This window comes from Cupressus sempervirens, chromosome 5 (assembly GCF_028749045.1).
Source record: "Cupressus sempervirens isolate cs-2001-9-10 chromosome 5, ASM2874904v1, whole genome shotgun sequence".
NCBI lineage: Eukaryota > Viridiplantae > Streptophyta > Pinopsida > Cupressales > Cupressaceae > Cupressus > Cupressus sempervirens.
Genome location: NC_143122.1, coordinates 1001382985 through 1001455073, shown reverse-complemented (window position 1 = coordinate 1001455073; position 72089 = coordinate 1001382985). Strand labels below are relative to the sequence as shown.

At 35.5% G+C, this 72089-nt stretch overlaps 1 pseudogene; it reads left to right on the top strand.

Annotated features, from left to right (window-relative positions):
* Nucleotides 1-44496: 44496 nt before the first annotated feature.
* On the top strand, nt 44497-45024 carry LOC149559301 (SH3 domain-containing protein 2 pseudogene; annotated as a pseudogene).
* Nucleotides 45025-72089: the final 27065 nt, after the last annotated feature.

Genomic DNA, 72089 nt, shown 5'->3' with positions numbered 1-72089 from the left:
TGAATTTTGTGGAACCACGGGGATTAGGGACCAACCAAGATACATACTCATGTTGACTCAAAATTCTCATATACAAGATCATGCAACTACTTGACTAAGAACTCATACTATGTTGCCTCTCACAGTATCTCTAAAAGTGAGCCAATAGTGGCCATGGCATCTGCTGCCTTGTTTTACAATCTAGGTATCTGTATGAACTAAATTTGACTAAAATGGTCCTTCAACTAGTCGATCAACTCCTTGTAAGGCAATAACTTTTCATCCTTGTTCTGATATTCATCCAGAGCCTACTTGATGATAAGCTATGAATCTCCATAGACTTGTAGCTCTATGATATTCCATTCAACTACTATTCTGAGCCCTGCAATAAGGGCCTCATACATTGATATGTTGTTGGTACATTGGAACTATAGTTTGAATGATTTAGGAATGTAATCTCCCTAAGGTGTGACCAAGAGTATGCTAGCTTTGGAGCCATGGGATGTGTATGATCCATCAAAGTATAACTTCTAGGATGATTGTTCTTCTATTAAGTAGAGGTGTTCATCTGGGAATTCCATAATGAGAGGGTGATCCACAACCAAAGGTGCATCTACCAAGTGATTTTCTATAGACTAGCCTTTGATAGCCTTTTGATTGACATATTGGATGTCAAATTCACTAAAAATCATGACCCATTTAGCCAAGCACCCTATGAGCACTGTACGTGACAACATATATTTTAAAGGATCATTTTTGGATATTAGTTGCATAGTGTGGCTTAACATATAATGACACAACTTCTAGGTGGAAAATAACATGGCTAAGGAAGCCTTTTCCATTGGTATATAATTGATCTCATATCCAACTAGAGTGCAGTTGATGTAGTAAATAGCCCTTTCCTTTCCTGCATCATCAAGTTGTGCTAGAAGAGCACCTAGTGCTATTGGGGTAGCTTTAATGTATAGTATGAGTGGATGGCTTGCAATTGGAGGAACCAAAATAGGTCAATTACCAAGTACTACTTGATTAGTTCAAAGTTTCATTGGAAAATGGGATCCCGCCTAAAATTTTGATCCTTCTTGAGTAAATGTGTAAACGGTTGGCACTTGTCAGTGAGCTTAGAGATTAATCATCTGACTGATTGTAGCTACTCCTGAAGAGAGCAAAGCTATCTGAGTATCCTAGGAGGATTCATATCCATGATGGCCTTGACCTTCTTAGGATCAATATAAATACCACACCATGATAGAATGAATCCCATGAGCTTTCCTGAGGTAATGATGAAGACACACTTCTTAGGGTTGAGCATGAGACAATATTTAGATAGTCGATCAAACACTTCCTTGAGATGATATAAGTGATCAAGGGCATTAAGAGATTTGACTAAGATATCATCAACGTAATCCTCAAGGGTTTTATGGATGAGGTAATACAAGATGACTGTCATGGTGGGCTAATATGTTGCCTTGACATTCTTTAACCCAAATAGCATCATGTTATAATAGAATGTCCCCCAAGGGTGGAAAATGTTATCTTATATTGGCCTACCTCTACTATCTGAATCTATTGGTATCTGGAGAAACCATCCATGAGTGATAAGAGCTCATGACCTACAGTGAGATCAACAATCATGTCTATGTTTGGTAACAAGAAATCATCCTTCATGGAAGCCTTATTAAGATCTCAGAAGTCAATAAAAATTATAATATCACTAGAAGGCTTTGTGATAGGTACCATGTTGGAGATCCATTCTAAGTAGTCAATTGAGTGAATGATCTTTGCCTCTAGCAATTTTTCTAACTCCACTTTAACTAGCAAAGCAACTTTGGGTGCAACTTTGGGGTGCATCTTACGGAGCTTTTGCTTGATAGGTTTAGCTTTTGGATCCATGACCAAATGGTGTACCAATGACTTGGGGTCCAACCATGACATGTCTTAATAGGACCATGTAGAGTAGCCAACATTTTCATAGAGGAATTCAATGAGAAGTTTTGTTTACTTGGGTGGTAGAGATGTCGCAATAAATGTGATTTGTGGTACCTCAGTCAAACTGATGAAATGGTAGGCCTGTGATCATGTGGGGGAAGGATGAAATCTCTATCCTTGAGTGCCTCTAGGAGGTTTTCACTGTTAGATATGTCCTTTATTTTCTTTTCATTTTTTGAATCATTCAATGGTGCTCCAGAGGAGTTTTCACCAGAGGATGGTTTTACTTTACTTTTTTTCTTTTTTGTTTCATTTTTTGGTTCAATTTTGCGATTGGAGATTTTCTCCTCCCCAAAGTAACCCACTAGATCTAGTTTGAAGACATATGTTGATGGTGGTGGCAGTCATTTAAGTGGTGTTTCTACCCCCATGAATTTAAGAACTGCTTTATTTATAGAGAGTTTGTCAACATGGACAACACTTGGTTAGTCCCAATAAATGAGTTCAGTGTGAGAAAGTGGTAGGTATATGATATTTAGGGATAACTGGCAGAGCATAGAGGCTCTAAGGATGATTTCATCAAGGAAGTTATCATCGTAGGATTTCTTTTCTACCTCCTCAAGAATGTCTTCAACCTCAAAAGGACTATTTTGGATGTTTGTGAAGGAATGACCTTCTTGCGTGGTACCCCCAATTACGGGGAGTCTGTAGCATAAGCCTTTCTTTTTCTTTTCTTGGTATGCTTCTATAGGATACCTAATGCCTAACTCCAGATGGCCTAGAGCACCTCTTTGATAATCCCATTTTTCAGTAGCAAGGCAATGTGACCATGGGTATTTTTGTTTAAGGTGATCAAGAAGTTCTTCACTTTTTGTAGGTGGCTCTTTGTATAGCCATGTACTAATGTCTAGAGAAGTTTCCTCTCTATCGAGTATATCCTTGGTAATAAATGTGGTAGGGCCCAACTATTTGAGTTGAGATGTGGTATCTGACCTTGGCCTTTGATGTGTCAAACACCCTTGAGTATGTGGATCATGTGGTAGCACATTGATAGCAAAAGCATCTGTGAGACTATATTCGCCACAGCCTTGGTAGTTGATCTTAACTATGGAGAGGGTGGAGGCTAAAATGGTATCTGGATCATGGCAAGTGCCATAGGAACTAGCTATGGTGTGGCTACTTTTGATGCCAGGACACTGGTTGGTGTATGAAGCTTTGACTACATTGCAATAAGCAAAGGGTTTAGGATCTATGTGGATGGTTACCTCAGTGTTGTTATGTAGAAATTTGATGCACTAATGGTATGTTGATGGAACAACCTTCATGGCATGAATCCATGGTTAGCCAAGGAGGATTTTGTATGGAAGGTTAAGATCAAGTATGTGATAAACTATTTCTTGAGTTGTTGGGCTGACTCAGAGAGGTAGAAAGATGGTCCCTTCAATAATGCGCTCCAAGTCTTCATTTTCCTTAATGGTAATTACCTCATTAAGGATATCTACCTCAATGTATCCTACTTTTTTGATGAATTTTAAAGTACATAGATTTAAACTCAATTGATTATCTATCATGACCCATTTGACTGCAAAGCCATAAACCATGATAGCTATGTGAAGTGGAAGTATATGATCAAATCCAATCATTGGGATGTTAGAGGTTTTAAAGGATAGAGCACATGATGTAAAGAGGTGTCCAACCAAGTTGCAAAACTTGATGGAATTTGTGTCACTAGGGATGCATGACTCATGTAGAGTACTATTGAGGATCTCTTGATAAAGTGGGCTTGTTCATAAGAGATCTAGACTGAAAATCTAAGCGGGCATATTTCCAAGGTGTTCCAAGATATTATACTATGGTCCTAATGGGGGTGACCCTAATGAAGGTGTTCTTGATGGAGGTGGCCTTGATGGTGCAGATACAGAAGGGGTAGCTATATTGAATCAATTTTGTCGAGCAGTAATCACACATTAGGCATCTGGGCCTTTGATGTTTATAACATTGATAGATGACTCAACTTGTGATATGTTGCTGATAAGATTTCTATAGTCTAAGTATGTTGAGGTATAGTTTTGAGACTTATCTCGATTATCACCTTGTTTGGTTTGAGCATTGTTGGGTTTTTTGGCAGGGGTGTTTATGGGTGCTTTTCCTATATTTGTGTTGTGAGGAGGAAAAGCATTTTGATATATCATTAATCCTACATTGGGTGACACTTGTGCCCCCACTGTGATCTCCTTTTGATCGATAAGGTCTTGGACATAGTCCTTGAGTTGCATGCATTCGAGGGTGGTATGCCCTTTGACACGATGGAATTTGCAAAACTCATTATCCTTATACTAGGATGCCTAAGATTGATTAGGTTCCAAGTGTTGTATTTATGTATGTCTAATAAGATTATCCTTGGCTATTGTCTCAAAGATTACATCAAGAGGGTCCCCCAAGGGGGTGTAAACATGGGGTTGTTGCTGAATGCATGGTTTAGGTATAGCTAAAAGCATGATACCATTAGTCTAATTTTGATGGCTGGGTATTTGGACATTGTGTGGGTTTTTTTGCATAGGAGGCTCCTGATAGATTTGTGGTTGTTGTTGACAAAATGTGGTAGGTATGTTAGCAGCTACTCTGATGACATGAAAATGTCAAGTTTTAGTGACACCATCAGTAACCATGTTCATATTTATATCCCAATAATGTGGTTTGTCATTTCTTGGCCCTCAATCTTGGGTATTTACTTTATAAATATTGATGGCACCATCCTTGATGAGCTCTTGCTTGAGTCCTATCCCTTTTTCCTTGATATCTCTATAAGTTTGTAAATAGTTCATAACCATGTGATGGGCAAGCCTAAGATGTGAATTGTTAATGAACAATTTGACAAGGTGACATTTAGGGATAGTGCATGAGATCCTAGTGCTGAGGGTTTGCCAACATTGTAAATATTTAGCAAGGCTTTCTCCTCCCTTTTGCTTGGTATGAACTAAGTCAACTATAGATAGTTTAGTCTCGACTAGATGAGCATATTGAGCTAGAAATGCTTCAAAAAGATCAGCAAAGGTTTTAATGGTACCCTAGGGTATACAAAAAAACCATTCAAGGGCAGGACCCCCTAGGATTTTTGGAAAAAGTCACATGAGGAACACATCATTATAGGCCACTTCTTGGCAATGCATATAGAGTTCCTTGACATGTGTGACTAGATCACTTTCCCCTCTAAACTTATCAAATTTGGGGATCTCAAAGTGTTTACAAAAGGTGTCATCATGATGGTTTTTTCAAAAATATATGGACAATCATTTTCAAATTTAAAAGTTTTGGAGTCTATCTCATCTTTGAGGGCTTTAAGAGCATTTTTCATCTCTTCCCATTTCGAGTTTACAGGTGAGGTAATGGGTGCCGCCAGTCTAGGTGCCCTTACTTTGGGATATTTAGTTGATGTTGAAGGCTAATATGGGAAACCTTGACTACCATAAGGTGGAGGCTGAAAATTAGGTTGCACTACTGATGGGATGGATGTTATGGGTTGTTGGGATGTAGTTTGTGCATACTATTGCATCTACTAGGTAGGCTTTTGAGTACAAGGTTGTTGCCCTACTAGATAATTCTATGGGGATGCCTAGGCATATTTCTAGTGTGATGATTGTGGTTGAAAAGATGGTAGCATAGGTAAGACTTGGGTCATACTTTAGGAGTGTATACCTTGTCCAATATATGTTGGTTGTGCTCCTTCTTTAGAAAGTAACTGAGAATTAACAGGGGCTAGGTAGTTGATTTGAGGAAGAGTGTTCACAGTTAGGTATTGCAAGGGATAGATGGTTTGGCTATGGCCTAAGGGTGGCATAGAAAAGTAGTTGGTCATGGGTGGTAATGAATAGACTTGAGGAGTGAGAGATGAAAGTGACAAGGGTATGGACATGGATGCCGTGTTGAAGGGGGGCTAGTGGCAGGTCCTTGCATAGTACTGAAACTCCAAGACCCTAAAGGAAATGAGGCCAAAGTACTTTGGATAGTGACAGATGGATTGATAGCAATGTTGGGTGGGATGGAAGATGAAGTATTTGACCCTAGTAGAGGCATTCCAGTAGTGAATGGATTGGATGGGTTTTGAGCTGGAAGGGAAAATGCAGTGTTGCTAAGTGTAAAAGGGGGATTTTACAAAGTGGGGATATGGATAGTGGAAGTAGATGTAAGAAAAACACTTATAGTTGGTTGGGATGTGATATGTACTAAAGTTTGAGTGAGGATGGAATGGGTGTTTTGTGGAATGGGAGCAGTCACCTGGGTTGAGGGGATATTCGGGTCTACTGGTTTTGTCTATGTTTGTTGGTACCCATTGTTGGGTGAAAAGAAAGGATTAGGAGGGATGGATGACCCTGTGAATGGTGGTTTCCATCCAAACAAAGGATGTGTAGGATCTATAATGTTGGTAGGTGGTGGGTGTCTAAACTCAAAGATTCCAACATTGTCCCTCAAGAAGTTTGCCATCATGGTTTCTTTATTTTGAGCTATGATGGCATTAAAAATGGTTGCATGTCTAGATTGGTTCATGAAAGCATCAATATCAATGGAAGAACCAAACACTTTAGGGTTTGTGGTGGTAGATCTAGTGGTTGCATGGACACTATGAGGTATGGTCGAGCCCGAGCTGTTCTACTACTATGACTAGGGTCCATGTCCTTCTTTTTCTATGTGTTCTTACCGAAATGTGTGGTCGGTGGCATTGAAGGATAACTTCCCTATGGAGGAAATGAAAAAAGGATGATGATAATTATGTGATCCACTTAAGAATCTATTCTACACATGCTAAAATCATGGGAAAGTTTTCCCACCCGAAGCTACCCTGAGAAACACACTGCCCAAACTTGGGTGATAGAATGAGAAAGTTTACCTTCCCCTTATTTATATATTGGCCAAATTTTCATTGGTTTGAGCTTCTCACCAAAGGGGATGTGCTTCCTAGAGGTGGATGAACTCACTAGAAGCACTCCTAGGTTGTTGTGGATGATCTTGCTAACAAATTTTAGAACATGTGTCGTGTACTTTAAGGTATTAAGTTGCAAAAAATAGAGAAGACCAAGATGTGATAGATGGCACAATCTCAAAAAAAACAAGACACTTGATTCATTTCTATCTGGATGCTTTAGTGTATCCTAACAAGCTAGTCTATGAAGACACACATGAGCTTAGCATTCAATTATTCATTTCCAACTTTACAACAATGGTCAACAAAAGGAAATCAAGTCAACAAAAGGTAAATTGTATGTGAAAGCTTTGAAAAGGAGGGAATAAGAATGAGTTTATACTTAAGGAATTCAAGATTTTATGAGTTTATTTTAAGCACTAGAAGTGAGGTGTTTGCAAATAATGTTCATTTGCACCTTTAAATGAAGTGTTCATCGCATTGGTTCAATTTTAAATAGTTGACATTCAAAAGTGGATTTTTTAATTAAACTATCCAAATATTCCAATGAAAAACACTCTAAGATTTAGGCATACATTCCATGAAAAAGAAAAAATTGTTCATTTTAGAGTGTTTAAATATAGATTTTCTAGAAAGTCTCTAAGAAAACCTGCAAAAACCTATTAGCATTCCACTGCAATAGAAACCTGCAAAAGGAAAAATTATAGGTTTGCGGCTGGTTGATAAATCTAGCAAACCCATGGGTTTGAATAGTGAGCTCACAACTTGGGAACATAGCTAAAAGGCGATGGGATTGTAGTGTAGAGAACTAGTGAAATAGAAGAAAAATGGACCACAGGAAAAAATCACAGCGTAATCCCACAAAATGGTGATCCCACGAGTCTATGAGGAGCTTTTCCACTAAAGGATTTGTCTATGGGTTTGATAGAGGAGGAAAAAAAGTGGGGAGTGCTGGTTGACTAAATAGCTCAAGCATTTTCCTAGGTCTTTAAAAGCAACCCCATTGGTAAAAACTGGCATTCCCATGGGAATAGGGTCAGAGAGAATGAAAGGAGTGTTTTAATAGCACATGGTGGTTTGTCTTGGAATAGAGAGAAATCCCACTTTCATGGGTTCACATTCCTATAGGTTTAGGTTAGTGATTCTACAGCTGTGGGTTTGTGATTTCACATTTGCAGGATCACGAGCAAGAGGCGAGAAAAAGTTGTCTAAGTTAGAATTTTCTTTTATGGTTGGGAGCTTAATTCCTGATAAGAGACTTCAATGCCTACAAAAAAATTAGAAAACCACTTGCATACGAAAATAAACACAAAACATCAGTTTGGTTAGTTCAAACAATAACAAGAAAAGTGAGATTGTAGTGACCCAAATGCAGGGTCCCACTAGGCATGCCAAAATGTATCACCTAATTTAGTAGTGTAATATTGAATACTAATACTAAAAAAAGTATTCAAAATACTAAAAAGATTAACACCTATGGTAGGACCTAGGGTATCACCAAGAAGGAAGGCAAACTGAGAATGGTAGGCTTCTTATGGTATAACCTATGATGATGTAGATATGTCCCTAATGGATAGGGATGTATGCTCATGGTTGTGCTCAAGCTTCCAATAGGTGGGGATTTTTTACCAAGTGTATATAGGTGAGGGATTTAACAATGGAGGTATGGATGGATTTCAACATTATGAGAGTATTTTGGTAGTGTTTAGGCTCTCAAAATAGTATTATAAGTTTTCATAAAAGTGGATTATGGATTGTGAGAGGGAGGGGCTTTATTTATAGGCTAAGGGGTAGTGAAATGGAGGGTCAAGATGTAAGGATGGGAGAATGGTGAGGGAGGGCTAAGATTCTCTGAAAGGGAAGCACATGGATTGTGCTTGTTTATAGCCAATAGGGGAGTGACACTTGTCGTAAGGAGGATGAGTGTGGGAGGATGGGACAAGGGTTGGTCAAAGGGAGCAATGAGGGAGGATGAGTGTGTAAGAGGGATGTAAGAGACATAAAGAGGGATTTAAGAGACATTAATGGAATGTAAGAGTCATTAATGCTCTTGGATAAGGATGGAAGAGGATAAGGGAGACTTTTTGACTTTGGCTTGGCTTAGCAAGTCTTAACCCTTGCTTAAAGTTGTGTACACATTTAGAAGGGGGATTAGATTTAGCTTAGGAAGGGGGTTAGGGGGCAAGTGGCTTAGCTTTGATGGGATGGGTTAGTTAGGTGGCTAAGTGACATTAATATGGGTGGATGGGTTGGATTAGGGGTAAAGGTTGGTTTAGGGATGTTCTAAGGGTTTGGATGGTTTATTAAATGATTTATTTAATAAAATGGGGGATGTGGGATTAAATTAAATAGGTTTGAGGATTTATTTAATTTAATAGAGGAATCAAGATTTAATTGATAATTTGATTTTGGGTTATCATTTAATTTTATCAATTGGACTATAGTTAATTAAATTAATTAATTAACTAGGGGATGATGATTAATTAATTAAATAATAAATATTTATTCAATAATATCCTAGGAGATGACTAAATATGATTACCTAATGATGTAATCAAATTTAGGTGTCTACATTAATTGTATTTGGTCATAACTTATTCACCTCCCTCCTCCTTCATTGTGTATGGAGTTTACTTCTTAGCACCAACATCATTTAAAAGAAATCATGTATTGAACATCAAACAAAATTCTCCAAACCACAAACCTTGTAATTTTAAAAAAATGAAACATTGCATCAAACTTTTTCATTAATAGTTAGTTAGATTTTTCCCTTTAAAGGGAAAGAAGTCATTTTATTAGTAATTACTATTAGGTTACAACTTAAAACTAGGAATGGTTAGATAACCACATTATAAATTACAAAGTTAGATACAAATTTTGTGATTACAAACTGAGGCCTAATTTATTTCTTTGAATTGGATTTCTTTGTGTCATAATTTTACTATGCATAATCATAATATGTATTCATTTAAGCATATTATTACTATGAATTTGTGTAAAAATTATGTAGTGAAACCACCATTATATTGCATTAAAAAAAATATGTAGGGAAAACTATGTATCATATTCATAGTGTGATCTCAACATAGAAACTGATGCATTGTATTTGAAAATTAGTCTTATAAAAATAATAGCTTAAAAAACAAAATAGGATATTCCCAAACATGAATATCCCCTTAAATAACTTAGGAGGACCATCCTATGGCCCGAACACGTAGTTGACTCTACATTTAGGATATCTGGTTTTCAAATAAATTAATTGATATATATGAATCTAGAATGCACAAAATATATTCACACGAGTTTGTGCTTAATAAACATACCTCATTCTTGTCATGTTAGTTGAAATTGACTAGAAATAATAAATATTGAATTATTGGTTACATATGTATAATTGTTCGTTTTGAATTATAAAATATTTACATTGTTTATATCATTCATTTTGTTTAAAATATTTATAGAATACATCTTGTCTAGAATTTTTATAAATTTTGAGTGTCATTTTTACACGAAGGTAATGACAAAAAAATTAATGCATCCTCTCTTAAAAGGATAATAAATTTCCCCTAAGTTCTTTTAAATGTATTTTTTCAATTGGTTGGATTGCTCAATTAAAGACTAATATTTTTGCTCACTTGAAGGCCTTTGTTGGTTCAATGGAAGAAATTTGTAAAGATGCAGAAAATAACATGATGATAGTATTTTATATATCCTTTATGAAAAAATGTACATTTTTTCATCCCAACCAGTACTGGGAGGGGGGTGAATCAGTATGCTCACTCCTACAAAATCTATTGGTTAACATAGCTAACTTTAATATACACTTTTTTACAACCACCTTAATTATTAAGGAAATGATAAAAGCTATGCAATAAAACCATACAATATCACAAATATATTCATACATCATTGACACATATTTTTTTATGTGGAAACCCTTGTTGTAAAGGTGAAAACCATAATGGGAATAATATACCCACTAGTATTTCCTTACAACTAAAAGGGTGCCCTATTAAAGGCTTACATTTGTTCCTTCTAAGAACATCGACTACTAGGAATGTCTGTAACCTATTAGGATTACAAATGCCTATCAAGGCTACCTTATTAGAGGATTTCAATCTCTTTCTTAGAGATACCTTGTTAGAGGATTTCAAAGACTTACTAGAAGTCTACAATATTAAAGGCTTACAATATTTTCTATGGTTAGAAAGAAAACTAAAGTTCCAAATCTAAATACTTCACACACCTTGCTTGGTAGATACTCTCATGAAAACTCCTCAAGGATTCTTTAGTCTCCTTTCTCTATTTTGGCTTGGTGAACTTTCTTTGTTCAATTTCTCTTCCTTCTTCTCATGCTTCTTGCACCTATCTATTGTAAATCCTTCACAACTATTCAAATATACCTTCAGAGATCTCTATTTACATAGTTGCAACAACAACAAATTTATCTTTAAATAATAGAGACTTTATATTTCAAAAATAAAAATATTCTCTCTCTTCTTTCTATCATCCTTTAAAATGAATTCTAAATGATATTAAATCACCATTACTATTCATGAGTGGAAACCCTAAAAATTATCCTACTTAAAATTATGGATTTGAAATTTGAATCACATAGTGAGCATAGTCAAAAAATATTCATGACTACCTATTCATAGGTTTCTATGGTATAGGTCTACCTATCTATAAGTAATTATATATGTAGACCTTAGTCTATGCACTTTTATTGTATCCACCACTTCTCTCTATGTTCTTTTCATATTGCTTTTATATCTTGCTCTTGGTCTTGTCACATCAATGATGACTAGGTACAGACCATCACATTTCCTCATCTTTATCCTTTCCTTAGTCTAGAACAATATGTCATTTTACTGGTGGTTTCACATACAAAATTTTATTATTCTTGTTAACCAGTTTCCAATCAATGACACAACTTCAATCTATACTCGATACATGAGTTCTTTCCCCACCATTTTCCAAGTTAATCATGCCAGTGAAGTTTGGTTCAACAATCTCCCCCTTTGGCATTGACAATTTAAAAAAGAAGAAGTATAGGTTAACAATAATTTCACTTTCATTTCTTTAAAATTTTAGATTGACCTGTATCTTTTCTATCTATTCGCGGTCTTCGACTTTTTGGAATCTACTCCCCTTGTAAGAAAGTTTCCTCTTGTGTTCGATCCATTCCGCTCTTGCATACTCATCACTACTTCCATCATCAGTCTCCTACTTCTATTCAACCTCCTTCTCTTTTGTTCATTTTTATTCTCCCCTTTTTTCTTTTCCCTTTAACTATTTTGTATCATCTCCACCCTTTTTGTCTTCTCCCCCTTTTTGTCATAAATGGAAATGGGTATTTCTTGGGTACCTGTAAGCTCTTTTTTCTATGTACATTCTCCCCCTATGATGTTTTCCTAGATTATTCAATATTGTATTCCTTTCTAGAACATCACAAAGATATCCTTGTGTCTTTCTTATGTCGTGTTTAGTAGAGTCTCCTATGACTCTTTCATATGTTTGAGTACTAATACTAGACTCCTAAGATCTGTCATTTGTATGTAGATTGCATCTCCTATATCTACTAATGGCATAAATATCTAAGTATCCACTTCCTATTTATGATGAATCTTGCTATTAGAGTTAAGAAACATTGAAGCTCCATCATTCAGATAACTCCCTTCTCTTATTTTTCTTGTAGTTGATGCACTAGATACATTGTATCCTAGATTTGTGTGATATATTTTGTAGCTGATCTAGAGGGTGGATCATAAGCTTGAGAAACTTCATTATTCTCTTACTGAGCCTTTGTTCTTTTATTCTCTAATTCACCTATTAAGTTTAATGCCATTCCTAGTTTTTGAAATACTAGGGTTATCTCTTTCAATGCTTCATAAAGCTCATCTTTGACCACCGTTAGTTCCCCTTTCTTCCTTGCAATGAGTTTATTCTCCTCTTCAAGAGGTATCGTGGGAACTTATTGTTCCACTACCACTAGAAACTTACATGCCTTCTCATGGAGATGTCCTATTAAATCTTTGATCCTAATCAGACCACCATCCTCACTGCAGGATGTTCCTTCTACAAGTATCTACTAAAGTGGTAGCTTTCTCATATCACTTTTTATTTAACTTCATCTTTTGTATCTCTCCATGAGTCTAGCATATTTTTTTAGTTCTTTTATCACAAGTATCTACTAAAGTGGTAGCTTTCTCATATCACTTTTTATTTAACTTCATCTTTTGTATCTCTCCATGAGTCTAGCATATTTTTTTAGTTCTTTTGAGTTCATCTTTTAAACTTCATTGCTCATTTCTTCAACTATCTCCAACTTCTTGTATCTTGATACCTTATGATACATCAATTTCATAGATTTCACCCTCATCTTTTGATGTTGATGGCTTTGTTGAATTTAAGGATTCCTCTCTCCTTATGCTCTTTTTCTTTCTTCTAGATTCCTCTAAATATATTTTTCTCTTTTCCTTGAACTTTATTAGATTTTTGACAGTCATTTATCACTTGGAAAATGTTGATGATAGCTTTGTTGTATGTGTCTCCTACAGCTGAGTCAATGAATTTGTCTCTTGCCTCATTTTTTTCTATCTCCTTTGCCTATTCTTCTTCTATACCAATATGCATTTCCATTTTAGTCGATTGAGTATAACTAAATTCATCAGCTATATCTTTTTATTTTGTTACTCCTACCCTTTCTCCTAGTCCTATTTCCTCATTATAACTGGTTGCACCTTGAATTTATTCTCCATCCTTGGTCATATCCATGACACTAGGATGTTCTTCAACTATTTTTGTATTATTATTTTATTTCTCTTATACTGTCGATGGTTTTGTGGAGGCACGTTGCATCTGTCCACTCTCCTTGGGTTCCTTGTTTTTATTCTTGTCTTATTTTTGTCCTTTTCTTGACCTGTACAATATTTTGTTTCATTGTCTTCTTCTTTGAGCTTCTAAGACCTATAGTCTTAGGTTTCACTTTTCCCTTTTGTTTAACTTCTATCCCTTTCCCTTGGCCTTCCCTTTTCTCAAAGTTGTTTTTTCTCTTATTCATATAACTGAGACCAAAACTTGTTTTCATTTGCAAAGGAATCTCTTTTCAAACTTGTAGTTATTAATGTTGCATTTTCTGAGGCATTGGTGTTTTTCCTGCATGATTTTGTAAGATCCATGACCTCCTTCTTATTGAGATTAGGTCTTAGGTTTTCTAGTGCTTTGTCTAGCATGTTGTCGATCTACTATAGTCCTAGACCATATTTCCTTTATTATTTAAAATAGTTCACTCAAAACTTGTGACTCTATCATAGCTTTATGATGAACACTCTCAGGGTTACAGGAACAACCTTTACAATTTTATTTCTATTTGGATTGATAAATTTTGAAATTTTATCTCTAAGTGTATTATAGTTCCCATTTTTAAAATATCATCAATAATATTTTGAAGAGTAAGTTTCTTACCTTCTTTTGTTAACTTGGGACTTTCTATCTCTATTTATTCTTCTTTCTCTTCTTCCTCCAACTAGGTATGAGGTTTCTTCTTACTTTTCTCAGTTTCTTTCCTCTTATATTTCTTCACTATTGGAGGCTTGGAAGTTACCAATTTCTATTTTTTTATTTGCTTCTTCTTCCTCTAATTCAAGTTTAGGTGAGGTTTCCCCTTTGGTGTCCAGTTGTGGACTCACTTCACTTTCATGGGTTGCCTTTTCTCTAGCCTATTGTATAGGTTGTCTTGCACTTTTGTTGTTGTTCTTCTTCTCCTTTGAGATCATTTGTTTCTTTTCTTTTAGCTCCTTTCTCTTCTCTTCAACTTTCACAAATATCTATTTTTATTTATCAATAGATTTTTCTAGTAGTTGTTTGATGAGATTTTTGGTTGAGTTCTCTTCAACCTCATAGGGAAATTTGATCAACCAATGGGTTCATGGTTTGACCACTTATATCATAGACATGTATGTGTTTAGTAAGAAGTAAATATTTCTTTTTTGGTTATTGATTACACTTGATGGTATCCTTCTCCTCATGTGCATGTTAGACTAAAATTGCTTGAAGTAGTTGCTAGGCTTGTCTAAGGCACTCTTTCCTAGCCTGTTGTACAAGCTCCACCTCTGGTCTATGATAAAGTTCCCAAACTTTTATTGGAATTTTTTTGTAACCAAGAAATTTCCTTGAAATAGAAAAGTATGTTTACTAGTATTGTGTCAAACTTGAATACGTGCACACTAATGTCCCTCTTAACCTTCCTTGATTCTCCATCAACTAGCCATGCAACCAACCAATTAGATTAAGAATGGTTTTCTCTTTTATTATTTTTTGTACTCCATGAACCCCTCCTATACACACACTATTTGTCTAAATTGAATGGTAGAGTCTCTGTGCAATCACCCCAGTTGCAAACTACATTTTTTGACTAGGAATATCCTTAAGAGATCACATTCTCCCATCATGATGGCATCTAGTCAATTTTGCAATCTGATGTGGTTTGTGAATTTTAGGGGTTAGATCTACTCTAATTCCACTAATACCTGTCACTCTCTTGATCACTTCTTTTGTGATCTTGTAAAACATTTATTTATCTTGCACCTGACTAAGAAATAATCTCACCCATTCATTCCTAAATAAATTTGGAATGTCCACTACATAGGCTAGGGTTGTTTCTTCTAGATATTCAAAACCTTCCTTCCACTAATTGTTCTCAAAAAATTTGTCACACGTAGCTTTAATTTATGCATCTCCTAGCTCTATTAGCTTTTCTTTGAGATAGTCCCCTAAGTTGTCGAGTAGTAAGGCACTATTTTAGAGTGAGGCTATATAGGGATCCAGTCATGTCTTTTTCATCACCACTCTACAAGATTGGTTCATAGATAAGTGGATCTTGTTTTTGTCCATCAACCATTTCTACTTCCAATAAACTATTATATTGTGCCATTGTTAGTTATAGCTTTGGAGTTTCCCTTTGATTTGTTATACTAAATTGATTCTAAAGTTTTAGAGAACTAGTATCTTCTTTCTTAATTCATACAAAGAAGGTTCTATTGATAGCTAGGGTTTTAAAAACAAAAGATCTTCGGATCTCAAGACTGCAAAAGTGACTTTTGTTGAATGATGTATCTATTTATAGATTTGACTAAAAAGTAACATTGAGGTCCTAAAGGTAACCTTGTCTCTTTATCTACCTCTACCTTTGTGCAATAAATCCTTTCTAATGGTCTATCCAATTATCAAATTTTAGAGACAACCTATCTTTACCTCTTGGTAGTGGCACAAATGGCACACCCACTTTTAATTGAGCCACATGTCATGACTTACCTATTTTTATTTAGGGATTAGGACAAGGCTTACTTCACTTGACTAACCCCTCTTAATCTTTTCTTAGCTTAACTTGATTGGGAAGGATCACCATTTGTTGATGAGCTTTCAACTTCTCTAGTTTTACTCCAACTTCCTCGAGTCTTTTCTTTGTCCAAACTTTAGAAAATTTCTTGCTAAATTTCTTGACATCAATGGCCTTATCTTTCCTTTGTTATCATATTGATGCTATTTTGGTTTTTGTTTGACCCAAGAATCCTTGGCTACATGACCTATCTTATGATATTTATATCATGTTCTCCTTGTGTTGTTCCATGGTCTTGCATGGTTCCAATGACCTATCCTCCACTTTCACTATGATGCAATGTGACCATCATTACCATAGGTGAAATAAACATGTTTTCTATACTTAGGAGAATATTGATATGACCCACTTCTTGATCCATAATATTTGGTACAATGACCATACATGTCATAATAATACACACAACCTTCTTCTCTTTATTTGTTTGCAAGATCCCTATACTTATGCGCATTGTGTCCATACTGATAAAAAATACTAGAGTGGCCTCTATAGTTATCTAGACTATCAGTTGCATCTTGCCTATGCCAAAACACATTTGACTTGTGTCCTATTTTTCTACAAAAAATATGTGGTTTGTTTAATCAAGATATCTTTCTTCATTGTCTTGTTTTCCTTTTTGATCTTCAAGTCTCTTATCTTTTAAGAATCTCCTTTCTTAGTCATGTAGATTCCTTCAAATCCTAGACCAATTGAGCTTGTCATCTCTCTTTGAGTTTTTGTTCTTCATCAACCTTTCTAGTGTCTTCATTTGATTTTTCCAACTTTTCACACTCTTCCTTTACTAGCTTGAGTTCACCCATTAGCTGGAAAATTTGTTCCTCCATTAACCTTTCTTCTTCAGTCAGGACATTTAGTTGCTTGGTTTTGTTGTGATAGTACTCTTGTAAGACACTACTCTTTGCCATGATATATCAAGGTGTTCATCTTCCATAAGGGCTATCTCATTTAATTTTTCTTTTACTAGATTCTCAGCTCATTGTTTTACTTCTTGAGCCACTCTATGTTCCTCATACACTTGATCTCTTTCTAGGATAGTGTTTCCTTTTTCATCTTGTGCTCCACTTAGTTTAATTGGTGCATGTTCATTTTCCTTTTTCATTATTTTAATATTCTTCTTTAGTTATTCATTCTAATTCATAAGTTTTGAGATTTATTCCTTTGACTCTTTAGAACCTCTTTGCTCTTCAAGATTTTATATTAGTGGAGGCATTCTCCCAATATTTTTATTAGCTTCTTTCTCTTGGCTAAGGACTCTCTCAGTTTATCCTTTAGATATTCAATAGTGTCTAATTCTTCTTTCATCTGTCTTGTGAGTGATGCCATTGGATCTTCTCCCAAGATATTAGCCTTGTATCTATTAGGGTTTGTTCTTTGATACCAATTGTTGGTCCCAAATGGTACTAAGAATGGGGTGAATTAGTATGCTCACTTCTACAAAATCTACCACTTATCACAACTAGCTTTAATACACACTTTGTTACAACCACATTAACTATTATGGAAATGATAAAAGATATGTAGTATAACCATATAATATCAAACATAGATGCATAAATCAATGGAACATATATTTTTATGTTGAAACCCCTGGTGTGAGGGTAAAAACCATAGTGGGAATAATATACCCATTATCCTTTCCTTGCGAGTAAAAGGATGCCCTTTAAAAGATTTACATCTATTTCATTTGAGAATGCATCGAGTTAGGAATTCTTGTAACCTAATAGGATTACAAAAGTATGTAAGAGCTACCTTATTAGAGGATTTCAGTATCTTTATGAGATATACCTTGTTAGAGTATTTAAAAGACTATTACAAGTCTACCCTATTAAAGCCTTACAATAGTTGCAATGGGTCAAAAGAAAAATAAAAGTTCTAGAGTTAAATACATGACACACCTTGCCTGGTAGATCCTCTTGTGCAAATTCCTCAAATATTCTTTAGTCTCCTTTCTTTGTTCTATCTTGGTGAAATCTATCTATTTACTTTCTCTTCCTCCATCTCATGCTTCTTGCACTTGTCTATTGTTACTCCTTCTTCACAATTGTTTCAAATTTCCTTCATAGATCTCTTCTTACACAATTAGTACAACAACAAATTTGTCTTTAAAAAATAAAAACCTTCTCTCTCTTCTCCCAAACATCCTTTAAAATGAAGTATGAGTGATCTTAAATCACCATTACCATTTATGGGTGGAAACCTTAAAAATTATCCTGCTCAAATTATGGATTTGAAATTTGAATTGCATTGTGAGCATAATCAAAAAATACCTATGACTACCTATTCATATTTTCCTATGGTATATGTCTACCTATCCATAAGTAAGTCTATGTATACCTTAGTCCTTACACTTCTTCTATCACATCTATCACTTGTCTTTGTGTGCTTATCATGTCACTTTTTGATCTTGCTCGTGGTCCTATTACTTCAATCATGACTATATCATGACCATCATATTTCCTTATCTGTCTCCTTTTTTTAGTCTAGACTGTTATGCCAATCTACTAGTGGTTGCACTTGAAACACTTTATTATTGTTGTTAATTAGTCACCAATCAATGATAACACTTCATTATGTACCCAATACATGAGTTCTCCACTTATCATTTTGCCCCTTTAATCATGCTAGTGTAGTTTGGTTCAATAGATTTATCAATGCAACTAAGTTTATCTTCTAGCATGATTTCCTAAATTAACCTATTTCAAAAGTAAATCTCAAAGGGGTTAGGGTAATGAGGGCTTAATTTTTTTTAATAAAAAGTAAACTTAAATGGATATAATCTTGTTGGAAATATAGGATAGGCTAGGTTACCGAGAGGGGATGAGTGAATTAGGAACCAATAAAATTTAATCTTATTTCACCAATTAATCCTTCATATATATTCTAATCTAATTTCATGCATTAAAAAATTCACAACACTTTGACACAAGATATGGTGACCCAAAAACCTTCCAAATAGAAAGTAAAACTAGGGTGGGGATGATGCCCACAAGCTTTAGTACTACAATATAAAGTTGACTTGTTAAGGCTTATATTTGATCACTTCTGATGATCTACCCTATTAGGAGCAATAAGGATTACTAGCTCTACCTTGTTAAAGTATTTACAAAACATACAATGAAGTATGCACTTGGTAAAGAGATTTGCAAAAGACTATTAAGTCTACCTTGTGAAAGCATTTAACTGATACACCTGTTAGGATGAACCAGTAGCTAATCTCTGATTAGAAACTCTGTTTACTAATTGAAATTCATTTGAAGTGTAACGATCACCTTGCTATGATAGATAAATCTTTGTTTCTCCTTATACTACTTGTAGCCTTCTTAATTCACACTTTTTCTCTTCACACTTTCTTCTTATTATATTTCATTTGGATGTGATACAATGCATTACATATATACTAATCCAAGATAAAAATTGACAAAGTTGGCTACAATACAAGTTTCACTAAAATACACAAAGTCAGCTCAATTATTGGCACTTAGGTTCTAAAGACAAAATTGGTGAGATTCTGATACTCAAAAACCATTGTCAACACTCGACATTGTCATGCACTTGGTAGATGTAGATGCTCAACTCATACTAATCACTTCCAAGTAGTCTAAATTCGGTCAACACTGGTACCTTGGTGAACACTATGAAACTCAACATATAAATTGAATCGCTTGGTTGATACTACATGGCTCAGTCAACACTAACATTGCGAGCTCATTATAAACTGAATCACTTGGTCGACACTTCCTAACTCGGTCAACAATAGATTCACATTACTAACACTGCAAACTTGGTAGACATTCGAGACCATGATTGACACATGCAACATGGTTAATACTATGAAGCTTAGTTTGTACTATAACTTATCAACTCTGTAGATACTACTCAGTGTGAACTAAATATTAATTTTGGAACTTGGTAGCAGCTGTAGAACTTGGTAGAACTTGGATTGATTGGTTGACACTGTAAACTACAAGATAATCTTAGTAGCTTCTAACTAATTGACTAAGTGTGAGTCACTAATAAAAAAACTTGAACATAATGTCAATAATCTCCCCCTTTGGCATTAGTGAAAAAAAAACTTATCAATCCAAAACTAAATTCTCAAAATTTCAAGTCCAAAACATTCTTTTGTCTCCATCCCATGTCTTCAACTCTGTAACATATTCTATTTTTGAGATTTTTCAAAATTGCTTTTGTAAAAGATTTTTTTTGATTATCTATACATGTACATGTATAATATTATGTTTCTCCACCATATATATATTGCGTTGCATAAAAATGTAACTAAGGAAAACACATTAAGCAACTAATGCACATTCCTACATTATTATGCAAAACCTCAAAATATGAAAGAAGACATGTAAATGAACAACAAAATACAAAAAAGAGTATAAACTATCAAAATACCACTATGCAAACCTCATGAAACAATCAAGTGTAGATGATTTCTTCCTCAGTTTATTCACAAGCTCATAAGACATAGTTGATATTTCTTCCTCCCTTTTTCCATATAGCTGACAAGTCTGATTGTAATTGTTTACAATATACATACATCATCATCCTCATATATAATTAGAGACATTATCATTTTTATGCAAGATCTCACAATGTCTAGATGATGTTTCCCAATTTTTCTTAAGAAACATTGAAACAATTGTCGAATCATCTTTTCAGAGCCGAGATCCAACATGGGAGTAAAAAATTTGGTTTTTTCCATGAGTTCTAAGATCTTCACCTTCTTCCTAAAACTAAGGCCCTTGACATCGTGTAGCCCACATAGACTATCCACAATCAGCTATAAAACCCCATTTAGTATGTTGTCATTTTAAAGTGTGATCGGTGCCATAATTCTAATACTTTAGTGAGGCAAAAGGTGGCTGTTGGTCTTACTCATTCGCTCAGATGCTCCATTAACCTATGTTATACTAAGGCGACCATTGAAGGCAACAAGATCCAAATTAAGAACCTCCAATCAATCTGATTTGCCTTAGATAAACAAGACTCCAGCTCTTTGAATTTTTTAAGGACACCATCCATACATTGTGTAGACTCCAATTGCCATCCCGTGATGTACAACCTGCTTCCTATTGTCTTTTTCTTTTGTGAATCCCTTAGCTACTCATGGTTGGAAGTTTCATTAAATTCTTTTGAGAACATTGGAGTTTTTAGACCTTCCATTTCCTTAATTATGCTTCAAACTGAATGTCCTTTGAAAATCTGATTTGCCGAGCTATGACAATAATGTACTTTAAAAAATTGAGCAGATCCACTTTTTTACTCCAGCAGGTGCCCTGACTTATTGATAGAGGAATTATTGTTATCATATTAAACAACCCAAACTATGCCCAACATTTGACAACATCAATGCCAAGTCTGCACTTGCCCAATTTACAGTTGGAGAGCAATTTATGTAAACATGTAGATTATATTGGAGCAATTTCTCATGGTTCCAACCCCACTATTGTAGATAGCTTGCGTTTAACTCAGTTGAAAGTGAATCAAGGGTCCAAATTAACTATGCAAAATTTAAAGACGTTCTCCTTATTCAATGTTTTCATATGCCTCATAACAGTCACAAATTGCATTAATAAATTCCTTCTATAGTAGTTCGCGTTTTCTCTCCAAAAATTTTAATTGAGTGTTTATTCCAATATATATTCTTAGGAAATTTGGTGCACCTGTCATACCTTCGTTAAATATCTTCAATTAGATTCCTTCCATTAAATCATGAGGATGTTGTGGCAATTGCAATTTTTTGAATTGTCTGACACTGGTGAAATGGAAACATTCCTCCTTAATATGTATGTTTTTTAATGCCTCAAATGTTCACTTCTTAATTTCATTACCAACACGTCAGTGACTAAAAGTATATGCTAGAATAGGCATTTGGCCTTGTTATTTTTTATGTTTAGTGTTGCTCTGAAAGCCCAAAATTTATCTTTTTTTGCCAACCATTATATATTGGTAAGTAAAAATAAAAAACTTGTATGAAAAATTTATAAGTTTAATAGTCGGGTCATAAGGTAGACAAATAGTAAAAAGAATATCTATTCCACAGGGAAACTCGATGCTATAGATATTTCTTCAAAATTCAGTAGCAGGTGGAGACATTACTGGAGACCTGAGATTCACTAAGGAGATCATCATCAATTTTTTGTTTCTCCGCTAATTACTCTCTCTAGATTGGAGTGCTCATTACGGTTGTAGATTCTCTACAAAGAAAGGCTGCTCAATTAAGTGTTGCATTGTCCATTGGAAGCTTACAGAGATATTGATGAATAGCAAAGGAAATATATATGATCTACTGCCCTTTTGTAAAGATAAATTGATCGTGTATGTAAACTATTTTCTTATTTTATAAAATGGTGAATCTAGCTTGTCAAGGTCTATAAAGTCTTTCTTGTGATTTTCTTTTTTTCCACCATTCCAAATTTTTGCAAGTTCTTCATTCACCATTGTTTTCATTGGTAGTTTATGATCTGATGCCAATTTTGTCGCAGGCTGGTGGATTTGGTTATCAGCAACAGCTTGTCCCTGGTATTAGGCCAGGAAATGTACCTCTTCCAAATTTCTATCTTCCTTTGGTTCAGCCACAACAAGGACAACGATCTAATGTTAGGCGGTCTGGAGCTGCACCCATTCAATAACAACAACAACAACAATAGATGCCACTTATACCTCAACAGGCAAAGCACACTTTATCTATATTTTTAAATTGTTGTATATCAATCTTGGTTCTCAACTATCTTCCTTACATTTTCAATTCTTCACTGTATAGTTCAATTTCTATAATGCTTTTCTTTATTTTTTACTTCAAGCGACTGCTATTATTAACATTTCTCCTATTGTTGAAATGTTCTAGAATGTAGATTTGAGCCTTCAAATGAAAGTTTGATTCTTCATGACCTAAATGACAGGGTTCTTTTAAAACCACCATTAGACTTCATAAAAATGGGACAAATATATAAACATAGAGGCGTGGAAAGTATCTCCTTTTGGTTGCCTTAGGCTCCTCCTGGATATGTTTCTCTAGGATGCATTGCAAGCAAATCTCCTCCAAAATCAGGTGACTTCAAATCATTGCGTTGTATTTGCAATGATTTAGTAATTGAAGCTCAGTTCCCTAATAACACTATTTGGGACTTAACTAAAATTAAACAGACAAGAGAAGACTTTAGCATATGGATGCTAGATAGTGAGGTATAATCTGTTGATCACTTTTGCAGAAGGATAATTGAGATTCTTTTTTTATTTTTTTGGAATCTAACCATGTGAGTCAATTTACAGGCTGGTACATTCCTTGTAAGAATAGGAATAAAAAAGCTAGCAAGAAGGTTTGCCCTGAGACTGGCTGATCAGACCAATTCCCATGAACTAGATGACTTGGTGATTGATGCCCAAGTACAAAGGATTTCAACAACACTTTTTGATGATTTTGGGGATCTGGTAAGCATTTCATGGGTAGGAATCTTGTGATGTGACACTTTTCTTGCATGTACTCTTCACTTTTCATTTGTCCATGCAGATGGTTCCATTGTTGAACATTTGTTTCATTGGCATCATGTCTAGTTTACATGGAAGACTCCATCACTTAAATTCAACAGTAAATTTGTCATGAGTGACAAGGTCATACAATGAAAAGCATGACTTTTGGGAACTTCTCATTGAACCTGTGGATGGATTTTTGGGGTATGATTCTATCTATCAAGAAAGAAAAAATTCTTTAATCATCTTGCTTACATCTCCTTAGAAGCCTTTTTCACCTTGAGCTATCATTTCTACCATTAGAGGACTATGTTCCTTGCTGTTTACTAATGAAATAAATTGTTTTCTTTCCTTCATAGTGCAGATTCTAAGGAGTTTCTTAAAAATTCATAGAATGAATTGCAGAAAAATATCAAACAACACCATATTTGCAAAATATGGGAAGTACGTGCTCTCCTAAGATAAACTGTAGCTACAAATTCCTAATTTTAAAGAAAGAGTACTCAAACAATGGTGGTTCTGTCTATTGCATTTTGAAAAGAAGAGATGTATTTTTGGGAACTAGGGCTATAAGCTAGAAAACAAGTATAATGTTATTTTGTATTTGGACATTTAGAGTGGCTCTTAAACTTTATCAAATAGAAGGGTTGAAACTGATCATATCTAAGTTAGATTGGATCATGCTTTGTTTCTCCTGAATGGTTAATGTCTAATGCGTGCTCTCTTTTATCTCTCTCATTGACTTTGACCACTCTCCCATTGTTTTCTAGTTGGAGATCTTGGGAAGGTCATCCCTTTCCACTTTGAAAAGATGTGGCTGAAGCTCCCTGATTGCAAAATAGGTTAAAGGTAGTCAGAGCATCAATATTGATGATACTGCAATGTATAGATTAGTCAAGAAACTTAGCTTTCTGAAACCCGACATGAAGAAATGGAATAAATCATCCTTTGATCACCTTTTTTTGGGAATAAGGATTCTCTTTTGAAGGTGCTGAAAAATGTTCAAAGCTCCATCCAATCCAATGGTTATAATGATTAGATGGAAGACTAGGAGGATAGTCTCCTTGCTCATTTACTTAACATTATTCAAAGGAGGAGGAATTCTGGAAGTAGAGGTCATGAGCTATCTGGTTGTAGTGTGTGGATTAAAATACCATGTTTTTTCATCTCTCTACCTTCATAGAGCTTCTAACAAGATATCAAAAAACTTTAAGAATGGTCAGTTATTGGATAAAGAGGGATAAATTATTGTGGTGGCTTGTGACTTCTCTAATCTTTTTTTGGAGGAAGGTTTTCAAGATGCAGTTGTGAGAAGAGCTATCTTAACTTTATTCCTAAGCTTGTTGATGATGACTGCAATAGAATATTGGTTGCTATCCCCATGGAAAATGAGATTAAGAGAGTTGTTTTCTCCTTTGAAGGTGACAAATCTTCTGGCCTCGACCATTTTCTCTTGTTGTTATCATGCTCAGGAATGTTTCAGACATGATTAAGGAATTCAAAAATGAGGTGAAGAGACTTCAGTCATTGCTCTCTAAAAGGTTGATGCAAAAATATTTACACAATCGGTAAGTTGCAAATATCTCATGGATTGTGGAAATCTACTTGTTCTTAAATAGTCATGTTTTCAACAGATATTGTTTGATGAGAAGATGACTTCATTCTCTCTGATTTAGAAGAAGACCCTGTTTCAAAAGCATAGAGAAGAAGAGGAGTCTAAGAAAAAGGTACATATCATCGACTTTGAGATTTAGTCATGAATAATTTTGTTTTCTTGATTATATAATCTCCTTGTTAAGCTATCTTGTATGATTTTTTCTTTCTGTGCAGAGAGAAAATGAAGAAGTAGCTCGCTTGTATGAAGATTTTGTGGAATCTTTCAAGGTAGATGATGTACTTGTTGGCAAAACATTTGTACGGGGAGGAACTATCAATCTTGATGATCAATCAAAGGCTAGAACTGAAGGTTTGTGTGAATATGTACTCAGGTCTTTTGTTGCCCAATTGGTCTATTTCCACCTTGTTAACAAAGGGGTTTTTCTATTAATTTCATAATAATAGGTGTGTCATCCAAAGATGGGGCTTCTGGTTCAAAGAAAGGAAGCAGGTATTTGCACAGATATTGGATTATTGCTAATGCTTGGCATGCATTTCTCAAAAAACAATAGGCTCTTACAACTAATAAGGGTTCATTGAAGTTCGAACATGTACTCCCACATGCGGCAACTTGCTACACTTGCACTGCTAATCATTCCTAACTTTTGAGCTATCTAACTAAACTTTAAGATTGAAAGAGGAGATGCAATTTTTCTTTGGAATGGGCAATTTTCAAAATTTTCATCATTCTAGTCCTTTTTCCTGGGCACTGTTGCCCTTATCATGTTCAAAACATCGAAACATACTGTAGGGAGGATGATGAACTTATTCTCAACTATCAAAGTTAGGCAAGTGATACAAATTGTAGAATCTTAACATATGGTTGTTCAAATTCTATATCTCCTAAATGATTTCCTTTTAGCGTATAACTTGTTGTGCATAGTTGCGAAGTTTGCTTATTGTATTAGGCATATTAATGAAGAAGCATATTAGTTATTTTTGGTGTTTATGATAGTTTGATTAGTTATTGTCGATGTTTTTCAGGCATTCTATAAAACAGTTCACATCCCTGCATATGATATGACATTTTGCATGCATCCTGCACTCTCTCATCCGGATGATGATAGATTGCGGAGAGTGATCTGAAACGATGATGCTAAAAAACACACACAATCAAATCCAAAATGAACTTGCATTACAAATGGATTGTGGAAATCTGATATTGTTAATTTTGCATGCATGTCTACCAGGACAATCACAACTTAAGCATATAAATATATGCTTAAGTTGTGATTGTCCTGGTAGACATGCATGCAAAATTAACAATATCAGATTTCCACAATCCATTTGTAATGCAAGTTCATTTTGGATTTGATTGTGTGTGTTTTTTAGCATCATCATTTCAGATCACTCCCCGCAATCCATCATCATCCGAATGAGAGAGTGCAGGATGCGTGCAAAATGTCATATCATACGCAGGGATGTGAACTATTTTATAGAATGCCTGAAAAAAAATTTACACCCAGGCATTGGTCAAAATTTTTGACCTTCATTGGTCAAAATTTCTACCTTCATTGGTCAAAATTTTTGACCTTCATTGGTCGAAATTTCTACCTTTATTGGTCAAAATTTTCTACTTTCATTGGTCAAAATTTTGACCAATTCTTGGCAGAACTTGCACCATGGCTATGGAAGTTTTTCGACCAATGTATTGGTCAAATTTTTTTTGACCAATGGTTTGGTTGAATTTGGTCAAAGTTTGGGCAAAAATTGGGTCAAAATTTCAACCAATAATTGTCAAAAATTGGTCTCAAATGTACTAGTGAGTGAGGTTATCACCATCAAAGGTTATGACAACTTGGAAAGAACCATAGAAGGAACTATTTTACTACCAATCAAGGTTGGGCCAGTAATCCAAGAAACACTCTGCCATGTTATTGGTCTAAACCTACCATTTAACATCCTCCTCAGTCGCCCATGGGTTCATGCCATGAAAGCCGTTCCATCCACTTACTATCAGTGCGTCAAATTTTTGCATCAGGGCACTAAGGTAACCATCCATGCCAATCTAGAACCCTTTGCTTATTGCAATGCAATTGAAGCTTCATATAAAAACCATTGCCTTGGAATTGATATTGGCACAACCATCGCTAGATCATCCCACACTTGTAATGACCCAAAAACCATCCTCACCTCCACCCTATCTATTGTGAAGATCAATAACAAAGGCTATGGAAAGTATAGTCTATCAGACACATTTTCTGTTAGGGCACTCCCACTTGATCCACAAGGCCATAGATGATCAACATATCACAAAGCTAAGGAGATTCCACCTCCTTGATACAAACAGTTTGGCCCAACAACCTTTGTATCCTCAAAAATCCCTCTTCATGAGGAGCTCACTTCAGATATCAACAATTGGTTACATAAGGATGCACCTCCAAGAAATCAAGCATGCCTTCATCACTTCAGCCATAAGTATCCCCAAGAACATAAGCTCATCACTAACAAATGGAACTATCAAGGTGGTGGTCTAGGACCAGAAGAAAGAGGCATGCAGTGCCCCATTGACGCACACAAGTGGGAATCAAAGTTAGGTCTTGGCTTTGGCATACCCACAACTAGGGGCACCAATGAGAATGGTCACACTTTTTCAAACATTCACCACGACCTTGTCAAAATTGAAGACATTCCTAAGGAAGTTGAAAAGAGAGCCTACGACGATATCCCAGACCAAATCTTCCTCCAAGACTCTTTTCTCCAAGAACTATCCATCCATTTCATTGACCTACCACTCGCCCATTCACAACTCATAGATTGGGACCAACCAAGCGTCATACACATTGATGAGTTCACATCAGAGGAAGTACTTCTGAGATTCATGGGAGCTGAAACTCCTCACAAGAAAACAAAGCTAGATTTTTCCTATATCTATAAGATAGATCCCAAGGGGTATTTTGGAGAAAATCCCCAACCTAGTTCCGATACACCCAAAACTGGAACTAATTTGAATTTGGGATTAGCTAAGGCAACGAAGGGATTAGCTAAGGCAACGAAGAGAACCCCTCAACAAGAAAATGCAGAGTCACAAGTAAAATATCAAGATTTAGCATTGCTTCCTCAAGATAATCGACCAGAGGTTTCCTCTATTTTAATTGAATATACTAGAGAAGTCAACATCGGTTCTTCAGAGATCCCTAGACTTGTTCACATTGTTGCATCCCTATCACAAGACCAAGCCGACCTCCTCTTTGAGGTCTTAAGAGAGAACATTGGTCGATTTGCATGGTCATATAAGGACATGCCAGGACTTGATCCAAAGCTTGTAGTTCATCATCTTGCAGTCTATCCAAAGATCAAGCCCATTAGATAAAAGCTTAGAAAAATGCACCCCAAGGTGGCATTACTAGTCAAAGTTGAATTAGAAAGAATGTTAGCTACTAAGGTTATCCAACCTATCGACTACTCAAAGTGGATCTCCAACATGGTCCTCGTCGCTAAGCCTTTCGATGACATCAGAATCTGCACGAATTTCAGAGATCTTAACAAAGCTTGTCCAAAAGATGATTTTCTCTTACCCAACATAGATATGATTGTAGACCTTATAGTTGGACATGAAATTGTATCCCTCATGGATGGATTTTTTGGGTATAATCAAATCAAGATTGTAGAAGAGGATCAGCATAAGACATCATTCACTACCCCTTGGGGAACCTTTTGCTACAACATGATGCCTTTTGGCCTAAAGAATGTCGGGGCTACCTATCAAAGAGCTATAACAACCATTTTCCATGATCTTATCCATAGCATTTTGGAGGATTATGTGGATGATATCTTGGTTAAATCTCACACCTTCATGGATCATCTTGTTGACCTGGAGAAAGTCTTTGATAGGTTAGCCAAATATCATCTCATGCTAAATCCCAAGAAATGTGTCTTTGGGGTCACATTTGGAAAGCTTCTAGGCCTTATAGTTTCTAAATGAGGTATAGAGATTGACCCCAAGAAGGTCAAGGATATCTTAGACATGCCTCCTCCCCAGACACTGTGACAGATTCACACTCTTCAGGGAAAGCTTCAATCTGTTCCATGCTTCATCTCTCATCTTGTAGATAAGTGTACGCCATTTGCACATTTACTGAAGAAGGATGAAAAATTCAAGTGGAATCCTTTATGTCAACACAGCTTCGATCATCTCAAGTAGTATCTCATCAATCCCCTTGTCTTGGTTCCACCAGTTCTTGGTCATCCCTTGATCTTGTACATATCAGCAACGCCTACTACTCTAGGGGCACTTCTAGCACAACTCAATGACTACGGTAGAGAAAGAGCCATCTACTACATTACTATAACCCTAGTTGGTTATGAACTCAATTATACTCCTATGGAAAAGCTTTTTTGGAAGTTTTTTTCTCAACTCAAAAGCTTCACCACTACATGCTAAGTCATACCACCCAACTAGTCTACAAGATCGACCCTCTCAAGTATATGCTCTCTAGAACAACACTTACAGGCCATTTGGCCAAATGGGTTATGCTCCTTAGCGAATTTGACATCCAGTATGTAGATAGAAAGGCAATCAAAGGGCAAGCTATAGTAGATCACCTAACTAATGTGCCTCTAGTAGATACATATCCTTTGATCACAGAATTTCCAGATGAGCATATCTGTCTAATTGAAGAACAACCCCCATGGAAACTTTATTTTGATGGCTCATATACATCTCATGGATCAGGGGTAGGAATATTGTTGGTCACACCTCAAGGAGATTACATTCCAAAAGCCTTCAAGCTACAATTCCCTAGCACCAACAATATAGCTGAATATGAGGCTCTCATAGCAGGATTAAAGATAGCTACAGAATGGAACATTACTGAGTTACAAATCTTTGGTGATTCTTAGCTCATCATCAAGCAAGCCCTAAATGAATATCAAACCAAAGATAAAAAGCTATTACCCTACAAAGAGCTAATTGATAAGCTAACCCAACATTTTACAAAGCTTCAGTTTACAAAAGTGCTTCAAATGCAGAACAAAGTAGCAGACACTATGGCTACTATCGACTCACTCTTGGAAATTCCCCAAGTGATTACGCAGTATGAGTTTTTAGTCAAGCAACTCCTTACACCTACCTATGCGAATGATGACTCAAACTATGTTTGTATCTTGGTTGGTCCCCAATCCCCTTGGTACCATGAGATTCATGCTTACCTTAAAGATGGTATCATCTCCCCTCACCTCACACATACCCAATGCCAAAACCTCATCCAAAAGTCATCCTGCTATGTTATCATAGCCAATACCCTATATCGTCAGGGTTATCATGATACTCTCTCTTGATGTTTAGATGAAAATGAGGCCGTAATGGCATTAAAAAAATTACACTCTGAACTTTACGGTGGCCACACGAGTGGTATTTTCCTCGCGCGACAAATCCTTAGAGCAGGCTACTATTGGCTGACCATTGAAGAAGACTCCTATGACTTTCTCAGAAAGTGTCTCCCATGTCAGCAACACACAAATCTTGTACATGCTCCAACATAGGATCTACAGCCTATTGCACCACCTTGGCCTTTCGCTTGTTGGGGCCTTGATCTAGTTAGAACTATCACACCTCTCTCATATGATGGACATAAATGGATAATAACAACTATAGACCATTTCACTAAATGGGTGGAAGGAGTCCCCCTAGTCTCAGCTAGAGGAGTTTAGGTCTCCAAGTTCATCTTGTACCACATTGTTTGCCACTTCGGCATCCCATCCACCATCTTCACTGACCACGGAGGTAACTTTGAAAATCTCAACATGGAAGAATTATGCACTTCCCTCTGCATTCATCATCACTTTTCTAGCCCATATTTCCCACAAGGTAACGGCCAGGTAGAGGCAACTAACAAAACCCTCCTCAAAATCCTAAAGAAAGTTGTCAATGATTCCGGCCGCGACTGGCACCTACAAATAAATCCAGCCCTATGGGCCTATTGAACTTCCTTTCGTACATCCACAGGCACAACTACATACTCCTTAGTCTATGGTGCTGAAGTAGTACTACCCATAGAGGTTGAACTTCCCTCCTTGTGCATATCTTTGCAAGGGCAAATATCAGATGAAGAATACAGAGTAGCTTGACTCACCTAGCTAGATCTCTTAGATGAGAAGTGACAACATGCTTGTGATCACCTCATAGTCTATCAATCTCATCTCAAAAGGAACTTCAATAAGAAGGTGCTTCCTCGACACTTTTAGCCAGGCGACATGGTCCTCAAAGAAAATATGAAAGTCCAAGTCGATCAAGAAAAGAAAGGCAAATTTGAACCTACATGGCTTGGTCCTTATGTTGTTACTGCCTCCTTTGGCTCCATAGCCTATCAGCTATCTACACCGGAAGGATAACTCTTGAATGATCCTACTAACATCATTCATCTCAAGAAGTCCTATGCTTGAAGATCCTTAGTATACCCAACTTTTGAAAAATACAAAAAAAAAAAAGTAAAGAAAAATAAGTGTCCAATGGTGAAAACTTGACAATTCAAGCGCCTTGGATAGGTACCTTGGTGAAAACTTGGTAATTTAGGTGCCTTATGTAATAAGACTAATCCATTATCTATCACTATCCTATCCCTCATCCATCCACTCACCATCCCATAAAACACCTGCTTGCTCCCTTGGTGTTCCAACCAAATATCCAACATCTATAGAAGCTTGTAAATACCTCTTATACAGCTTGTAAATCTTGTACCTCAGCTTGTAAATCTTGTATCATCCCTTGTATCATAGCTTGTATATGCAAATCTTGTCCAAAGCTTGTACCATATTCTAGCTTGTATTATATACCAAAGCTTGTATCCTAGTTTGTATCCTATCACATGCACACAAAGAACCCCATTTTCACTTAAGCTTTTTGCAAACCATCTACCTATCCACCTATCAACTATTACAGACATCCCACCCTTCACAAAAATTTCCATCTCGCAAAAACCACAACATTAATAACCTTGTACATTTGTAAAATATCTTGGTCTGTTAGCTTGTACATCCTCTTTAACTTAGTACCATTGTATCTATCCAGCTTTCATGTTAGTTCATCCTTGATCAACATCTTGCACACATCGCACAAATCTTGGTTAGCTATTCCAATGCATCCTTTAGCTAGATCTCCTATCATCAAAGTGTTATCCTTCTCAGTTTAGCTTGCCAAGTGCATCACTCATCCTAATCCACCATCTTAGGTGCTCTTCGATAGATGCTTATAGGATATAGCTTTCCTCATGTTTGATCTGGGTCCGTTAGTACCTTGCCCTACCCATCTCATTGGAAAACGGTTCTCTTTTGAATTTTTGCTTTCTTTTGATTTGGAATCTTCCCTTTTGGGTCTTGAAGTATCTTTTCCAACCAATCTTTTTGTTCCCTCCTCGAGGTTACCACGATCTTGCATATCATGGTATGCTATGAATGGGGCAATTTGAGCATACAATTTTGATCAAGTCTTTCATTTGTTTCTTTTTTTCTTGTGGGTTACCTAGTTTCAGTTCCACACTATTTCCTCCAGTTTTCATGTGTGATGCTAGGGAAATCCTTGTGTGTTTGTTTCAAGTTAGTCCCTCAGTCCTCTAGACAGTTGGTGGCACGGCCTTGATGTTCTTGGTAACCTTGGCAATTGAACAACACTCCTATAGCAAATCTAGTGCTCAACTACATGGTGGTACTTCTCTTTGAAGTATCCCCTTGCTCAAAAATCTTCAATGGATTCCCTTCATCTCCATTATCCCCCATCCATATCCAACATCTATCTCTCCTACCCCAGCTTATGCATCAGTATCTCTTTGAATCAATCTTCACTTTTAGCTTTAGGGATCTACAATCCTAGTCTTAGGGATCCACCAATCCAATCAATCCACCAAGCCTCATCTTTCGAGATCCACAATCCTAGTCCTAGGGATCTCCAAAACTCATCTTCTGCTAATCTGACTCTTTGAAATCCTGTTGCATCAGCTCTATAATCCCCTCATCCTTCTCCCTATCTTGGATTCCTTTTTATAGTGCTTCGCTCCTTCATCCTCCACCTTCCCTAAAGTCTTAAGCTTGCTTCCTCTCGTGCCTCTGATTCTCCTTTATCATTCTCCCATAGTGAGAGTTTGAGCTAATTTAGCCCCTTCTCTTTGCCAATCTGAGTCTCCTTGCTCACCCCGAATTCTTGTATTTTTCAAAAAATCGTCGAGCCTCATTTTCTCTCCCCGCCGCCTTCTTGAGGGGGCATCATGCAGTCCATTCTCTCTCTTCTACCCAAGACTAGGGCAACCGTGTTGCTCCATAAAGTCATCTCCATGTCGTTTATATCTAAACTTCTTTGAAATAGTGTTGTTTTAACACTATGTCAAAGAGGGGCAAAATGTAGACACCTAAAAATCTTTTAGAAAATAAAGTATTTTTATTTTCTGAAAAAGTCCTTGATGACATCATCATTAATTAATTAATTAATTAATTTTTATGCCATTAAATCCCTTTATCTTAATTAAAAATATTTAATTAAGGAATCCCTCCCAAAAATGTTTAAATCTTATTTAAACATTATTTCCTTATTTATTAATTATTTAATTAATAAATTGACCAAAAATCCCAAAATAAATAAATAATTTTTTTTTGCCCAAGACTTGGCCAATTTCCTTAAGACCACTAACCTCTTCCAAAATTTTCTAATCCTTCTTTAATTTCGATTAAAGGCTAATCTCATCATTTCCTACCCCTAATCCCAACTCAAAATATTTAATTAAGATTAAATATTAATCCTCATGTTTATTAAAAATATTTTAATAAATATATCCTCAACCCAAATCCTTGAAATAAATAAAACTTTATTTATTTCTTAAAAACCTTATTTATCCTCATCCTAAGAAGTTCTAGACTCTTCTAGAAAGTCTTCATCCTCATCCAAAGCCTAGACTCTTCTGGAAGATGTCAATCCTTATCTTTGACCCTAATCCTAATCCCCTCCCCCAACCTTGTCACATTCCCTAAACATGGGTTAAGACTTGCTAACCCAAGCGAAAGTTAACAAATATCTCCTCCTTCACCCACCCTCATTTATTGTCATCCACTTGCCCATCTCTAATAAGCCTAATCTAATCTTAACCCAAGCCTAATCCAAGCCTTAATCATTTGCACATTCCTAAGTCAAGCTTAAGACTTTCTTAATCTAACCCAAGTCAAAATATCTCAACTCCCCTCAAAATATCCCAACCATAAAATTTTATGAAGCCCACAAAGCCATAAATGACTCTTACAAGCCCATTCATTTCTCTTACAAGCCATTATGAGGGTCTTTATGAGCTTTGAGCCTCCTTTGTTGACCCTTCAACCCCTCTTGCTCTAACCAATGACCTTGTGACATGTGTCACTCCCTGATTGGCTATAAGGAAGCACAATCCATGTGCTCTCCTCTCATTCAATCTAAACTTTTCATAAGCTTTCTCCCATCCTTGCATCCTAACCCTTGGTCCCTCAAGCCCTTTGCCTATTTAAGGAATCCTCTCCCAGCCATTTTAACACAATCTAGAAAGTAAAGCCATAATGCCATTTTGAGAAGCCATTTTTTACATCAAATCCATTCACCAAAATCTATCAAAAATCTTCCATTGAAGCCCATTTGAGCATTTGAGCATACATATATAATCAAGCCAACTTAGCTATTAGACACACCTCCACATCAAGTGATCATTCCCATTGAGAGAGCCTATCCATGGCTCATATTCTCATTTGAGGACTTCACTTTGTCTCTCACGAAGTTATGTTAAATTAGTATGCAAATGCTTTTGATTTTTTTAATTTAGTGTTTCTGACATGTGCAACCGTATCTCTCAGAATCAATCATCACTCTTAGCTTTAGGGATCCACAATCCTAGTCTTAGGGATCCACCCATCAAATCAATCCACCAAGCCTCATCTTTCGAGATCCACAATCCTAGTCCTAGGGATCTCTGACACCCATCTTCCATCAATTTGACTCTTTGAAATCCTGTTGCCTCAGCTTTATCTAATCCTCTCATCCTTCTCCCTATCCTAGATTCCTTTTTATAGTGCTCTGCTCCTTCATCCTCCACCTTCTCTAAAGTCTTAAGCTTGCTTCCTCTTGTGCATCTGACTCTCCTTTATCATTCTCCCATAGTGAGAGTTTGAGCTAACTAAACTTCTTCTCTTAAGCGACTCTTTGTCCTCCCACCCGCCAAGATTCTTGTACTTTTCAAGAAGCCGTCGAGCCTCACTTTCTCTCCCTGCCACCTTCTTGAGGGGGCATCTCGCAATCCATTCTCTCCTCTTCTGCTCTAGCCTTGGGCATCTTATTTTCTTATCTTTGATGCCATGCCACTTGCAGCATCACATCAAAGAGGGGCAAAATGTAGACACCTAAAAATCTTTTAAAAAATAAAATATTTTTATTTTTTGAAAAAAGTCCCTGATAACATCATCATTTATTAATTAATTAACTATTTAATTAATTTATTTATTTTTATGCCATTAAATCCCTTTATCTTAATTAAAAATATTTAATTAAGGAATCCCTCCCAAAAATGTTTAAATCTTATTTAAACATTATTTCCTTATTTATTAATTATTTGATTAATAAATTGACCAAAAATCCCAAAATAAATAATTTTTTTTTTTTTTGCCCAAAACTTGGCCAATTTTCTTAAGACCACTAACCTCTTCCAAAATCTTCTAATCCTTCTTTAATTTCGATTAAAGGCTAATCCCATCATTTCCTACCCCTTGTCTCAACTCAAAATATTTAATTAAGATTAAATATTAATCCTCATGTTTATTAAAAATATTTTAATAAATATCTCCTCAACCCAAATCTTTGAAATAAATAAAACTTTATTTATTTCTTAAAAACTTTATTTATCCTCGTCCTAGGAAGTTCTAGACTCTTCTAGAAAGTCTTCATCCTCATCCAAAGCCTAGACTCTTCTAGAAGATGTCAATCCTTATCTTTGACCCTAATCCTAATCCCCCCCTAACCTTGTCACATTCCCTAAACATGGGTTAAGACTTGCTAACCCATGCCAAAGCCAACAAATATCTTCTCCTTCACCCACCCTCATTAAATTCCATCCACTTGCCCATCTCTAACAAGCCTAATCTGATCTTAACCCAAGCCTAATCCAAGCCTTAATCATTTGCACATTCCTAAGTCAAGCTTAAGACTTTCTTAATCTAACCCAAGTCAAAATATCTCAACTCTCTCACAAATATCCCAACCATAAAACTTTATGAAGCCCACAAAGCCATAAATGACTCTTACAAGCCCATTCATTGATCTGACAAGCCATTATGAGGGTCTTTATGAGCTTTGAGCCTCCTTTGTTGACTCTTCAACCCCTCTTGCTCTAACCAATGACCCTGTGACATGTGTCACTCCTTGATTGGATGTAAAGAAGCACAATCCATGTGCTCTCCTCTCATTCAATCTAAATATTCCATAAGCTTTCTCCCATCCTTGCATCCTAGCCCTTGATCCCTCAAGCCCTTTGCCTATTTAAAGAATCCTCTCTCTAGACATTTTAACACAATCTAGAAAGTAAAGCCATAATGCCATTTTGAGAAGCCATTTTTTACATCAAATCCATTCACCAAAATCTATCAAAAATCCTCCATTGAAGCCCATTTGAGCATTTGAGCATACATACATAATCAAGCCAACTTAGCTATTAGACACACCTCTACATCAAGTGATCATCCTCATTGAGAGAGCCTATCCATGGCTCATATTCTCATTTTAGGACTTCACTTTGTCTCTCATGAAGTTATGTTAAATTAGTATGCAAATGCTTTTGATTGTTTTAATTTAGTGTTTCTAACATACTAAAGTAGCATATACACGAAGCACCTTCATGCGGCTTATGAATGAGGTACTTAAGTAGTTCTTGGAAAATTTTGTTATTGTCTATTTGGATGATATTTTAATTTTCAACAAGACTTTGGAAGAATATTTATTGCATATTCATAGTGTCCTTGAAAGGTTAAGAGAAGAGAAACTATTAATTAATTTGAAGAAGTGTATCTTTGCAAAAAGGGAGTTAGTTTACTTGGGGTTTGTTATATCACTTGAATGTCTCAAAATGGATCCAGAGATGGTAAAGGCCATCTTGGAATAGCCTACTCCAAGGTCTACTACTGGGGTAAGATCATTTCATGGTCTGGTTAGTTTTTACAGGAAGTTTATTAAGAATTTCAGTGGCATATGTGCACCCTTGATTGACACAATAAGAGGGGATAGAAAAGAGTTCAAATAGACTACAGCAGCTGCAAGAAGTTTTGAATTGTTGAAGAAGAAGGTGACAGAACAACCTGTGTTGGCACTTCTAGATTTTAGAAAGGTGTTCCAGGTGGATTGTGATGCTAGTGGTAGTGCTATTGGAGCTGTACTAAGCCAAGAAGGTAAGCCTATTGCATATTTTAGTGAAAAATTGAATGATGCGAAAAAGAAGTATTCTGTTTATGATCAAGAGTTCTATGCAATAGTTCAAGCCTTAAAGAAATGAAGAAATTATTTATTGCCAAAGGAATTTTTTTTATATACTGATCATCAGGCATTACAGTACCTAAATAGTCAAGGTAAATTGAATCAGAGGCATATGAAGTGGGTAGAGTTCTTGCAGAGCTATACATTTGTGTTGAAGCATAGAAGTGGAAAATCTAATAGGGTTGCAGATGCACTAAGTAGGAGACAGTTTTTACTTGCGGTAATGCAGGTTGAAGTAGTTGGGTTTGATGAACTCAAGAATCTATACCCTAAGGATTCTAATTTTTTTGAAGCATGGAAAGCTTGTAAAGAGCCTATTGCTATAGATAGAACTAAGTGGTTAGACTATCTAATTTAGGATGGTATGTTATTCAAGGGCAATCAATTATGCATTCAAGGGAGTTCCATGCGAGAAAATTTGATTAAGGAGAAACACAGTGGAGGGATGGCAGGACATTTTGGTCGAGATAAGACCATTGCCATTCTTAGAGAACATTATTTTTGGCCTTAGATTTCACAGGATGTAAAAAAGTTTGTATAGAGTTGTCAAATTTGTCAAGTTGCTAAGGGATTTAGTCACAATACTGGACTATATCAGCCATTTCTTGTTCCATCAAAGCCATGGGAGGACATAAGTATGGATTTTGTTCTGGGATTGCCGCGAACACAAAGGGGTAATGACTCAGTATTTGTGGTGGTTGATAGGTTCTCCAAAATGGCACATTTCATTCCATGCCACAAAACTCATGATGTTGTCCATATTGTAGACTTGTTTTTCAGAGAGGTGGTAAGACTACATGGTCTCCCAAGGAGTATAGTTTCTAATAGAGATACTAAATTTGTGGAGTATTTCTGGAGAACATTGTGAAAAAAGTTGAGAACAGACTTGAAATTCAATTTCACACATCACCCACAAACTGACGGCAAAACAGAAGTCTAGGCAATTTGCTGAGATGTTTAGTTGGGGATAAGCCCAAGGGGTGGGATTTGATTCTACCACAAGTAGAGTTTTCTTACAATAACTCTATAAATAGGAGTACTGGAAAATTGCCATTCCAAATTGTATATGGAAGTAGCCCAAGGACTACACCAGAATTAAGGAAGATAGAGTAAGGGGAGAGGACAAATGCTGAAGCTGAAGAATTTGCTGAACATATCAAGCGTCTACATGAGGAGGTTCAAGCACACCTAACCAAGATGAATCAAGAGTATAAAGCTAGGGTTGATCAAAGGTGAAGACATAAGAAATTCCAAGTAGGGGATCTAGTCATGGTACACTTATGAAAAGAAAGATTTCCAACTGGTACTTACAACAAGCTGAAAATGAAGAAATTTGGCCCTTGCAAAATTTTAAAGAAACATGACTCAGGAAATGCATATGAGGTGGAGTTGCCAGATGGAATTTACATTTCTCCTATTTTCAACATTGTAGACTTGACAAAGTATCATGATGATGGTGCATATGAGGAGCTGATGTTAGAGCCATGTCCAATTCCTACTTCTAAAAAGGAGGAGATAGAGGAGATTCTAGATAGTCATGTGGGTAGGAGTACCAGAAATAGGTAGTATGAAGAGTATCTGGTCAAGTGGAAAGGATGGCCAATAAAGGACTCAACTTGGATATCAGCAGCTGAGGTTTCCTATTTGGGATTTCCTCTACCATTCATAAAGTGACAGGGTCACTTTTCAATCTACCCTGGGTGACTGATGTAGGAGCATCTAGAGGTATAAGGGTAATCTATGTCACCCAAAAAAATGTACTTAGACTTAGTTTTTGTTTCATGTGTTTTCATTTTTGGATACCCATTTGGGTTAAATAAAGGTTCCAACTCTCACAGTTCCACTATTAGTGTTTTGGGTTAGAGTTTTTAATCACTTTGGGATACGTGTAAATGTCAAAAAAATAGGAGTATGTAATTGAGCCATCATTTTGGTTAACTAGAAGGTGTAAATTGGTTGGATGATTGTAATTGTAATTTAGAGCATTCCAGAAAAAGAATCAGGTCAAAAGGCCCCATGGTTTGAAAGTTATCGCAATTTTTTAGTTTCTAGAGATATCCTAAGAGTGCTTCAAAGTCAGGTTCAAGGCATTAAATGACCTCTTACAGGGCCAAAAAATGGGGGACGAGAAAATCTTGTCCATAGGGCTATAAAGCACTTTGGGAGCTTTTCGAAAATGTAAACAGTTTGTCAATCAGAGCTACGGTTCAAAAGTTATGCCTTCCGAAAGTTTGGATTACCATTTCTTTATTCTTCTAATTTTGTGTTGACTTCTAATGTGACTTCTAGAGCCTTCTATTTGGTTGGTGGATGCCAACTAGCACTTTCTAGAATGTATTCCTAATCCTTAACCCTTCAGGGTCTATTAAAGAACATTTCTGGCATTGTAAAAGGTAGTTCGGAGTGGAGTTTGAGAGGAGGTACTGGGAGAAGAAATTATCTCTAGATTTATGCTATTGTAAGCCCTTAGGGCATGGTTTGAAGTCTATTTTCACAGTTAATAAAATTTTTCCTTTCCGATTGTGTCCATTATGTGCTTGGGTTGTGCCCCCATCATTATGAAAACATGAAAATCTTCAACAATGAACACACAGATCACTTGGAAGCACAAAAATCACCCTTTGCAAATAGCTCTTCAAAAATTCATGGTGATAAATGAATTCAATTTCTTTCCTTTTAAAAAATTTTAACTTTTCAATTGCTATAAATGCTTGGTACAATCACTCATTTGGTGACAGACAATCTTCCACTTAGTACAACCTTAATGCTTGCTAGATTCATTCATAGCTTGGTGTCCACACAATGTTTCAGTGTATCCCAACCTAGCTCAATAAGGTCTTGATTTTCCTTAGTCACTCGATGATCCCTTTGCATCTTGAATGCTAATTTGGAAATTTCCTTCTAGCTGGCTGAAACTAATGTAAGATGTCTCCTTTAGAGTCTCAATTCCAATCATTCTTGTGGGAGATCAAGTTCAAATGCTTGAGTCACCCAATTCTTGAATGACATGTGTTTCATGACTCATACTTGAATTTTTAGAAGATTTTGGAATCTATTGCTGCCTCATCTTCTTTCTGATATTGTTGGCTTTGGCTTTTTTTTCATCTTCAATCCTTCTAGTGTTCATATAGTTTTTGGCAAGATGTCCAAGTTATGTACAAATAAAACATCTTCTAGTGGTGTCTCTTGTCCTCATGTGATGTTTGACACAATTTGCTCCAATGCGCCCAAATTCTCCACAGTAATGGCATCTACACAATGTGTTGTAGTCCCAACCAAATATAGATTTCACAATCTATTCTGCTGGGTTCAATATCTTAGTTTTTCATTCAAAATATTTGTATCCATGCTTCTTGCACTTGTGATAATTACCTTCAAATTTAGGTTTCTCTTTGCATTCACTTGCTCTATGACCATGTTTATTGCAATTGTAACACTTTCCATTGAATTTTTCTTTGCCATTATTACAAAATTTATTTGATGTGTGACCTAACTTACCACAATGATTGCAAGTAGGCCTTTGCTTATTTTGAGCTCCTTGCTTGGATGATTCACCTTCTTCTATGTATCCTATTCCTACTTTTCCTTTCTATCTGTATTAACTTTACTCATTTAATTGATTCATGTCTGCTTGATATTTCAACATTCTCTCATTGGTTTCCCTTTTAGTATTTAGATCACTTTGTAGTCTTTCATTCTTTTATCTTATATTCAATTATGTCATTTGCATTAGTAAGCTGATCAATGAAGTCTATTTATTGAAGGGATAGATGTTGAGTTTCATTGTTCTTTTCTTCTATCTCTTTTTTGGACTTGTCTTTTTCTTCCATGACTTCACATAATCTAACTAACTTAATTTCTTCTTCTCTTTTCAAATTTCTAACTTCTTCTTGAAGTTTTCAATTCTTTTCTAATAGATCTTTGATTGCATCGTCAACTTTATCTAAATTTCTTTTTGGATATGTGATTTTGAGCATCGTGTCAAAGAACACTGATGAGAAAGCCACAACAACGTGCCCTAGTAGGGATGATATATATGGGTGCCCCCTTAATAAATTGACTAAGATAAGCATATGATAGCTCAATTTATTAACAATGAGAAGATAAAACCATAGCAACTGACAGATCACAAATGAGAGCTAGAATGTGAAAGTTATGAGGTCCAGTGTGCAAAACAAGGGTCAATCAGGAGCCCAAGAATATTTTCACGGGTTACCAATCAAGATAATGATAAAATAATGAAAATGATAGCTCAATTTTTTCATAGTGACGATAAAAATCCAACACAACTTGTGGATTGCAAATTAGAATTGAAATACAAAAGTTATGGCCTCCACAATGCAACATAGGGGCTCTGAGAGCAATTCTGCATAGGTTACTGCCCCAAGTGCACCCAAAATACACCCGAGTGTGCCTAGTGCACACTTGGTAAGCCTAAGTGTGCCCAATGCACACTTGGTAAGCCCAAGTGTGCTATGATAGTACCAAGTGCACCCATGGTGCACTTGGAAGCCCAAGTGTGCTCTAAAAGTGCAGACTCTGCCCTAGAAGGCTCCAGGGGCCAAAAATAACCCGATTGGACTCAGAATGACCTAAAACTTTGTGTGCATGCCAAAAATGGTGTGTAGATATCATAATATGAGTGAAATTAGTTAAACATGGTGATATTTTTTCAAAATTGGTCAAACAAATGTTATACTAAGGCTAGACTAGGTGGAAAACTACAGAAAGTTGACAGACAGTGTAGGATGAATATCAAAATAAATGATCATTGTCTTGGGTGAAGAGATGAATGATAGAATACCAAGGAGATGGGATGAGGACCAGTTAGAATGAGGGGAAGACTTTTTCTTTCAGAAAGTGCACTATATGTCAAATGGAGTTTTATTTTGATATGGCAAATAGAATGCAACACATCATGGCTTAAAGGGTCAGAGTGCAAATGTAAAAATTTTGCATACGCAAGCATGATGTAGAAAGGAAATTACCTTGTCCTTCCAAAGGCATATATACATGCCCCAGACTCTCAAAGGTACTGTTGGGACTAAAAATTGCGCGGTCAATTTTGAGTACCAATGAGAAATTGAGCCCCACGAACACTTTTGATGAGATTGTACCTGGCTGTACTTTTGAGCCCCATGAGGTGTTTAATGTTTCTAACACCTTCCTTTCATCCTATCCACATTTTCCATGAAGCTAAATTGATATTTTGAGCCATTTTGTGAGGTCTTATTTTGAGCTAGTTCCAAATCTACATTTTCACCTGAGTGTAAAGCAGTGACAAGAGGCTATGTTTGCATGTGAATATCTCGCACCCAAAAATGTTTCATGACTTTCCACTTTGGGAGTATCTATTTTCCATACTTGAGAACCTATGTTTCAGATTGTGAGTCATTTTGAATCCATTTGACTAGGTTTTGAATCTCTCAAATTTGGTAGTTTACTGTTTTCATGCTGATGCACATTGCACATAATTCTGGCAAGCCCTGTTTGATGAGTTATAACTTTTGAACAGTTGACCCAAATGATGAAATTAATTTTGTGTTTAATTTTAGAGGTTAGATACTTTTTATGTTTCAATTTTTAGCTTATGACAAATCCATTTGATCAGTTTTCAAACACGATTCCAAACATACTTTTTATCTTTTTACTGGTGTTAGCATTTGCAGATTTGTTGGAACCCCTGTTTGTGATGTTATATCTCAAGATTTGTGATAGGTGAGATCAAATGGATTATACCACTATGTTTTCCTCCAAAAATAATTTAAGTGTGCCAATTTTCAAGTCTTAATAAATTCATTTGCACACTTTTCTAGGTCAATTCCATTTGCAAAAATTGCTTTCCTGCCATTGTTTCAATCTGTAAAATCCAAGTAGCCTAATTTGACTGTTCTCCATTTGCATCCTATTATTCTTCATGAGTGAAAATCATAGATCCATACTTTCCTCATGATAGAGAACCAATGTGTTAGTTTTCGTTTCCCCATGTGCTCATTTTCCCAATTTTCAAAGTGAAATTTGAACCTAGTTTATTGCTTTCTAACATGTTTTATTGCAAGCAATTCTAAGAAGTCAACTTTGATGGTCAATATCTTTTGAACCCAAATTTTTCATGAGGTGAGATTTGACAGGGTGCAAGAGTGCAGAGCAAAGAATTATTATCCTAGATTTCAAAGCGTAGTTATTTGTTTGGATTAGTTTTTAAGGCTATCAATGGACCTCTTGGTGCAAAATTGATAGGTTGAAAATTAATGAAAAATGAGCTTTTAATGATCAGTTAGTTCTCAAATTGGATTCCAATTAGTTTGAGAAGGTCAGTCGATCAGTTTGGAGGTTTTAGTTGTCCGGAAACAAATTTTTTTTTAGCTGGACCCACTTTGGGGCCTAGCTAATTCCAACTAATCTACATCAGATTGCTAAGAGATTGTGAGTGGGGATTATGCATCATGATGTTAAAACCTCAACATGTAATGATAAATAATGAGATGCAAATGCAGTGATAAGATCATGATTTAAACAAACAATGTATTAGAGATTGAGAGGAGGTGAGCTTACAAATGTATAGGACAACATAATCTGCCCATGAAGATTCTTAAGAGGGAAGTGGCAAGTGGTGGGATATCTAGTTTGACCTGGTTGCATTGTGGATATGGTGGCTTGAATTCCCCTCAAGCAATGGATGCACTCAAAAAACAAGCAAACAAGTTGAGGGAGCAAGTTGCTAAGCAGCAACAAATAGTTCTTAAATAGTTCAATTCAAGTGGTTATGGAAGTTTTGATACAATAGTTATAGATGAGGTAGAGTTTCAATGACAGCAACTGCTTGAGAAGCTTTTCGTCTCTACTCAAATAGGAAAACATTTTCAAAGAGACATTGTTTGAGGTGTTGAAGGGCTTGTATCCTCATGTTCAAGATGGATTGAATTAGGAACAAAATTATCTAAGGATTGTCGTAAGTATGGAGATGCAAATCCCAGTTATAATGGTGGTCTTTTGGCAAAATATGCATATATTTATGGCATGGTTCGTGGTCATATGGAGAAGGAATGAGATAACTTAAATAAATCACTTGCTTCTTAGATAGCTGAACCTTTAAGAGCAATGATCACGAGAGCTCCTTTGGAAGATGCTCACCACCTTGCTCAACGTTATGACCAAATGTGACAAGAAGCTGAGCTACAGGCAACTCGGAGTCACTCATAGAAGCAGAGCTCACGACATTCAGTAGGGTCATTCATGCATCATAAAGAGACAACCAAGGGCATTATAAAAGGAGGGAGTCACTGCAAGAGTCTAAGAAGCCCATGACTCAATATGAAGGAGCCATACAGAGTAGTAGTAGGGGCAATTGACATGAAAAATAAGAAGAAGCTAGCATAAAAGGAGCCACAATCACGCATTCAAACAATAAAAGATCACACCTATAAGAAGTCAATGCATTGAAAATGAGAAAGCCACTAATGCAAAGAAGGTGCATCTATAAAATAAATACAATCTCTAAGTTTGTAGGAGAACAATTCTTTAGGAGCTGAGGAAACAAACAAGCTGAAGATGGGAGTCAGTTCACGCTAAAAACAAGAAGATGCCCACACAACATTAATAAAGACATCCAAAGAGTTGTCTCATGCCAAGAAGCTAGTAACCCATGTGAGGAGAAGAAGATATGTTCTGATGCTAGGAAGGGGATCCATTTAGAGGCAGCAAATCTGAAGGAAATATAATTTTAACCCCAATTTCTTAATTCCTCTGAATAGAACAACGACAATGGCATTAAACACCTTGCTCATCATAAAAATTTGAGGAAGAGGATAGTTAATTTGAAGTGGGGATAGTCTGTAAGGAATATGCAGAGTTGAAAGAGATAGAGGCTTTTATCCCATATTTGTTATGTGGGAAAAATTTGATCTTTTTAAATACTCGAATGCACAATATGTTAGTTGCCTAAAAGGCAGTAGCTTTTTGGAAGCCTGACCATGTTATGTTGTGTGGGACCTATAGTTGACCTGGATGTGATAGCTAGAAGGTGATGTCATCATAGTTTTACACAAAGATGCAAGCATGATGATGTGGCATGCAAAATGAAGATGACATGAGATGTTACCATGTGTCTTGATCTAGCGGTGGGCGTAAGCCTGCAAGATCAAGATGCTCACTAGATAAATATTCTAGGATTGCAAGATTGCAACAAGTGGCAAAGAGTCCACTCAAATGGTGACATGGCACTTGATGGAAGCTTGGCCAATCAAACACTGCCACGTGGTAGTTGGTCAATAGAGGGTTGACCCCAAATTTGAAGGTAGAGGAAAAAGGAATAAAATATTTTAAATGCCAAATTTAAAATGTTTTTTTAAAAAAAATTGTGTGACATTCAAACTTTTTAAAATAAAAAAGGGTCATTTTGCTAAAGTTCATACATTAGAACATTTTAAATTTTTGAAATTTAAATTTCAAAGTTGCATGGCTGATCCTTCTACCAGAGGGGGACATTTTCAAATTGAGATTTAGGAGGTTCCTGATAGGCTGAATATGCAATATTATATATCACCGAAATCGGGAGAATCTAAATTTTTTAGTTATGTAGTTAGTTTCTGCACAGGAAGTAGTTTGTTTGAGCTATAAGGGTTTTTCTATCAAGCTTCCAATTTGCAACTGTATTCAGGTATCAAAGTTGACAACTAATTTTTGACATGGTAATGACCTGAATGTAGTTAAAAGGCGGTGAAAATGCAATTTGGATCAAATTCTGATCACATTCACTCAATAAAAACTCAAATTTTACTAGCATTTTCATGAAGCAGATAAGATTTTGGCAAGAAAAAGATTTCATCATTTAACAGAAGATATTTTTAAATCAGTTACAAAGAAATGATGAAACCAAATCAAATCAAAATGGGAGAAGGAAGAGAGAGGTTGTTCAGTTGCAGAAGATTGAATTCCAAGTGGACACATGTTAGGCATAGATCAAATCCGAGAATTTATCTTCTCCTATATCTTTCTATCTTTCTTTCATTGTAGGAGTTCCAATTTTTTTTTACTATGAGACCATTGTGGGTTGGAAATCTTTAGTCCTTCTGTGAGACCACTTTGTTGGATCTAGATTTGTCATTCCACCTTCATTGTTCAGCATTTTCTCTTGTATGAAGAGCAGTAGGGAGGATAATATAGAAAGTTCTGATATATTAGGTGTTTTTATGAGTTAATTTCATACATTTGCTTGTATTTTTTCAAGGAAAGGAATACAAATGAGCAAGAACTTCATTAGTTTCATTTTGATTCTTGTCTCATGTCTCAATAATCTTCAATGTTTTATGGTCTTTGAAAAAAGAGCCTAGCTCATAGTTGCAATCCCTTAAGACTATATGTTGTTTCATTATTACTTGTAATTCAAGGAATTATGTAAATTCTTCAGAGAAATCAACAGGATTACAAGTTTATTGAGAGGGATATCTTGTAAGAATGAGGTTTAGATTGAGCACAAATGTTTATTTACAAGGTAAATAGATAGATCATATATCTAAATATATAAATGAGTATCAGATATCCATATGTATGCATTTGATTCATGGATTTGCCCAATGGATTAGGCACTGGTTAGCTACAGGATCATTAAGTTTTATTGTTGCATATCTAGTGTCTTGTTGATATCAACATCATTAATCAAACATTCTTTCCCTTTCATATTGAAGAACCTAAATGTGATGCCCTCACTCAACTTGTGAATATCATAGTACTTGCATTTAGCTACAGTAGATATGTGTTATTACATGATTTATTAGGAGATATAAGGGTCATAATCTACTTTGTTAGATCCAGGGAGATGTTTTTCACTGGTACCATATTAATTGGATTTGAGGTTCACCCACCTAGGTTTTGCAGAGCCTAAAGTAGAAGAAGGGTCATGCCTTATAGTTGGCCCAGTGTCTAAAAAGATATGTTGAAGATGGGAGTTGGCTACCCCTAGATATGTTTTGTTCTCATCAGGGTAATTGGAAACCTACAACATTTTCAAACACCAATAGGTACATTTTTTAATAGACAAAAAAATAAAAGATGACCATGAACCATCCTGACCACTCTCATAGATTAGTTTATATCATCGAGTGGCATAGGAAGATGATAAAAGGAAAAAAAAGAAAAAAAAATCACTCACTAAACAACGTGAGCCAATATCTATTCTTATCCATTATTACTTTCCTTTTAGTGTTTGAAGTCTTCAGATAGTATTTGACAGGTTGATCACGTGATAAATCTGATTGTTGATTCAGGTGATAGGTTCATAGTGACAAGTTGGATTAAGTGTTGGTTCACATTGTTCAAATAGTGTGATTGTCATTGAAGTGTAGTGCTTTGAGTTTTTTTCTATGAAAGTGCAAGTGTTTATGCAAAAGTGATGATTATGTACAAGGTTCATTACAAATTTTTGATGGGTTTTGTGATTTTTAGGGTTTTTAGGGATATTTGATGTTTTTGTGTTGCTGGTTTCTTCAGGACATTTTACAATTTTTAGAGTTTATTTTAGGACATTTTCTGATTTTTAGAATTTACTTCAGGATGTTTTATGATTTTTAGTGATTTTTTCAAGATAGTTTATGATTTATAGTGAATTTGTTCAGGATATTTATGATTTTCAAAAAAATTTCAAGATCATATTTGAATTTTTAGGATTTTTTCAAGATTGTATTTGAATTTTTAGGATTTTTTTAAGATGATAAAAGCATATACAAGTGTTAGCTCCAATCCGTTATGCGATAAGTCTAATAGATACAAAGTGTTGAGAGGTATGCCCTCAATTCAAGTTCAAACTCATGCACCATGTAGGTAATATGTCCCTAGACAAGACATAGACTATGCATAAAGGCCAAAGATAGAGTATGTATAGATTGGTGATGCTTTAGGTAAGATAACAATGGATATTAACTAGTTTGTGGGCCATGATCAAGGATCAGGGATGTCTTTCAATATCAAGGATATGATCAGGGAATGAAAAAAGGGAAAAAAAAACTAGATGGAATCCTAATAGATGGAGGAGCAACAACTGATTACACATGGTGCCTATTTGCCAGGTTTTCACTATGGTACTTGCCCAAAGTGCTTGTTTGCTAGGTTTTCACTTTTGGATGGAATTTTTCTCTTGACTAAATTTTTGTGTCAAGACACTTGTTTGCCAAGTTTTCATCAAGTCATCCATTTTTTCATGACTTTTTTCATGACTTTTTGCTATTTTTTTGATATTTTTAAAGGACTTTTTGCCATTTTTTGATATTTTTTCAGGACTTTTAGAAAGAATCACAAATTTTGCTGATGAATTTTGAGAAGAAATCTATTATTGGTTCTTTTGACCATAATGATGTAGGAATCATTCTAAGTTTGTAGCTAAGATCAAACCATTGGAAAGGCCTCAAGATATACCATTGTGTACCATATGTAAGATCGTGTCTGCCTCTTGCGAATCAAGGCATCTAAGGATAAATAGGTCAAATATTCTTTTTATGGAATGTTATTGATGATGACATATTCAAAGGGTTGTTGGATAAAGATTTGATCTTAGGTGTTGGGCAAATTAGGTAGCTAGATTTGGGGATAAACAATTGGATATAAGGGAGGACTGGGAGGATTGAGACCAATGATTTCCACATGAAGGCTGATTGAGAAAGCTCAAAAAGAATTTTTGGTATGTTAAACACTAGAACACTTATATTCATGAAATCATATTTTTCGTCTTGTATCCTTGGGAGCTGCTCAGCTTTTGATTTTTGATGGTCTAATGGTGCCTTTCGATTTTCACCAAGAGACCTATTCTTTTCATTTTTTCTCTTTTTGTTTTACAACTAGAAGGTGGATTTGGCTCCCTAAAATATGCCAATGTGTTTTCTTTAGGAGAAATTTATTCTTTATGATCACTAATTTTAATGCCTTCATAGATTTCAACGTCTATTGCAAGAGAATCTTCATTATTGAATTGATCAAAAATTGGTGGTCTGCATTGGTCCCAATCCAATAGTTTAGGATAACTTGAGGGGATGTCATCATCAATGTTGAATAGGATTTGGTTGAAGGTATATATATGGATAACTAATTTAGTGGTATAATTGGGGTCATGCTCAAAAGCTAAAGGACTATTGGTTTTAGGTGGGGTATCCTCAGATGCCTTTTCATCATTCAAAACATCTATAGTCTTACACATAGGTACCATAGTACTAGGAGAACCTATTTGTAATGGTTTAAATCCAAGCCCCAAACTAGGAGGTCTTCCTTTTGTAGTGATAGGTTGAATTATTCCTTGTTTTTGACATCCAAGACCATTATAGCCAACATAGCCTTGTTTTTGCATGATAGTAAACCCAAGTCCATACTTGCTAGGAGATATAAAAGTGGGTTTTTGTTCTTCTTTTTCTTTCTCAATACATACAAATGTATTCTTATTGATAGAAGTGGCATTTTTCGTATTGATCTCAAAGCGTTGGTCTTATAATAGATGTGGTTTACCATAAGATTGGGGAGAAAGTGGTGACTCCCTAATGTGGGATACTTGAGACATAAATTATCCTCCACACCCTTTGTCTTCAATCTTCATCTTTTCCTTGGCCTTACTAAGGAGTATATCAACATCCACATATTTAGAGGAATCTATGGGTTGTGCTCCATTGTTTGTTGGGACTTGGTATACAATAGCATCTCTTAGATTAGCATAGAACTGGAAAGGATCTAGATCTCCTAGGATAGTAAAATCCACATTGTTATAGGAAAAATTTAGGGATTGATGATATGTAGAGGGCACTGCTTTCATAGCATGAAACCAAGGGCATCCTAGTTTCATGTTGTAGTTTGTTTCAATATCTAGGACCTAGAAAAAAGTATTCTCAGTAGTTAGACTAACTCTAATAGGTAGGATGATGACCCCCATAGAGAAGAATTCACCATCATCATAGGCTTTTATTGTGATTCTTTCAAAGGGGTCCACATCATCCTCAGAATAACCCAAACCCTTGATAAGTTTAAGGGTACAGATGTTCAGTCCTGCTCCTCCACCTATTAAGACATGTCTGACCTTGGCATTATGGATAAAGACTTTGAGATGAAGGGGATAATTATGGTTGGGTCTATCCTTAGGAATATCCGAAGGGGGAAAGTTGATATGTTGTGATGTGGATAGGTTCCCATCTATGGCTTGGAACTAGGCAATGTCGATGTTATCTGGGACTATTGACTCTTTAAGGGCTTGATCCAAGATCTTTTGATGGTGGGGGGATGCACGTAGTAGATCTAAGATGGATATTTGCACAGTGGTCTTGGAGAGCTATTCAACAAGGCTATAATCAGATGAAGTAGGAGTATTAAGTCTACTAGGGGTACAAGTCTAGTAGAAACATTAGGTCTAGATGGAGCTCCAGGTAGGGTGATCTTGGTACGGTGTGTAGTGATAGTGCAATGAGGATCTTTAGCCTTTAAGGTGAATGCAGATATGCAAGAACTAGATTCATTAAAATAGTTGATGGTGTAGTCATATCCAGTGTGTGTGTAATTCACATTATCTTATTAGTTTGAGTTTGAACTCGAGGGTTTCTCTTTGTCGTGATTACCCAAAGGAAATTTGAAGATAGTGTGATTAGAGTTGGATACTAGCAGTGATGGATCGACTATGATAAGGTCTTGTATTGCATTCTTTAGTTAGAAACATGATGAGGTATTATGTCCTTTGGTGTGGTGATAATCACAAAATGTTTTTTCATCCCACCAAGAAGCTTTCATTAGTGGCTTGTCTTTGGTTGGGCGTAACTACATGAAGGTATTACTAAGTAATTGTTGAAGTGCAATCTCAAGAGGTATCCCAAATGGTATGAATTTTCTATCTTTGGTTCTAGGATGTCTTTGAGGTCCATCCTACATGGAAGTCTTAGTTTACTATTGTGGAGGTGATGTTTGATTGGGAGTTTGTGAATTCATAGGGTTTGCACCTTTCAAAGTCATTTGAGGTTGTTTTGTGCTAATTTTACATGCATCCACAATTCCATCATTGGTCACATTCTTGTTTTTGGAGAATTTTTTTGCCTTGTCATTAAACAAGTTGGTGTTTGTGTTTTCCTTGTTTGTCTTGAGGATTACCTTATGAATAAGAACATCTTCAATACTAACCCCTTTTTTCATCAGTTTAGAAATGGTTCTTAGAATTTTGATTTTGAGTTCATACATTAAGTCGAGGACTAAGTTTTCAATGCATAGGTTAACTTGTTGTTCTTCGGGAATGTCTAATGAGAATTGACTAACTAAGCTTCTCCAGTGTAGTAAGAATGTGATAAATGGTTCTCCCATCTTTTGTTTAGTTGAGCACAAATTAGAGAGTGTCACCTCATTTGTAATGTTGAAGGCAAAATGGGAGATGAATTTGTCTACCAATTTTTACTAAGATTTGATAGTACTAAGAAGTTTAGAATACCATTCAAGTGCAAGAACAATTAGAGAATGAGGGAACAATCTCATGAGGTAGGTGGGTTCATCACTGAGTTTGGTACAAGAGGCACAAAATTCTCAGATGTGACCAATAAGGTTGCCTTTTCCTTGGTATTTTTTGAATCTTGGGGCCTCAAAGTATTTTGTTAATGGAGGCATATAAAGACTTTTATCAAATGGATTAGGACATAGGTCCCTTTCTATATATAAAGCCTATTTCTTTTGGGCTCCGAATGCCTTGACTTGTTTGGAAAGTTGTTTGAATTGTTGTAATAGCTCTTCATTAGGGTTTTGCATGATAGCTTTCTCTTCAAGTCTTTTGTGTTTATGAGTAGATCACTTGCTATGCCAAGAACTATGTCTACTCGGTTCTAACATTTCTATGTCTGAAGAATTAGGTGATGTGTCACTAGGTGGTGGGGGTATGTTAGTACCTCGAAGACAAAAGGGTCCCTATTGTGATAGATGTTGGGGTGCTTGTTGTGGTACTTGTTGCGGTATCAACTATGATTGTTGTAGCATGTGTTGTTGTTGTGCCATTTGTTGTGGTTGTTGTTGGGATACCTCTATTGGTTGTATGTGAGACCATGTATGTGACTGTGGTTGTAGATGTATCTATTAAGGTTGTTGTGGCACATGTTGTTGTTGCAACAAGTGTTGTTGATAAACAATTTTTTGCTCAAGGTTTCTTTGGTAATCCAGCTATTGTTTTAGTTGCTCTTGTTGTTTAGAAAATATGGCTTGTTGTTGTTGGAATTGTTTTTGATACATTGCGTGTAAGTCAAGTGGATTTACATTGGAGTATGCATTAGGGATGTTGGATCTTTGTACTACTTGAGGTTGTTGTTGTGGTTGATGTGTCAAATGTGTGTTGAGTGGATTTATACTTGGTTGTGCCTTGGAAATGTTATGTCCTTATACCACTATAGGCTAGTGTTGTTGTAGGAGTTTGCTATGTCCTTAAGAATTGAACACCATGTTTAGGTTGTTGTTTTGGTACCTTTGTGTGTTAGATGTTTCTCCTTGGGACATCATATTAATTTGACAATGAGATGTGTTCCTTTTGGGAATGGGTGTAATCTCAATAAGACTTTTCCTTTGTGCATCAATAGGGATTTTTGCAATTGATGTTTCACATAGTGTACTCATGGGAGGCTTCATAACATTTAAAGTCATAATATTTGGTAGAGTTAGGAGCAAAGGTATTCTTTTTTGATTTTCCTCCAAAGTAGGTATGTTTGGCATCCCTAGGGTAAAAGTCCCTTTAGGCACATCTTTTTGTTGCATCATGTGATTGAGATCAAGTCTTAATGTCCTTTTGGGATATTTAGGAAGAGTCTTATTTCCCTTTATTGGTTGTCATTGTCAAACAAGGGATTAATGTTGATGTGTTCAAATGTACATTTGAGGATTTTGATGGTTGATTCTTGATGGGACCTTATAGGTGTCATTATTGTGTTTGAAAACTCCAAAGGTTGTTTTCCCTTATCTAAGTCCAACTTGATCATGGGATGTATGTTTTCAATTTTTGTATGGGTTTGTTGTTTGGACTTAGGTCTCTCAAAGTGTGGATTAAACTTGACAATTTATTGGGCTGCCAAAAGTTTGAAGTTTTGCAAATTTTTTTGTCTTGACATACCCTAGCCATTTTTTCATCAGTGATGCCATAATTAGTGTTAGAGTCATCACTTAGGTGTATAGTACTTTTTTGTGTGTTTTATGTATTAGGGTTGAAGGTGTACACTCGAATTGTGTCACGCTCTAGACCATTCTATCCAAATGACTCCATGAGTTCAGAATGTTCAAATGCTGACTTAGAGCTCCCTATCCACGGAGTGCAAGAAGGTATGTTTCAAGTTTGAAGGCTCTCAACCAAGCCTTAGAGATATGCTTCTTTCTAGTAAACCATGCAATGGGAGGTTCTTTGAGACAAGAGCAAGAATGCAAGTGTCTACAATGAGTTCCTCAAGGATGCAATGCAAATGAAGATTCAGCTAGAATGAAATGCAAAGTGTAGCTATGCTAAGCATGTATGAGAGTGTTACAATCCAACTATTAGACTATGTGATTTAAGCTAAATGTAAAAAATGAAAGCTAAGCTAAGCTAGAATGCCATGGATGAGAGAATGTAGACAAGAAAGAGAAGTTCTCCATAAAGCTCCAAAGAAACCTGTTAGAAAACCTACAACATAACCATATTCAAATGAGGGTGGATCCTTTGAGGGGGAAAGCTCTCTCCCTTTTAAACTTGTATAGATGGTAGAGATCAAGATGAAAATGGTGGATGATAATTGGTGGAATTCGAAAAGAGGAGTGATCCATGTGCACACACAAGTCAACCAATAGAATATAAGTTGACTTGTCACATAAGACAAAAGTCTCACAAGCCTTTTCTTTTAATTTTAAAATAGAAAAAGGACTTTATGTGTGCACTTTAAGTGGGTTAGAAGAATGGGGTCTTTATTTAATTAAAAGGGGACATGTTCGTTTAATCAAATAATGAACTTAGGATAGCATAGTCAAACTATAGGTTATAATCAAATAAATTGATTATTAGCAATTTGGTATAGGTAAGTGATTAAATTAAATTGGCCAAAATGTTGAGAAGGGGGCTTATTGTCTAGATGACCATTTTTAGGTGATTACAGAAGGTACTTGTGTTGGGTTTGTTGAATTTGAAGTAGTGTGTTTGTTCATCCTTAGGTGTGGTTGGTACACTTCCACCTTTGGGTGGTATCAGGATGAATATAGGTCCAAAGTTAGGACTCCATTAAACCATCCCATGTGTAGGGGAATTTTTTGAAGGAAACCTCATAGTAGGTGCATTGCTTAGGGTTTGTTGTGTCATCTCTTGACTATGGTGATCTTGCATATATATGTTTATGGGGTCCATGAGTAATGGTTTTGATGCCTTGATTTGGTCTTTGTTAAATGTTTGTTGGGTTTTCTTGCTCTTATTTTTCTTGGATGAGGTTTTGGTTGTGTTGGCACCTTAGAAAATAAGGATTGATAAAGTTCTTTGGGTCTCTAAGTTGATTGTGTCCTAGTGAGTGCTAGCATGATACCTAAGGATGTAGATGCAATGGAGGAAAACCTAAATGGACTCCCTACCTCCCAAGTGAACACCTAAACTAACAACTCTACTTAGATAGTACCAAGTGTGCCCTTGGTGCAATTAGGGCCCTGAAAGTAGGAAGTTGGGAAGCAGAAGGTATGCAGTTGGTAAACAGAGGTGTTAGGGTGACTAAAATATAGAATGTGAATGATTTGAGTGATTTCTAAGGTTTTGGGATGAAATGCAAGCTATAGAGGTGTAGATTAGGGTTTTGGAACCTAAGATGAAATCCATGATTACCAAGTGCACTCTGAAACTACCAACTACACAATGAAACTACCAACTATGCACCTGAAGTGTGAGTTGGTAAAACAGGGGTGTAGTTGGTAAAATAGGGCAAAACTTGGAAATCTGGAAGTGCGTATGCAAGATATGAGTGTTTTTTGGGTTTTTAGGAATGTTATGAATTCTAAGGAGGTGCAAAATGAACTAGGGTTTTGATATGCAAGATGCAAATGTCCTAGGAAAAGTATGTAAATGGCACTTTGAAGTTTAACTAAAGGAGATAAAAATGATGTTATGCTATAAAAAATGACAATTACGGTTAGATCTTGGACTTGGAAATGATGTTAGAAGTTGATGTATGGAAGGTGGACTATGAAAGGGATGATGTGATAAGGTTGATAATGACATTTGGGATATGTAAAATGAGGATAAGTGATCAAGAAGATATTTTTTTTGATAGACAAGTTGATAGAGTTTGATAGTGGAAATGATGCTAGGGTTTTGAATAATGCCAGATGATGTGGGATATACCACCAAGGTAAGTCAAAATGATGTTTAGGGACACTTGGAATATGAAAATGCTATGGTAATGGTATATGCAAGGTCTTGAAGTTAGGTGAAATCTTTGGAAAGTATTTTGTCTAAGAGTTTAACCTTGTGAAGATGGACTTCGAATCTTGACCAAAAAGTGACAAAAGAAAAAAAGATCAAGTTGATAAAGATGCCAAGGTCAAATCCATCAAGACATAGATAGATTTTGACCAAATAAAAATGAAAAAAATGAAAAAAGGACTAGTCAAGATCTATCATCCATCAACACTAGGAGATACTCTAGGACTCATACTTTGTTTAGATTTTTGACTAAATTCAAAGGTTTTGGGTTCAAAATGATGTTTAGGGGGCTCAGAATGCTGGTCATTCTTATTGGATATGCAATATGCAAAGGTCTTATGATGCAAAATCAAGTTTTGGGTGCAAGATGCTATTTTGGGTGAGATGCATAATGAGGACCTACAGAGGCATCTAAATGCAATTTTAGGGTCCCCAAATGTAGTTTGGAGGCCCAAAATGGTCACAAAAGCACCCAAATATGTTCAGATAGCACCAAGTGCACTCCAAAAATATCAACTAAACCTATGGTTTAGTTGGGGCAAGTTTGGGCATAGTTGGTAGTTTCATGGCCTAGTTGGGAGACTAGGTTGAATGCTATTATTTTGCGTTGGGTGAATGTCAAGTTGTTCTACCAGAGAGCCAAGATGCTAGGGTTAATGTTATGATTGGATAGGAGATGAAAAATGAAGGTTATGACCTTAGTAATGATGTCCTAAGTGAAGACAATGAAGGTTAGGAGGTGTTGAATGCAAATCAGAGCATGCTAATATAGGGGGACCTATCCAGGCACCTAAGGACACCTCTAAATGTTGTATGGAAGCCCAAAATAGGTCCTCAAACCACCAAGTGAGCTCAAATAGTAACAACTATGCCTATAGTGTAGTTGGGGCCAGTTTGGGTGCAGTTGGTATTTTCAAGGTGTAGTTGGTAAATTGGGCTGAAACTAAAGCAATTCTAAGTGCTAAGGTTTCTAGATTGATGTCACGGTGAGCTAAATAGTAAAGGAAAATTATAAGACTAGGATGAAGATTTAGATTGAAGGTTAAGACACCCAAAATTATGGTTAAAGTGTGCAAGATGAAGGTTGGGTATGCAAAGAGGCAAAATGGAAGATGTAAGCTACAGATTTTGGGGTTGAAATGCAAAGACTGGAGGATGCAAACTAAACCCTAATAAATGCAATATGAAAGATGAGGGATACTAAGTGAGGACTTAAAAGATGAAATATGAAGCCTAGATGATGCAAGCATGAGGCTTAAACTAGGGTGAATGCAAGTGGGTTCTATGTAAATATGAAATCTATGTTATTCCAAGCACATCTAGGATCACAAGTTCCCATGTTTTCTAAGTCTTGAATGTATTGGACCAAAGTCTGCAAAGTTTTGACAAAGGTTGTAATGTTTTGACAACATGTAATGTTTTGACAAGGTTCAAATGATATTCATGGTGTAAATTTGAAAGTTTTCTTTTATCTTGATTAATGTTTTACATACACACAAGACATAATTAGACAAGAATAATTGTTGTTAAAAGTGCACAGAAACACCACAACCTAGGCTTTAGGACTATATCCACTAAATTCCTACTTGAACTAAAGTTCAGCTGTGCTTATCCAGAGTGGACAACTTAGGATCTTGGCACTAAAATCTCCCCCTTATAGTGCTCTTACTTCTTAGGGCTACCAAGAAATGCTTCCTAAGGGGCATGACTTCCGAAGGGAATATTGTCTCTACTAAGGACCGTGAGAATATAGGTTGTCTTCACAGGCATGGATGACCCCTTGAGCTAGTGGATAGAAATGATTTTGGCCACTAAAACAAGGTTTTTAGTAAGGGTATTCTGTTTGGCAAGTGAATGATAAACTTCCTCAGAAGGTCTCCCAGCCTCGAGAACTAAGGTTTGACGCACTACAAGGGTAGTGGTGGAGAGCTATCATGTAGCAATACCACCAACATGGTTTTCACTATAATTGAGTTTTATATACTAGCTAGAATGTTGACCTAGCTTTTAGCCCGTTACCACTCTGAAGTCATCCCCTAGCATACCCAATATTAGGTATCTTGGTCCAAGGCAGGCTTCCTATAGAAGTCACATGGATTTCTCTTACACTAAAGATCCATGAATGGCAAGGGGAGAGGATACATCTATGTAACCCCTAGGGTTTTAAACATCATAGACACACCAAGAAGAAAAGAAAAAGTTCATTTTAAGGCACCAAATGAAGTGTTATTTAATCTAAGAAATCCACACACATGGTTTTGACAAGCACATAAGGTCTTCGACAACATCCTACAAACAAGCATTAGTAGTATTTTAATGATTAGTCTTCATACAAAAATCATCACATGTTAAAAATAGACCATCGATAACACAAAAACATCTACTCTAAGTCTTAGAAAGAAATAGAAACCCTAGATGTATATTATGAGTTATGTATGTGCTTTCTATGAACCAAGTGTGCTTTGAGAGAGTAGACTACACCCTAGAAGGTCAAAATGACATAGAATTCCCCCAAGTGCACTTAGATAGTGCTAACTATGCCCATGGTGCACTTGGGGCCTAGAAGGGTACAGTTGGGAGACTAGTTGCAAATTGTGGGTAAATGGGCCCTAAACAATACCCAAAAAGTGAAAATTTGAGATCCACCCTCCAAAGTGCACTCAAATAGTGTAGACTGTGCCCATGGTGCAGTTGGGACCTAGAAGGACATAGTTGGGACACTTAGGAGACAATTTTAGGAGCCCAAGAGCGACCATAACCACATTGACACCCTCTAGTCTACCATGAAAGCCAAATAAACAAAAGGAAGAAAAATAATGTTAAAAACCCCCTCTTTCATTTGTAGCTCCCATGTCCTTCTTTCTTCTCCATATGATGTAGCTCCAAATTGCCTATAGTGCGCACAATTTTGAAGCAAAAGCCTAAGATAGTGATAATGTTATGAGAATACTAGAAGATGTGATTTTAGTGTGAGAGAAAGAGCAAAAATCCTAAAAATATAGGGACCTGAAGGACTTAAAAATTAGGGATCGAAAATGAGAGGAAGAATGATCATTTTATAATCAACACACAAGGTGAGAGAATTGGATTTGCCACCTTGGATTTGTGACTTGGCAAGAGATTCCTTTGAGAATCCATGACACATATGACACAAGATACCAAATGTAGGATTATATGATGCTTTGGAAGTAAAATGTGGCTAAAAATGGAAGAGGATCTATGATGCATCATATGACACCTCAAACCCACTTAAAGACGAGAATCTATGATAATGGAAGAAAAATATGGATGTGCGTAAGGGAATAAGAATATATGGATTATAACATATCTTAGCCAAGTGTAAATGGAGAATCCATGAGGTACCATGCCCATGTGTCATGATGATGTCGATATTATGTGGAATATTTGAATTAAAAATCCATTATTCCACACAAATAGAAATTAGTAAAAATGGAATTAATGGTGGAAAACATGACTTAGGAAATTGAGAATTTCCATGGTTTATGAATGATGGATCAATTAATTAATAAAATTAATTAATTGAGAAGGGTAATTAGGAAGAATAATTAGTAAAATGGCATAAGATTAAATTATGGGTTATTCAATCTTATAGAGAAAATTAGTAGATGATGTTGATCTCAGATTGGTTTTGACAATTGAGTGTCAACACACTTAAGTCATTTACTAAGATCATGCCAAACTAGTAATGTATGCCGAGTATGATATGTAAATACAAGATTGTGCCGAGTTGCAATGAGTGTTGAGTCACTCATGTACCGAGTCACTCAAGTGCCGAGTAGACAATACATACCAAGTGATTCAAGTGCCAAGCAAATAGTAGATGCCAAGCAGTTTTGGTGCTGAGTTAGAAATAAAATTATAGTATGTGCCAAGCATTAGTAACTTCAAGTTCCAAGCAACATAGATTTGACATATTTTTTTGTGATTGCACAAACAAATATGTCAAATTTGTAAACCATTTATATGTCAATAAACCATTTTTATGTCAATTTATGGATAGATCTCGAAGGTTTGAACATAAGGATGAATCTATTTTAATTTCCTATGCATCCAACCAGTAAATAGGAAGAGTTAAATGACAAAAAGGGTGAATCTCAACCATAGATTCATACCTAACCCTAAGTTTTCTAGTGTTCTTAAGGAGGAAAAAACCCTAAACTTCATAAAAAGCATGTAAGTAATTGAAGAAGGAGAATAGTGAAGTTTGCATGCAAAAAGTAGAGCATTCATGAAGACTTAGAAGATATAGAGAGTGAATTGCATAATCAGTTTGAGAAGAACACGGATAGAGGATACAACATTGAAATATTAGATCAGCGAGGACAAGGAAGAACACTATACATATTTTATCTTTAATCAAACTACTAGAGCTAATCACAAGATCTATGCTGAAACATCCTAACAGGTGATTTTAGTTAAATCTCCTAGGTGGAGTAGTCCTAATAGACTGTGGTAAATACTTTAACAGAGTGACATTCCAAGTGGATGTTCTAAAGTCCTATACCCAGGCATACTTTTAACAAGGTGTCAAAATCCTCTAACAAGGTGGGACTAACACTCCTTGTAAGCCTTTAACACAACAAGCCTTTCACAAGGCATATGATGTATCACGGTCAAACTTATTGTAGCCATAATTGGTGATACTTTATTTCTATAGTAGTGAAGAATTGTGGGTGTTATCCCCAACCCAATTTTACCTTCTCATTTGGAGGGTTTCTGGGTAATCATATTAGGTGTCAAGTGTGTGTGTGTGTGTGTGTGTGTGTGTGTGTGTGTGTGTGTGTGTGTGTGTGTGTGTATTTACATGTTTGAATGGATTTACTTTACATGTTATTTACATTTTAGATATTATGTGTGTCTAATGAAATGGTGAAACTTTTAGTTGCTAAAGTTTGAACTTTCGATTCACCCCCCTCTCAAAACTGTATGTTTCCATTTGTAATTCTATTAGATGATTGGCTAATTTGATTAAATAATTGTGACAAGTTCTTTTGATGAAATGTGATGATAATGGAGATTGACTAGGATGATGATGGATAGACCAAAGCCATGGACAAATTGATTGATTTATTGAAATTGATAACATGCCAAGGACACATGACATGAATTAAGGATACATAACATTTAACTAACATTGTAAAATGCTATAGGGTCAAGATTGGTTGATAAATAACATCAAAAAAAACTGTCAATTTTATTAAATAGTTGAAAATGCTATGATTTGACATTGAGAGACTCAAAAATGTCAAATATTGGATGACATGAATGATAGTTTGACCTAGCACTAAGAGCCATGATAGTACTAAAATCAGATTGATTAGATTTGATAGATTGATAGGTTTCCAAGGCATTGAAAGCCACAACAATTCCTAGGATGATGATTTATTTGGGATGTTCAAAATGTTTTGGGTTGATTAAAACTGATTTTGGGTGATTTCAATTTGATTTGGGGTGATTCCGAGTTGATTTGGGGTGATTCTGAAATGATCTACAATTTATGTAAAAGAGGATACGAATGATGAAAGACATTGTTGAGATATGATCAAGTTTGCCAAAAGATTAGGGTTAGTGGAATGAGAAAATGGGATCAATTAGTATAAAAATGTGATGAAACCATAGATGTGAACCATTTTTTAGTATCTATAGGATAGATATCTTCAATTCTTTCTTCACCGTGGAGATTGTCATTCATTTGTACTACAAGATCTTTTCTTATTTTCAATGATTGAGAGAGTTGCTCCTTTTCTTTCTTTAGTTATCCAATCGCCAATTCCAAATCCAAATTTTCACTGGACTTAGCCTTATCTAGCCTGTATACCTCCATTACTTCTTATCTTTAATCATGTTATTAAAATTCTTCTCTGAGAACCACAAATCTCTGATACCAATAGTTAGAAATATAGGATAGGCTAGGTTACTAATAGGGAAGGGGTGAATCAGGAACCAATAAAACTTAATCTTATTTCACTAATTAGTCCTTCATATATATTTTGATCTAATTGCATGCATGAAAGACTGAAAGCATTAAAACATTCATAACACTTGACACAAGATATGGTGACCCAGAAACCTTCCAAATAGAAAGTAAAATTGGGGTGGGGATGGTACCCAAAAGCTTTAGTAATGTAGTATAAAGTTGACCTATTAAGGATTACAATTGATCACTTCTGATGATCTACCTTGTTAGGAGCAATAAGGACTACTAGGTCCACCTCATTAAAGGATTTAAAAAACATACAATGAAGTATGCAGTGGTAAAGAGATTTGCAAATGACTATTAAGTCTACCTTGTGAAAGTATTTAACTGATACACCTATTAGGATGAAATAGAAGCTCATCTTTGATTTGTTGGTTGAGATTCCTTTGAAGTGTAATGATCACCTTGCTGTGATAGATAAATGTTTATTGCTCCTTATACTTCTTGTAGCCTTCTTATCTTCATACTTTCTTCTTATTATATTTCATTGGGATGTAATTCAATGCATTGCATATATACCAATCCAAAATACAACTTAACAAAGTCAGCTACAATACAAGTTTCACCAAAATACAAAAAGTCAACTCAATTGCTAGCACTCAGGTTTTGAAGACAAACTCAATGAGGTTTTGATACTTAAAAACCATTTTCAATGCTTGGCATTTTCATGAACTTTGTAGATGTAGAAGCTCAGCTCATACTAATCACTTCCAAGTAGTCCAAACTCGGTAAGAAGTGGTGCCTCGGTGAACATTGCAAAACTTGAGATATAAATTGAATCACTTAGTTGATATTGCATGGCTCGATCAACACTAACATTGTGAGTTTGATATAAAATGAATCACTTGGTTGACACTTCTTGGATTGATCAACACTAGATTTACATCACTGACACTCCAAACTTGGTAGACACTAGAGACCATGGTTGACACTATGCGACACGATTAATACTATGAAGCTCTGTTTGCACTGTTACTTATCAATTTGGTAGATACTTCTAAGTGAACTAAATACTAATTCTAGAACTCAATAGCAATAGTATAACTCAGTAGAACCTAGATTACTTAGTTAGTAAACTGCAAGATAAACTTAGTAGCTACTAACCAATTGACTAAGTGTGAGTCACTAATAAACAAACTTGACCATAATGTCAACAAAGCTATCATTGAATCATCTTGTGGATTAAACTACTAAGAAGATGAGAGAAAACCCACCTAGTAAGGAGCATCACATCCAAAACTTCATAGATGAAATTGCCAAGGAAATCTTTTAGAGGTGTATGATTTGTCAAAATTCATATGATTGTGAAGTTATCATAGATGTACAAAAAGAAGAGATGAATTTATCTTAAATGCACCAATAGAAGTAATCTTCCCAATTATTTCTCATCACAAAAAAAAAATTCACAACAATAAAAAACTCCAAAAAATATAAATTCATAGACATTAATCACAATAATATAATGGTCTCTCTAAAATTTATAGATTAGGAGTGCATAATTCATAAACATGCAATATATTAGAATATTCCCACCACGAGTGAAGCACCAATTACATAGTCTGTATTATAAAAGTTTTCAGCATTAGTTACATTACAATTGTCCTTTTATAATTCTTCAACTTCTAAAGTAAGAAACTCATAGCTAGGGTTTATGCTATGCAAAAAAAATAAAAATACAATGCAAATATGATGATTTGTATGTACAACTACTCTTAAACTAGTTGCTAACTAGTATCCATGGATTTTTATCCATATTTATTATGTATGTAGTCATTAATTCTCAAGAGAACTTAAAGAAAGTAAAAAAAATAAAGAAGATGAAGTGTAGCAAAAATGGTTTTCAACTTGGCCTTGATCTTCAATTCATCTTTTATTGTTGGATTTTCCTACATAAAACCTCTTATGATATGAAACTATTAGATACTCCCAAGGCATGTAACCTTCCCAAAATATGTGTAGAAGCTCTCCAAATTTAGAATGTGCCTTAAAATAATGTGAAAATATGTTATTAGCTGAAATAGTTAGAGCCTGACTCAAACTCCAAAATCCCTTGTGTTGATCACTTATTAGAGTTGTAGGAGTTGCAAAGTTGCCAAATGTTCAAAAAATCCAAATTTGCAAAATTGCAATTTTTTTTGACTTCTAGGTTTTTGGCCTTATTCTTCAAAAGTATGCCTGGGTCTTTAGAAAAAATATATCAATAATCTTAGTGACCTCTTGGACATCCTACATTAGTAGATCTACATGAGCCTTCTTTATTGTTTTTTTCAAAACATCCTGAGATATAGTGCAATTTCTTCCAACTCTATGACCTTTTGAAGAATTGTCTTGATCTTAAATAGCCATTGGAAATCCTCTTCAATGTTCATAGTTTCTAATATTTCCTTAAACTTCTAGATCACTATCTCTATCAAATAAAACTAAATGTTTTGATCATCTTGGTAAAGTTTGAGACTAACTATTTTGAAAAATTTATCTGCCCTAGTTATCCATTTTGTTGTCTCTTCTTTGACTCCTTCCACGTCACTAAACATTTGAAAAAATTCAACTATTATGTCTTGTATGGTATCAAGCCATCAATCAAATTTATTAAGCTCAATACTCTAATATAAATTAAATCGCTTTTAGAAGCTTTGCTTCCTTATTTTCCTTAGGTTGGATCTAGTTATCTCCCATTTGTGAGCTTGATCTAATATGTTATTCACTCCTGCAACCATGGAATCTAGTACTCCTTTATCCCTATTATGGACTAATGAAACTAAAAAATTTTCCCAACACACTCTTCTTCAAAGGCTACAAAGTTGGCCTTCCATTATACACATGTATTCACAAAAGAATCATATAGTGTCTGAATCGGCTCACTTTTCAAGCACAAGCTTCATTCTTCTTTCTCAAATCATGGATCTAGATTTCATCCTAGTTAATGCATGTAAAAATATGTTTCAAATCCATTTAGATAGCAATGCCTTCCTACCTTCTTAGGTTAGCTGCCCCAAATCTGCTTCTTCAATCATATAATTGTCAAGTGCAAGTTATTCAATGGTCACTTTCTCTAGAGGAACTGTGACTTGAGCCTTCCATTACCAACAATTGTTGGAAATGATCATATATAAAAAGTAATGGAAGTAATGGAATTGGTAAAGAATGTTCTCAATCATTGTTTTTTCATTGATGTCAAACTTGCTACTTGCAGGAATGACAATTGCTTTAGTGATCCAAACACTATCAAATGGTTGATTGACAAGGAGGAGGAAATCAATAAGATGTAACCAGAACACCTAGAGAAAGGTTGAAGTTATGATGTTGTAATGAAGTACAAGGATTAGCTAAGCCATTGATGAAAAAGTGTATTGATGACATACTCTAAGACACAAGAAAATGGGCACACTGAAACATATCAAAGATGCAAGGTTTTAGCTAAGTCATTTGTAAAGCCAAACTAAGTTCATTAGAGAGAGAGAGCTAAGCAAGCTAGTAAGTGCTGAACATATTCGTAGTTGAAGCCGAGCAAGTTTAACTTTAGTAAGTACCAAGTGAACTTCAGATGCCAAGAAAATACAAGTGCCGAGCAAAAATAAGTGCCGAGCAGAAACAAGTGCTGAGAAGATACAAGTGCTGAGCAGAAACAAGTGCCAAGAAAATACAAGTGCCGAGTAACACAGAGATTCCAAGCACCAATAAACCAATAGTGCTGAGTTGCTACATTATTTCAAAGATCAAAGATTCATCAGATCTGAGCCGACAAGGTTGTTATCTTGAATTTTGTGAATTAATAGAAGATAAGAGTGATGAGCTGGTGGCACAGAACACCATGTAGAACATTTTTGGAGAATACAATTGGACTCTAGATGAAATTTCTAGAAAAGAGCAAGATATGGGGTAGATAAATTGTATCCTACCTAATCCATATGAAACCCTAAAGTTGGAGAGGGAGAATTGAGCGATAAAGGCAATCCAAATTTCTATTTAAGGAATAACAAGGTCATGAAGCTAAGAGAGAAGAGAGGTCAAGCATGAAAGCATAAAGTGCTAAAGGAGGTGCTAAGGAGTATATAAAAAAAAAAGCATAGTTACTCTACTTCAACAGATGACCATAGATATGATTGCATTGGTGTGATGAGTAAGAAGACTCAAGGAGATGAAGCTTGAGATGACAAGCTGTCAGAGCTGAAGTGACTAAAGCCAAGCAAAGGATTGAGTTGAAGTGTGATCTAAAATCTGCAAGATATGTTGTAAGTTGTATCAAATCAAAAAGCTATTATTATTACTTTCTAGCAATTGTAACAGTTAATTTAAATCCTATGGACTTAGGTTGTTTTAATAGCCATATTGTAAATCCTTTAACAGCGTGACATTCCAAGTGAATGTTCTAAAGTCCTTTGATCATGCCCATTCCTAATAGTATGGTGAAATCCTCTAACAAGGTCACATTTAACTGTGAGGCCTCGCCCCGACCCTTCGTCGCCTTAGTTGTTACTTTATCATTTTGATACTCACAACTCGAGATGTCGAGACATTATTAAATACTTGAACATATGATATTATTTTATGTTGTGTGATGTTATTTTTAGATATTTGATGTTTGTCATTTAATGCTTTATGTATATGTATGTTGATGAAATCAGTAAATGTAGGATTCATACTTTGATTTAAGAGATTTTAAATGGTTAAAAAATTAAGTAGGATGGAAGAAATCCTGATTGATGTATGTTTCAATTTATGTGAATTTTTGATACATATGTATATATGTACATGTGATTTTACGGGACTACTGATGTGTGCAATGAGTGTGCAAATATTTTAGCCGAGAAAACTGAAGGAAGAATAGAATTGATCTCTATGTGCTAATTTTGGAAACATTGTTGTTCGTAATTCAAGTATTTTATTTGTGAGATGTATGTATGTATTTTTTTTTCCTGTGATCAGTGAATGTCAATGTTCATAACTATGTTCTTTTAGTGTCACTTGACACTCATGAATTGTGTATGCTCTTCAGCGTGTTAGATAGGGTTAGCTGTGTAACCTTTGGAGCTAGGTCAGATTTAGTTAGTGTCAGTTTGGTAATTTGGTTCTTAATTGAGTTTAGTCTTCCTTAATCCGAATTAGTGCTTAATTTGCTTTTTAGAGTTTTTAGTCAGTCCTAATTATTTTTTAGCTTTTGTTTGGCTCTAAACCTATTCCTAAGGCTTTAAATCATGAAATATTTATACCCAAGGGGCATGGGTATGGGTTGGGGGTCTTTTCCAACCCCTAAGCCCCTTTTATTGACTTTTGAGATCACTCAAAAAGTCTCTTTTTGCCTTTGTGCGAAAATTGACTATGGCTACCATGAGTTTCATCACCCCACCTTCACTTAGTGTTTAACCATAGTGTGGATTGAGTTATGAGTTTCTAGAATTGTAAGTGGGTGGGAGAAGTTATTGATCCCTTTGGTGGTTGAGTTGGAGGCTTATTTAGAGGGCCTTCTTGGTCTAGTGGGGGTTGTTACCCAATCTCTACATTTAGAGAGGAGTCTTGGAAGATTGAAGCAAGGAAGGGAAAAGCTCTACTCAAACTTGTTCATTTGTCATTACCTCCTTGTGAAGGTAGAAGTTCTCATCTGTCTTGTTCAGATTTCATGTTTGTTTCATGCTTATGCTACCTTGTTGTTGTTTGAATGTTTGTATGTTTGTGGGTATGTTGGGAAGCTTTGAAAACTATGTTATTTTGAATGATTTCCTTTCATGTTTATGTTGGAATTTTGAGATTTTCTTACATGGGTGTTTTGGCATTACTCACCCTTGGAGAGGGCAGAAGTGGCCAATTTCAGGAAAGGGCATTTTAGTTGGACTCCAACAGTGTAGAGTCTCTTCTCAGGATGAGAAGAGGGAGAGAGGGTAGGATGTTATGGGCCCCTACCTATCAACACAAACCACATATGAGTTTTGGCATGTAAGAATGGAAGAATGGAAGTTCTTGAAATATAGCCTCAATTGGGCACCTGGTTTGGTGTTGTGTCTGACATCTCCTGTTGGAAAAATACACCTTTCTCTAGTGTTGATTCATTGTGAATCCTATTGTGAAAACCTTGTATGATTATGCATGTTTGAGTTATTCTTGGTCATGCTTGTGGTCACCTAACCAGATTTTGTTCCCTCCATGGTTCTAGAGATATGTTGTAGAAATTGTTATGAATCCCTTGATGAGGGTCATGAAAAAAATTCAAGTAAATTGTTGAAATTTGGGATTGATATCCTATGTAAATTTGTATTTCAAACTTTGTTGTAATGGCAATGACGTTGGGTTTTCTTCCCGGTTCTTTCTCAGCTGAGCCTTTGAATTAGGTTTGCCAATAAAATTGGTGTTTGAGTATAATTGGTTATCATGTGATTTTATCGTAATTTAAATTTAGATGGATGCACATAAAAAATAGGATGGAATTGATGTTGATTTAATTTGGAAAAATTTCAAGTTTTCTTATATGTTGAAAACGAAAATTATGATCATGCATGTAGATTCAGTTCTCATGATTACTAGAATCAAGCAATTATTGCATTATTGAAAAAAATGAATAATTCAAATTCTTGGCATGTTAAGGTTGTAACAAGTCTTTATAGATTTGCTTTAAAAAGAAATAATGAAAAAGGTTGAATTATTCCAATTTAAGTCATATAAGAGATCAAAGGATTATGGTGTCAATGTGACTCATGCTATGGTATCTATGTTTTAAATCTATTCAAAAATCATACAACTTAAAATATAGACCAAAAAAAAAAAAACAATACATTACCTTGTAAAATCTATACTTAGAAGATTTTTAAAAAAAAAAACATGTGTTTCAAGAGAGTAAAAACTCTCTCTCTTTTGTATGGGAGAAACAATTACATGATCTTGGACAACAGAGAATCTTTTAAAGATTCTTTTTATATCCTATTTGAAAATATCAATATAATTTAATCAATTTATAAATACATGTAAAAAAATTTCAAATAGACTTTTAACATTTTAAAAATACCCTAAAATATCTATTTTGCTACCTATAAAACTTTATAAAATGAATGTTTGTGCAAGTCAAACTGTCATCACATGTGATGATGTCACCCATGTCCCATCGCCATCTTCCTCCTATAGTGGGTGCTCAACTTGGAGGGAAGGCATTAAATTTTTGTGTTTAAAATAAAGTTAGCAAGTAATTTAATCTTGCTTTCCTTCCACCTGCTATCCACATTGGACGCATGTATTGGGAAATGCATGGTAGGAAGGTTTGTTTTGTGATTGTGATTGCTGATGGGAGGGTGATGTCACCTGTCCCCCCTATCCCATCACCCCATTTCCTTCATTCCTTTGACAACGCTCACCTTTTCCTTGTGGAGGGCTTTGAACCTTGGGCATGTCATGTCTTTTAATGAGACCTGCGCTTCTTTCCATGGGGAGTCAGTACTGACGCAGTGTCAGTGGTATGAGATAACGTGCTGAGCGTTGGGAAATGCAGAGGGAGTAGGGAGTGTAGGGGGAAAGGGGTAGAGTTAGGGGTTAGTTGTAGGGTTAGTTTGATGTTAGGTTAGTTATTAAATAAGTTTAGTTGTTTAGTATGTTAGTTAGTTTGTTATAAATTTTAATTTGTGTTTTATTTAATGTTTAAAATAAGTTAGTGTTAGATTTTAGATTAGTTAGAAATAGAGTTAGATAGGGTAGTTAGTATATGTTAAAATTAATTTATATTCATTTAGTTAGTAAGTAGTTAATTTAAGATTTGTTTTACATTTTCATTTGTTTTGTTTTGTTAGATAGTTTATATTAGTTTATGTTTTATGTAGTTAGATTTTTATTGAGTTTAGTTATTAAGTTAGTTGTTATTTACATTTGTTTAATTTTTATTTGTTTTAAGTTATTTTAAAAAAAAATTAAATATATTTAGTAGTAATTTTAGACATTTAAGGTTTTAGCAAACTTATTGTGAACTATTATCTTGTTTCATTACGTTAGTATATGTTAGACAAATAGAAAATGTTGAATTGTTTTTTCTTTATCATCTAATCAAAATTTAAGAGTAATTTATATATTGTTAATATCTTTAGAAATGTTTAATTCTTAAATAAGCATTATGGGTTTAAATGAAATTGATATTTGAGTAAAGTTAATTTAAGTATATAAAAATGAATGGGTAGACATGATATTTCTTGTAATTAGTTCTTGATTAGATTTTTCAATTAATTTTAACCCAAATTTATTTAAATTGTTATCTAAATAACTCTAGTATGTTATTGTGAAGTTAATGTAATAACGTAACTTATAATCGATATAAATCTAATAATGAAAGTCTCAAAATATGAACAATGTATTCTTCCTCTAGAGTTTTAAACTTAAGACGTAACGTAGAGAACCTATACTTAAACTGTGACCACAAACTTATCAACTTGAGCATTTTAATTATTAAAAAAAAAAATTGTGTTCTTGTCCACATAGTTTGGGCATGACATTAACAGTGTGTTGTAAGCCTTTAATAGGGTAGGCCTTTAACAGGGCATCACTTTAGAAGAGTGAAAATCAAGTAACATGTTACTGGTGTTTTTTCCCAAATTGGGTTTCACGTAAATCATTGTGTCATGTGTTGATCTTGCATGTTTTATCCCTGCATATTGATTTACTATAATTTGCTAAGATGGTTGATTTAAGCTTGGATGGATGAAAAGTTTATGGATTCACTATAATTTGTGAAAAAGTATTATTAGGGCATTTGGACCTTGAATAACTGATTCACCCTCCCCCCCCCCATTTTAAAGAATTCTAGAACAACAACATCTTGTGTGAGATAAGGTATCCTTTGTGTCATATTGCTAGATTTTCATATTAGAAGGACTTCTCTTTTGTGAGCATGTCCACATCCTCGTCACTTGTATATGTCCTCTTCCTCCACTAGATATTTGTAGATAACAATAAAATTTTTTGGACATGGTTAGTGGGTTGTAAGAGATTAAGGGGTCCTTACTAGTAAAGGGAGCCTCTCTTTATTTAGTTTTCTCTACATTATCTAACCATTCCTCTTCTTTTCCCTCAAGGATATTCTCATCGTGTCTTGGTAGAGATAGTGGATTTTTGTCCATAGGACCTTCTTGAGCTTGTTTCTTTGATGGCTACCTTTGGTTAGCCAATGCCTATTTCTTAACCTATACTTCCCTTGCCCTAGGTGGGTGTATTTTAACTATTACCTCTATTTTTATTGCAATGATGGATGTGCATTTCTTCTTCTTCTTCTTCAGTCTCACCCCTTCCAGTTTCTATACATCCATAATTGTAAACATGGGGGTGGTCTTCCATGATTGTACCTAAGACACAATAGTAGTAGGAGGAGTAACTACTTGCAACAAATCCTTAATAATATATTTAGAACCATCTCCCTTAGGCTCCTCCACTTCTTGCATTTATATTATTTTCCCTCCTCAAAGGCTTCGCCTTTCTCTTTCTATCTTTCCTTAGTGATCTCCTTCCCATTTTCTTATCCTTTTGTATATATATATTGAGAAGTATCCATAAATTTTTTTTCCTAAGTCACCTGCTATGTTGACACTACTTTTCTAGGCTTATCCACTCCATTTTATTCTATTGGCTATTGGGTATCATGTGTAGCTACCTAAGTGGTTTGAATAAAATATGGGTTGTGGAGCACACTGGGAAGTGAAGGAAGGAAATTATAATATGAAATGTAATTTTTTTTTTAAAACCTAGTTCCTCTTCAACCTCCTTCTCTCCTTTCTCTTTCTATCTTTATCTTAGTGATCTCCTCCCCAGATTCTTATCCTTTTGTATATATACCTTGAGAAGTATCCATAAATATTTATTCCTAGGTCACCTACTATGTTGACACTACTTTTATAGGCTTATCCACTCCTT